At 47.0% G+C, this 72,089-nt stretch overlaps 2 protein-coding genes and 1 pseudogene across 2 annotated transcripts in view; 1 reads left to right on the top strand and 2 right to left on the bottom strand.

Moving 5' to 3' along the window:
* LOC142568537 (uncharacterized) overlaps positions 1 to 2,653 on the bottom strand; it is a 4,843-nt gene extending 2,190 nt beyond the window's left edge. The window contains exon 1 of the mRNA XM_075678447.1: positions 2,083 to 2,653. Coding sequence (XP_075534562.1) covers positions 2,083 to 2,552 — 470 coding nt within the window. The 5' untranslated portion in view covers positions 2,553 to 2,653. The remainder of the gene's footprint in view (positions 1 to 2,082) is intronic.
* A 34,336-nt stretch (positions 2,654 to 36,989) lies between these two features.
* On the bottom strand, positions 36,990 to 38,056 carry LOC142568509 (uncharacterized; annotated as a pseudogene).
* Positions 38,057 to 48,292: 10,236 nt separating this feature from the next.
* Positions 48,293 to 64,811, top strand: LOC142568527 (uncharacterized). Its single transcript, XM_075678436.1, has 4 exons — positions 48,293 to 48,656; positions 50,547 to 50,656; positions 59,217 to 59,326; positions 64,593 to 64,811. The coding sequence occupies exons 1-4, from the start codon at positions 48,517 to 48,519 to the stop codon at positions 64,809 to 64,811; spliced, it is 579 nt and encodes a 192-aa protein (XP_075534551.1). The 5' UTR covers positions 48,293 to 48,516.
* Positions 64,812 to 72,089: the final 7,278 nt, after the last annotated feature.

Here is a 72,089-nt window from a genome sequence, read left to right as displayed (position 1 = left end):
CATGAACTATGTATCAGATTTGACACTTCGTGGCACATTGGGAAGTCTGGAAAAATTAAAACTTCGATTGAAGGTAACGCCAAAACCAGCCTCCAATGCTCGTAGCACTTCCGCAATAAAAAGACGCGAAATATGCGCTTTCGTGGACCCCGCGACATAACTTTTAAACTACAGAAGTGACGACAGAAGCTGCTGTTGGGTTGTCTAATTTTCCAATCTGACGACCAGGTCGTTGACCCTAGGATGTTACGTATGAGTAAGGGCTATTTTGATCATTGTGTGACTAATATCAAGTGCATTTTCCGGTCTCGTGGATTGCTTTCATCCAACAGCACTTCAACAGCGTATGTACGAGTTATTCGGAGCAATCCTTCTCTGCGTGGTCGGTTTCAACCCACACAAGAACACGTAGTCTATTTCAGACCGACCGATGACCGAACCTTGACTGGCAGTGTTATCTTCCGTTTTCAATACCACCTGTGCAACTGCCCCTATTCATTACTGTACAATATTCCGCAACGCTCCATATTACAGTACAGGAACAGCACAAAGCACATGGAGGCTGCAGCGCCAGTTGAACGCGCACTATAGAACAGCTTTTTGCACAGAAACACTTTCGAAAGCAATATGCAAGGAATAGAACGGTTCTGCCTGCTCCATGATCTGACTTATTTCTCAAGCTAAAGAATGCTGTAAAAAGCGAACCAGGTGCCTTCTGCCATTGGTAACAACAAATGCCACCTGCGCGACACGGAGTCACCCATTCATACATTTGCAGAACTACTGCTTTCCCGCATAGCATGCGTATCACCATGGCTAGCATTGACGCCTAGAAATCTGCATATTCATTTCTTTGCATGGTCTAAGGTATTAAAGTAGAAAACTAAGAGCCAGGCACCTTAGTTCGTGTATTTCAGATTTGTTTTATACGCTGTACTTTTAGTAAAAACAGCAAATTAGTTTCATTCGTGATCCTTGAGGTGCTCCAGAAGTTTCACGTAATTCTCGATAGCTTAGCAATTATTGCTTGCCATCAGTTCGCAGAGCAATCACTAGAAATCCGGCTATATTTTTTTATGTATCCTGGCTCACGTTGCAGCAACTACGTCTAGAAATAAACTTTAACACATAAGAGGCCAGAAAATGAGCGAATTTATAGTAGTAAGAGAAGATTAAAAATCTGGGAAATAATCCGTTGAGCGGAACCCAAGATCACGCAATACAAGAAAACAGAGAAACAGTCTACGCATGCGCGTACTGTGGCATGGAATAGCTCTGGTTATCAATGAGATGAGGTGCGTTAGTTGGTTGCTGGAGCTTGCGCTCATGTTTGCAGCGCGACTGCAATTGCCTTTGCAGCTTCGACTTGCATTCGAGAGGATGACCACTTTCCCTTTTCTTCCCCTCACCTGATGGTGCTGAAGGAATTTGTCATGTACGTGTTTAAATTTCACGCTGCAAAAATTAACGCAAGCTACTAATGGTTACCGCGACTGCGTAACAACGTTGCAGCGCCTACAGAGGCCGCTCCGACACCAATTCGTCCTCGCTACTTCCTCTGCGTATTCACAGCAAGAGGCCAACGGCAGAATCGGTCATCGCGTAGTGTCATCTCACGCTGTGGACAGAACATCGGCAGAATGCGAAGTCACCTGTTTGACCAGAAGGCACCGCAGCTGCAGCGGCACAGAACGTGGTAAAAATTCGCATTCTTCTCTGCGTAGTCTGCGCTCAAGCATGCTAAGCAGTGCCAGGTACAGGCTGCACATGCGCTGAGGAGCTAACCTATCACGCTAACGTGTGACCAGTGGTCTAAAAGTTGTCATTAGAGCCAACGTTTCCACTAACGCACTTGCCTTCGTCAGGGCAAGTATCTTACGAGTTGCTGCAATCAACACAAGTCCCCTTGTCGCAACGTTGTCTTAAGCGTAAGTCATCCCTTGTTCGACCACTGTTCATCGTTTCAAGCCTCAAACTTCCCCTGAACATTGTCCTGTTATCACTGCTAATGCATGACGCAAAACTAAAGCACTAATAAAATACCAACTATTCTAAGAGTCGGTGCTCACGAAGCACACGTACCTGTAGTCGCAGAATAGGCTACCGAGGGTCAACACTCTCAGACTGGTGTTGTTCTGAAGCGCCGAGACGACGCGCTCTCGGTACTCGCCGAGCCCACTTCCTTCGCAGACGACTTCGTCGAGGTGAGCGCTCACGATGCAACAGTGCCGCACCAAGAGCAGGTGGAAGAGAAGCCGAGAGTCGTGACTGCGCACTTCTTGCTTGAGGCCGCAGCTGCCCCTGCGGACGATCCGCACAAGGGACAGTTTTCCGGGTGCGGCGAGTTCACGCAGCTGCAAGCCGACGTGCCAGAGGAATCGATTCCAGGCGGATAGCCGTTCTAGAATGTGACAGCAAGACATTGGAATGCCGTCACTGTCGACGCCACCGCCTTCCGCCGTGCAAGGAATGTCGAGGCCTAATCCCGGGAAACGTAGGTTGATGTCAGCAGGACCCAACCCTTTCAGACTGGTGGGGACCCTGTGGCCCATGGCGGGATGTAGCGGTGGCTGTCGAAGGGCTTTCAACGGCGTGCAAGCAATGAGCCAGTCTGCATCTATTGCCAGTGCTTACATACCCTTTCACCGGTCGGACGCGCAGGCATATGTGCCAATCGCCGACTGCCGTGCAATCGCTGCAGTTCTATCGGGCACATGGGCTGCTATCTTGTACACGTTCGAAAAGCCGACGTTCGATTTCGCCTCACGCGATTGGACTAGATTGGCCTAGGCCGCGATATCGGCGCAGCCTGGACGACCGCGCGAGGCGAAATCGAACGTCGGCTTTTCGAACGTGTACAAGATAGCGGCCCATATAATATTGGTCCTGAGCCTCTTACCGGCGCAGGCGAAAAATTTCAAAGCTGCAGATTATTGCAGCCACAAATTGAATCTACTGGACTAGACGTTCGCCATTTCGTTTTCTTCCTGTCCATGCGGCTGTGCACTAGTGACGTCATTGGGTTCTTACTAACGAAAAGCTTGTCTATAAACAAAAATGTAGAACGGCGGACGCCCTACGTGACAGTAACAAGAAGACGGCTCGTTCCCAAATCGGGCATTCGGCGTCTTAAATCGTCGCGCAAATTAAAAAGAAGTAAAAAAGATGTGAAAAAAAAATTGGAGGACGCTTAAGCTTCGCCTTCAAGAGTGGAACGCGACAACGTTCCTGTCGACCCGCCAAGGGGTGTAAGACAATGGGCTACAGGGCAGCCATCACTTACGAGGCGCCCCGCATCGGACGCGGTGAGCGTCGAGCCATATGGTCGAGCAACGCAGCGTTCGGCGCAGCAACGAAACGTGCGCCTGAGCAAGCGGAACGAACCAAAGAACTCGGTATCTCGGAGGGGGAAATGATGCACGCCAGCCAAACGTCGTGATCGGCACGGGCCGAAAGATAGACAGATAGTGATCTAAAGAAAGGAAGGCCGCATGATTCTGCAGAGGGAGCAAGGCGAAGCGTTGTCAGGGGAGAGAGAGTCCATGCCGCGACCCGCCTCGCACCGGTCCTCGTACAGCTCCAATGCGCGCGTGGCGCGCCATCTGTCGGGCAGCGCCGTACATGGAGAGGGGGGGTCTTCTATGTTTGCCGCAAGATGGCTCTGCGTGTGCGGAAAGCCCAGAAGAAATGCAGCGGAAACGCACTTCGCTACTCGTGTAATTGCGACTTCTGTAAGTTACATGTTCATAATTACCGATATACACCGCAGTATAACTTTCCACGGCTCGTTTCGAAGGCAACACCGCATTCACTAGAGGCGCGTTTGTACCGCTTGGAAGCATCGAACTCGTGGCTGAGTGGTAGCGTCTCCGTCTCACACTCCGGAGACCCTGGTTCGATTCCCACCCAGCCCATCTTGGAAGTTGCTTTTTATTTATGAAGTGCCTGCCGTGATTTATCGCTCACGGCCAACGCCGCGGACGCCGACGCCGACACCCGACACCGACGCCGACGACACCGGCTTTTCTGCGACACGAGCTCCTTAACGCTATCGCGTTAATAACAGTTCGATGTCGACGTGCTTACTGTTGGAATCTCTTTGCATACAGTGGACGGCGCAAGCGATATACCCGACCACGGAGTAAAATAAACTGGAGCGCCGGCTCGCTTGTCTTCATAGATGCTTGTCACGCGGCCAAGTAACGGTCCAGGGATAACAGACGCTCAGTATTGCTTCGTGCTCTCTGCCCCCGCTCCCCTGCATTCTCCTAAATCGCTTTCCAAGGCACTCATCTCACTTTCTTCCTTCCCTAACAGTTGATGATGCTTATGCTGATTTATTGGCATCGAGTTTGAAACGCGGTGGTGCAAAGTAGTCACCTAGCCTGCTTTAGTTACTCAGGTATGCTATACATGCACGCTTTTCCTTGTAGCAATTTTTAATACACCTCTTTAATCTTTTCACACTTCTTCAGAAGTTCTCTATCTACCTTGCACCGCTACCTATGCCATAACGGATACAGTCGGATGAATCTCTTCCCTGCTTTTTTTCCACTAGAATATACACGTCTCTTGCTTATCTCGACTGCTGACTGGTTGATGCTTCCGTCCACATTAAATTCAAACGCCTCTACAAGGTGTACGCTCCCTACGGGTCTCACTGGGTGAATCCCTTCGCATTCCATTGGGATGTGCTGAGTGGCATCTGGATTTTTGCTGCAGCATTCACATGCCTCATCTTGTTGCGAATATTTACTACGCTATGTTTTTGTCCTTAGGCAACCAGCTCGATTCTCAAATAGCAAAGCACTGACTTTGCGTTATCGTACAAAATTTTTCACTCCTAATTTCTTTCTTCCCAATCTTGTAATCCTCCATGGTATTTTCCGTTTCCCTTCATTGCATCCAATTAATTGTCTCTGTTTCTCTCACTTTCTTTCTGATGACTCCTGGTTGTCTATTTACACTTTCAGTTACCCTGTACTTGGTTTCCAATCTGCGTCCACGCTTCGTCATCATCATCATTTGTTTTCCCTTAAAGACGAAGATGGGGGAGGGTGGCAGCAGGAGAACATAAATGACAACATTGAACAAGAAAAAAAAAGACCGAATTAAAAGGCCAACTATAACAAGAACCACATATAGAAAAGATATCGTTAAGGCGCGACGGAGGAGAAATTTTTCTCCTGGCGTTCATTGACTCGCGATTCAATAAAGTTGTCGCTTCCTGAGGGAAAGACAAAAAGCACAGCAAAACATTAGGTAATAAAAAGGGTTCTACGGCTATCTCTGAATTCTGAGGGATTTTCTCATTGACAATAGACTCAGGAAATTTGTTCCAGTCTTCAATAGTGCATGGTAGAAAAGATTGATTAAAGAATTCGGTAGATCCGTGGAGTCGTTGTAAACTATTGAATATACGGCGGGAAGTACGATTAGGAAGCGGCAGGAGAGCACCATGAATATCCGGAAAATTATAGTATATTTTGTGGAAAAGAGAAAGACGAGTGATCCTACGGCGCACTGCTAAAGATGGAAAACCTAGGGATGATTTGATACTGCTAATACTAATATTCCTGTCATATTTAGAAGTGATAAACCGTGAGGTGAGGCTCTGAATTACTTCTAACACGTTGATTAAATAAGCTAGATGGGGGCTCCAGCTGGAGGATGCTTAAACAAATCTGGTGCGGATTAAAATTTTCGTAGGCTAGCTAACGAACGAAAGGGGGAGAAATAGCGAAGGATCGTCTGATGAAGCCGAGGGACTTGGGGGTACCAGCAGCGAGCTTGAGTATGTGTTCTGACCAGCATACGTTTGAGTTATTGTTACTCAAAGATAGCGATAAGAATCAAATTGCTCAATACTAATTGAATTGAGAGAATAAGGATAGATATCGCTAACCCTTTTCCGAGAAAGCTGCATTAATTTACATTTAGAAACATTTAAAGACATTTGCCATAAAGCGCACCGATTCTCAGTTTTATGGAAGTCATCCTGAAGTTTAGGCTGATCACTGCTGAAGCAATGCTTCGATAAGGGACGCAATCATCTGCAAAAAGTCGTATAGTAGAGGAGAGATTATTTGGAAGACCATGTATAAATATCGAAAACAAGGAGGACTTAAAACCGACCCTTAGGGAACGCCTGATATTACGTAGCAAGTTTTAGGCTCCTGATTTTCAATAACAGTGAACTGAGAACGATTAGTCAGAAAGCACTCAATCCATGATAATTAATATTAGAGGGTCAAGGTGAAGTCGAGAAAGTTTTGTCAATAAACGAATGTAGGCTACGCGGTTGAAGGCTTTAGCGAAATCAAGATTGATCACGTCTGTCTGAAAAGAAGAATCAATGTTGAGGTGAATATGAGTAGTATATTCAAACAGTGGTGTGTCACAAGACAGGCATTTCAGAAAACCATGTTGTTTGGAAAAGAAAAATGTGTTGTTATCAAGATGGGATGTGAAATTTGAATATATAATGTGCTCTAGGAGTTCGCAAGCGGTGCAGGTGATAGTTTGACGGGTCAGAACGATTACCAGATTTGAAAATAGGAACAACTTTACTTGTTTTCCAACCCTTAGGAACAGAATTGTCAGAAATTTATTGTGTAAGAATGATTTTGGAAAATTTTGCTGGAAACAAAATTAGTACTCGAATACTTTTGATGGAATATTATCGGGACCCGGGGCACTGGAAACCATGGGCTCATCAATAAGTTTCATAATTCCTTCGGCGGTAATTAGTACATGATCCATTTGGACAAAACTATAATGAGGTAGGCAGTTTGCGGGAAGTGGGGTTTCCAGAGTAAGAACAGAACTAAGGTAGGAGTTCATAACATCAGACTGGAATTCAAGAGGAACCGGGGGTTCATGGGGATTAGTTAGATTAATGTTGGTGAGTGCACTGTTTTTCAGCTAAGGTAAGTTCCAGAATTTTAATGAGTTATTGCGGAGTACGTTCACCAGGTCCAGGTGATAGAATTTCTTGAACGCCTTAATCCAATCCTGTACTGGTATAAGCATTCAAAGTATTTCTGCCATTTATCACTAGAATTCATTCGTTTAGCATCTCGGAATCGACGCTTCTTTCTTTCGTAATCTTCTGACGTCGTTCAGGAACCAGGGCCTGCTGACATCACCGTTTATGCGAGCTAGTGGTACATGAGTGTCTATAAGCGCAAGAATTGTCTGCTTGTATGGTGACCACTTTGGTGTACAGACCTAGAATATGCTGATCGGGAGGATAAATTATAGGAGATATAAAGTTCCGCATAGATTGCTGTAAAATTGACTCTTTTGTAGTCGCGTATGAACTTTGTCTGAAGTTGGCGGCTAGAAGAAACGTCAAAAAGGATCAGGTTGTGATCCTTAAGCCCTTTTATGCACTGCGGTGATTGAATCGTATCAAGATTCGAAACTACAAGTCGAGAGTGTTAGAGCCACGAGTTGTAACTGTGATTATTTGGCAGGGTAAACAAAAGAGTCAGATCTGAGAAATATTTCGTTTGGCGACTAGTTGCATTAAGAGTAGACCAGTCAATGTCGGGAAAGTTGAAATCCCCACATAATAATAAATTTGTTTTAGGAAAGCGTGACTGCAAGTCTAATAGAACTGTATAAAGCTGATTAATTAATGAAATGTTGCAGTCAGGCGCCCGGTAGCACGAAACAAGTAAAACAGATGGTGAAGCAACGAATATGGTAATGCAGATAATTTCATGTTGGGTGTTTACTGCAACAGGAATCGAAGCCAAGTTCGCTTTCACAAGGACAGGAACACCGCCGCCACGCCTACCAGCCCTATCAAGTCTATGAACTGTGTAGGATTTATCGTCAGGAACTAGTTTAACATCTGCCACTTCGATAGATAGCCACGATTCAGTAAAAACGGCGATATCAAGAGAGTGATCCTCGATTAGCGCATGCGCTGTCTGTTTTCTTTTTTTTTTAACATAACTTCGACCGTTATCTACCCCCATAGACACATTATGGCAGGACGGCAATACTGTTTTGGCGGTAGTACGACGAGCACATGGCAAGGAGGGCAGTGAAAACTGTCCTGAAGGTCGTTGTAATTGTTATGGCTTGTCTTCAATGACGGAGCCAGGGTCAGCGTCATAAATATATTGTTCATTATCAATGCGCAGTTTGTTGAAGTGAATTTCGAATGGGGTGTTCAACTGCTGAACGAGAGAGAGAGAGAGATGCAAATGAGAGGAAGGCAGGGAGGTTAACCAGACTTAAAACGTCCGGTTTGCTACCCTGCACTAGGGGAAGGGAAAGGGGAAGTAAAGACGGAAAGAAGAGCGTTACAGAAATAAAAGCGTGAGAAAAAATATGAAAAGGGACGAAATGGGGTCATTATAGTCTTTCTAATAGGCCACTGTCACGTAGAAAAGTCAACAGAGCCTTGACCGACTTTCGCTGCGACGACAGTTCATATCGGCATTCCAAGACCGACAGTTCTGAAAGTGGCCTGTCGTCAAGGCGTGCCAACGCGGTCGCTAGTGACAGCCGGTGCGCGCTGTATCGAGGACAGTGGCAAAGCACGTGTTCGATAGTCTCCTCGCAGCCGCAGTGTCTGCAAGCCGCGCTGTCGTCCATACCGACTCGGAAGGCGAAGGATCTTGTGTAGGCGACACCAAGCCACAGTCGGCAAAGTACTGCTGTTTCGAGTCGAGAGAGTCCAGGTGGGGGTCGAAGTCGAAGGGATGGGTCCAGTCGGTGTAGACGTGTATGCTTTAAGCGGGGTGTGTTCCATAAAGTTTTGTTGGCTTCATTTGCAAGCACACGAATTTTCGTTGCAGCGTCTGCTCTTGAGAATGGAATGGAGTCTTGCAAGCCCTCCTCGTGTGCAGATCGTGCTGCTGCGTCGGCATGTTCATTGCCCATTATGCCACAGTGGCTTGGAATCCCCTGCAACGTGATGTCGTGTCCTTGCTCGACGAGGAGGTGAAGCAGCAGTCGGATTTCTATAACTAGTTGTTCGTGGACTGCTGAACGTATGAGTAAAGTTTCCTCTGAGCTGTTTCCACTTGCCCAGAAAAAGTTTCGCGGATCGAGAGCGATGATCCCTTCAGCTTGGAAGTGACGGAAAGAACCTTAAATTTGTCTTTAAAGTGTGTAAGCTTAACCATAATGGCGCGGTTTTTGCCCCAGCCTATGTACGCACTCGATTTCAGAGCCAACGACAGCAATATCAAGCTTTTGAGCACAGAAGGAAATTAATTGGGTCTCGGACTGCTCCCACGATTCGCCATGCTTCTCTGCGATACCAAAAAATTACTAATCTGACCTGCGAAGGCGGTTTTCAGCGTCATAAAACTTTACTGCCAGAGCCCTGATGTCGGAAGATAGTTTTGCAACGGCCGTGCTGGCGATTCATACTGAGCATTCACCAGCAGTTGGAAAATCTGCTGCAGTTTTTTCAAGAACGTCAACACGCGATGGTACGCTGCTAATGAGGTTTTCGATTTTAGTTTGAGTTGGTCGGATGATTGTGAGTTCATTTAGCATAAAATTCTGCGAGTGCTCCAAACGAGCACGAGAGCGGGCAATGGTTTTTAAAGTAGGATAATTAGAGGAAGGATTGAATTGAATGTCACCCGAAATAATTTCTAAAGGATGCATGGCATGAGCTGTGAAACAGTACAGACTAAGCACTTTATACAGCCTTCGCTGACAATAGCAAAGCAAGTCAGTGCGGAACGCTACCACTAAAAGAAAGGGGTCGTCGCAACGACAAGAAGAAGTTTTCGCCAGATAACTAACCTGCAGAACGAAGGGCGCTGATTTCAAGGAAATCATAGCGGCGGCATGCCCGGACTCATGATGCAGCGCGGGCTGTTTAAATAGTCTTGGCGGACCGTCCAGGCGAATAGTAACTCGTGGTTGCCAGGTGCATGTTTTTCAGGTACACATTTACCCAGCAATTCTGGACATTTCCTCCAGTTTTTTTTTTCGCCACCACGTGGCGTATCGACCTTAAAGAATTCGAAATTCGCGCCATGACGTATGCCGTGATGCACGCCTAAAGAAAACACAATAAAAAGAAGCCCACCTTGAGACTGTTGCTTCACCTCGGTAGTTGGAAACGAGTGCGCTTATGTATCAGCCTTATCTCGATGACGACCAGCTACTTCCTCGAATGGCAATGAATCTGTAGCGACCATCCCTCACTTCGCCGTGCCTCGTAATGGGATCACTGCCCCTTGCCCCGGAAGTCCAGTTTGCCTCGCCGTGGTGGTCATTGCCCCCTTGCTCTTTCTTGAAACCGAGATGGCTGCCCAACTTGGGCGCCCCCACACTCACTCGCCAAACCTACTTTTACTTTGGATAAAGCCACTCGACTCTCAGGTCCCAACCTGTCACAACATGTATTCCTTGCCTCCACTAAATCGAGCTCCCTACAAGTGGTGAGCAAGGACAGTTACGTTTTTTTCTAACACTAGCCATGGACGACGCTGCTCCTACTCCTGCTGACACAGATGACGCCACGATTACGCCTCCTGTCATCGCCGCAACGCCACGGCTTCCCAGATTTCGCCCCAAGAATCCCCGAGTTTGGTTTATGCAAGTAGAGGCCGGAAAGGGCCTGAGGGTGCGCAGGTATATAAATATGAAGTATGTGTTCTGAAACAAAATAGTTGCGAGTGCAGCAAATGTCGTGTATTCTTGTCTTCGCCGTGTCCGTGTCAGTGTGCTGGTTCACCAGCAAGGTATGATGAAGTTAGAGGCCCGTTTTGAACTTCCGCTCATCCCTTCAAAGAAAGCAGAGTACCTGCACGTCGTCGCTGCACTACCCTCCGACATCGCCGATGTCATAGACGGCTTGCTAGTAGGTACACCTTCTGCCACAGCATGCGACGACCTGAAACGCACGGTCCTGCTGCGTCATCGCAACACTGTAGGCTCCAACGTTAGGTTCCCAGAGCTCCTCTCCGAAGAACTCGGCGACCGACGACCATGACAATTCCTACACCGGTTGCGTCAGTTACTGGGTGACCACTCTGTAAACGAGAGCCAGCTTCCCATTTTGCGCGAGCTGTTCTTGCTGCGCCTGCCACAGTGCGCACGCTTGGTGCTGGCGGGTTCCGACTAGACGAGTCTCGATCGGTTAGCTGCACTCGCTCACCGCATATGCGACTGCTCGTCTGCGGCACAGCCATCTATCACCGCGGCGAGAGTCTCAGAGCGGGGAGACCGACTCTCGCGCGTGGAGGAAACAGTCGACCGCCTTGCCAGTGCACTGGAGAAGCTGACGACGGGGGGCAACATTGGCGACCAACTTCACCGCAAGCATTCGCATTCACAGTCTCGCAGCGTACCTGGAGACTCGCCGCGGCACTTGTGCTGGTACCATCGTCGCTTTCGCGAACAAGCAAGTCGCTGCGCCCAGCACTGTTCGTGGACGGGAAACGCACCGGCTAATAGCTAGCGACAACATGCGACATCGCCTCTCGTGCAAGCTGCCCATTCTTCGTAGTCGACCACATCACCGGCACCCGCCTCCTTGTCGACACGAGAGCCGAGCTGCTATCGTTCCCACCAGGGCCGCAGATCGCCAACGCAGCAAGTCTACACCCACGCTCCACGCAACGAACTGCACTGCGATCGCGTCGTATGTGCTCTGGTCAATAACTCTAGGCATCGGACCCCAGGCGGCACGTCAGGTTGGGCCAACGTTGGAAACATATTGGCACTTCTTGGCCCAATGACGGCCTAGGATTAACAGCGTGGTTCCAATATTGGCAGTGCCATTCTGATTCCTGGCCCAATGATGGCCTAAGGTTAACAGCGTGGCGCCAATATTGGCTGTGCCATTCTGATAGAGATCCAACGTTGGCCCACATTACACAGTCAGTAAACAATATTGGCTGTGCCATTCTGATAGAGATCCAATGTTGGCCCAGTTTACACAGTCAGTAAACAATATTGGAACTGCCGTTCAACAAGGCGGGAATTATTGGACCGACTTTCGTATGGATTTGCCAATATGGGTTACTAGTTGGCTTTCTTTGGAGGACATTGGCCCGTAATAAGCCAATTTTCGCCTTGTCGGCTTTTAGTGCTCTACGAATTGCTGAGATTGAACAACGTGTTTTGAAAACTAACGCACTGATCACAGGCACACTGCGTAGGAACCAGAAATATGTTCTCCCATGTCAACTCCATGAATGGTACACCGCCATTTTTGCACTTCTTCTTTACCGAAATGCGTCCCCTAAAGAGAAAAGCCAGTGTACCACGTAGCAAGCAGGGGAAGTCGCATAAATTTAGCCGCTGCTTTATTGATCGTGAATAAGAACATGAGCTTTCCATAAGAAGCAACGGTATTGCGAATTTGCCTGCGCATTGTATATTTTGCATGTACGCTCCGCGGCTTTGGTGGGTCAGGATTCTGAGGAGAATCGAGAATTACAGTGCCTTAGAGCTGATGGAACCATTTTATATTGCATCGAGTTGGAGCGCATATGTATTAGTGAAACTTTTGTTTGTTTGTTTAGCATGCATGGCATGTTGCGGCGACATAATCATCATGCTCCTATTCTAATATATTTGTTTGTTCGAGCATGTGTAGCAAGCTCCTTGTATGAATGCCCCTGACGGAAAGAAAAAATTAATTGCACTTTTTGGCATTTGCGTGTCAACAACCTCTTGCCTTTGCCTTTAGTAGGCACGGCGCATTCCGGATATTTTTTTTTTCGGCCTAGCTTTCCGTCTTCAGCCCTCCCTTGGCTCTCGCCCACGCTCCCAGGTGAGCCTGGTCAATGCTATCAGTCAAGCGTTCAGACAGCCATAAGCTGCTGTGTCGAATTGGGTGCTCTCGGAAGCATGGGGGAAAGCGGCGGGATCACTATTGTCCTCCTTGTCGCCCTCCGTCGCTGTCACCCCAAAACGCGGTCGGGCTAGGTCCAGCGGGGGAAAGTGGCGTTTACGCCGTATTCTTCGTTCACCCTTTCCTTTCACTCTTTCCTTCTATGCGTCGCTAGCATGCAGACTGGGTGCAACACCGCCTGAGTGCTTGCCGTCTTGTCCGTTCTTGCCAGCGCACTCCTCTCGTGAAAAATGCTCGCTCGCGGTCGTCATTCCTACTGAGAAGCCTACATCTTGAAATACGCAGCAATGTGGCCACGAATTTTTGTGAGTGTTAGAATTATTATAGGCGAAACAACAATTAGAGAAAAAGTCGGCGCTCGTGGCCACCGTCTTCGATGTGGGATGAACTCGGATACAAAGAAGCATGGATCTTACAATGGTGAGTGAATTTGTTTTGCGCATGTTATAAGTTTTATAAGGAGCAACATAGCAATATCTCCCAAGTTATATCACCCAAGCAATATCACGCGGTATATATATTACTGAAACAGGCCTGGCTAATGTAGAGTGCCTGTAATTACATAGCTCTTTTCGTTTGCAGCCTTTGAATAGTGCCAGGAGTAGAACCACGTGTAAATCTCTGTGAATTTCATCCAAATTCCAGGACTATGATTTTATCAAGCCACGCGCGCGGCCTGATCCTGCTAGTGATACCGAGGAACCACGCTTATTCTCACTGTTATAGGTCAAGCATCATTTCCAGCCGACAGTATTTCTTTCTTTTCGTATAATAAATGCCTCTCTTACTAGTGTTTCCTGACGGAATTTCTCGGTTTCCACATTAAAAATTTCGAACGAAGGCCGCATTGTGTCTACACAGTCTGAAACTAGGCTTTTTGTGCTGTAGCAGGTTTTGCTGCAATTTTTTTAATTATAAAGTGCTAGGCTGACTAGGTGTGGGCTGTAAACAAAGCGGACGGATCCTGCGCATTTTATGTCTGTTTTAAATATTACGTTACACCTTGTACAAGGTATGCCATATATGTCGAAATATTAAGAAGTGTTACCTGACAAATCTCTTGCAAGAAAGTTTCTTGATTCACCCCTTCGAACTCTCTGCTCAGACTTATAATATTGTTGCAGTATGGCGATTTTTCAAATGAAAACGCTGCCACATACATTTGTCATACCAACATCTCTGATAATGTTTCTTTTTATTTTACAGTGCAAGCATTTCCTCCAAGTAATGGTGAAGTCGCTATGGGATATGGTAGCAATATCAACGAAACCACCGCGTTATCGTGGTCCTCGGCGGCCTGATCAGCCCGCTGTCATCCAAGCACTGACAAACCTGCCTACCGATGTCAGCTCCCTGCCCTGAAACTCCTGGCCAGCCCACCGTCCTCGGCACCTTGCCCAATTCCTATCCTGAGGGCAGTGCCTGTAAATAAACTGTTTGAAGATATCCGAGCGTCACTCATCTAGGTCCACGGAAAATGCCTGTTTGTGAAAATTTATTCGCAAATAAACTGTCATAAACGTCAATTTCAGTATTCTTTTATTATTTGCAAGCATATATGACTTCTGCTTCTTGACATCTTTTTGTCGAGCTTTCCTAGCTACTATTGAGGAAGACGGTAAGGGGCCAATTGCTACAAAAAATGCCGCTAGCAAAAGGTTTGCGGTAAAAATGTGTGCGTGCTCTAAAGCCAGCATATCTAGAATATTCGTCATGCAAAGGGCATTGGCTCAAAGCTGGCATTAATAATGACAATGATATGGCTCAACACTGGTCCTACGCTGGCAGCACGATGGCTGCTGCATTGGCATAACATTGGTCCAATCTTGGCTTTAACGCTGGTCCTACGATGGCTGCTGCATTGGCATAACATTGGTCCAATCTTGGCTTTAACGCTGGTCCTACGCTGGCAGCACAGTGGCTGCTGCATTGGCATAACATTGGTCCAATCTTGGCTTTAACGCTGGGCCAGCATTGGATTGGGTTGCACTTTGCCAATATGCCAACATTGGTCCAACATTGGTATCAATTTCTGCCAGCATTGGGCCATGGTTGGACCAATGCTGGTGTGCTGCCTGGGACTCCATCGCTTGCCCAGATGGGTGTTTGTGATCGCCGACGTCAGCTTTGCCGTATTGGGAGCAGACTTCCTCAGCCATTTCAACCTAAATTTGAGTGTTCTCGATCGGCGCCTAAAGGATAACGTCACATCCCTCGATGTACTTGGCCGGCAGTCCAACCTTACCGCATCTGGCATCCTTACGTTTCGGCCGGTCTCAACGCAGGACAAGATACTTGCTGAATACCTACGACTCACGAAGCCCCGAAACGATGCGCTGCCCGTGAAACACAAGGTGACGCATCATATCACCATCACCGTCCCTCCTGTCGCTGCTTGGCCAACGAGGCTTACTGTACGGAGGTTGGAAGTCGCCCGCCATGAGTTCGAACACACGCTTCAGCTCGGCATTATTCGTCCTTCCTTCAGCAATTGGTCTTCGCCTCTCCATCTGGTTCCAAAGCAGGACAGTGGCGACTGGCGGCCTTGTGGGGATTACCGAGCTTTGAATGCCATCACTACTCCGGATCAATATCCCCTTCCCCACATACATGATTTCGGCGCTTGTCACGGAGGAACCAAAATATACAGCAAGATCACTTTGATGAGCGCGTACCACGGAAGATAGCGAAGTACGTGTCAAACCAAGCGACACTGCGAAGATGGCAATCACTACTCCATTTGACCCATTTGAGTTTGTTTGTATGCCTTACGTACGGTTTGAAGAATGCGGCGCAAACTTTTCAAAGCTTCATGGACAAAGTTACGCGGGGACTCCCGTTCATTTTAGTCTACCTTGGCGATATTCTCGTTGCAAGTCGCACAGACGAAGAGCACAAAGCCTTCTATTTGCCTTCTATTTGACCAATTGGATTAACACGGCCTGGTCCTAAAGTTCAAGAAATGCATTTTCGGCGTTGAAGCCCTGGATTTTCTCGGCCATCGCATTTTTTCCCAAGGCATCAAGCTACTGGAATCACGGGTGTGGGCAATCGAGGACTTCCCCTCTCCAACCTCCCTCTGAAAGTTGCGCGAGTTTCTGGTGCTCTAAATTTTCACAGGCGCTTCATACCATCCTGTGTACAAGTTTTTCAGCTGCTTACTGACCTGCTGCTTCGCGCCCCCCCCCCCCCGAAAAGAAAGCCTACCTTCCACTGGTCCTCTAAACACTCTTTCCAGGAAGCCAAAACGCGGTCGGCGACGGCAGTGTTGCTGATTCATCCGTTGCCCGACGGGCCAACTCCCCTTATGCTAGAGGCGTCGACCACGGCAGTGGGTGCAGTACTGCAGCAGCACGATGGCACAGACTGGAGGCCGCTGGGCTTCTTCTTAAAGCGCCTCAAACCTACAGAAGCTTTCTACAGCACCTTCAGGAGGAAAATGTTGGCAATCTATTGCGCTGTCAAGCATTTTCCTTCTCTTTCTTTTTTGAAGGCTGTACTTTTACATTCTCACCGGCCACAAGCAGTTAACCTTCGTTTTCAAGAACAACAGTTCCTCGTACTCAGAACGTGAGCTTCGGCAACTTTCCTTTATCTCCGAATTTTCTACGAGCACCCGCCATATGTCTGGGACCGAAAATCAGGCCACTGACGCACTGTCGCGGATCGGCGCTGTGCCTGCAGGCCTTGTGGATTTCCAAGAACTAGACTACGCCCAGCAAAGCAAACCCGAGCTGCGCCAATTGCGGGAAAAAGGCTAGCCGCTCCTGCGGAGATTCCGCTTCCCTACACAACAACTTTGGCCACATGTGGCACATCGCAGGCAGCTTCTCGCTCGTTCGTGCCCCATCAGTTTCAGCGGCCAGTATTCGATTCACTGCAAGGGCTGAGCGATCCCGGCATCATAGCGACATAGATGCTTATCACAGACCGCTTCGTCTCGCCAGGGATCAAGAAAGATGTGTGTAAGGTGGGCAAGAAGCTCTCAAGCCTGTCCAGCCGTGAAAGTGACCCGACACACGAGTTCAGTGGTGCAGCCGTTTCGACCTCCATAGAGCCGTTTCGATCATGTGCATTTAAACGTGGTGCGTCTCTACCGCCCTGCCAATGCTTCAGGCACCTCCTCACGTGTGTCGACAGGTACTCAAGGTTGCCCGAGGCGACGCATCTACTAGACATCACGGCCGGAAGCATTTGTTGCTACGTGGGCGCCGCGGTACGGTGACCCTTTGTGCAAAATACTGACCGATGCCGGCAATTGCAAAGCTCGCTTTTTGTGCCGTGGCAAGACTGCTCGGCATGCGCCTTCATAGCACCACGGCTTACCACCCACAGAGCAACGGCACCCGTCTAGCGTGTGCACTGACATCTGAAGGCGTCATTGACTGCCATGCTCGACAGACAGCACTAGGTGGAAAGGCTGCCCCTGGTACTACTGGGCCGGCGAACAGCAATCAATGATGACGCAGGAGTCAGCGCAGCCGGTATGCCCTATGGTCAGCAATCCGGGTTTCAAGCCCGTTTTCTGGCCCCAAGCAAGACACTCCACCAGCGGTCATGCAGCACTTAGTGGCTACAGTTCTGGCTCGACCAGCTTTGACGTACACCCCCCGGTATCGCCCGCAGGCAGCCCGTGTTTCCCGACAATGGACACGATCACACACGTCTTCCTGCGACGCGACTCTATGAAGCCACCATTGACTCCTTCCTATCAAGGCCCCTTTCATTTGGTTGCGCGTTCAGAGAAAACCTTAAAGATTGACGTTTGTGGCATAGACAGTGTCTTGCCACCGCGTGAAACCAGCCTATCTTGAACATTATCTCTTCATTCCTTCCGCCATTCACACCTAAGCCTCCAGCATTCTAGGGTGGAGGGGGAGCCGTTGTAGCGACCGTCCGTCACTTCGCCGTGCCTCACCATGGGGGTCATTGCCCCCTGCTCTTTCTTGGAGCCGAAGCGACAGCCCGACTGGACAAATCTCGACACTCGTCACCACAGCCACTCGACAAATCTGCTTTTACTTTTGAATAAATCTTGTCGACTCTCCGTTCTCAAGCTGTCAAAACGGGTATTCCTTGCCTTCGGTAAACTGAGCTCCCAACAACCTCGTCACATAGCTCCCGGCTTTATGTAGTCTGTGTCACCGCCCAAGCACACCGTACAGATGCTTAACCAGCGCAGCTGTAACGTGGGAACCCAGTGTTCATCACTGGATTAATCACTACGGTTGATTGAACAACGACTTGGTAGGTGCCGGATACTCGATACGCAATTGCTGCTTGCGCTCGATTGCGCGATCCTCTTCTTGTGCCCGGGCTCCAGCATCGGCACGGCCTAGACGAGCTCGTTCCCGGTTCCGCTCGCGGCGTTGCCGATCAAAAGGTGCCTGCCCCTCAGAAGTACGTATGACAAGTGGCCTACCCATTTCGCAGCCGGAGAGAAACTGCTGCACCCGCGCTCCGCAGCGAAAGCGATCAACGACGTAACCATAGAGAAAGAAATTCAACAAGAGGGGACACTCGGCAAAAGCTGGCAACAGGAAACACGTCACGCCTAGTGTCAACTCCATCCGTTAGTTGACGCGAGCATCAGAAAAAAAAGATTGTGAAATGAACTTACAGACGACGTTTTTTTTTTATTCTTTACCACTAAACCTAAAGATTTCTGCGTGTAAATGAACTTGTACTTTGCGACTTATTTTTCTTGCGTTGCCCCGCACCAAGCTTGCGGCACGCCAGACGCGTGTGCATACGTCATGCGTCAGACATGCCACAGGAGCGAGCGAGGCCGTCTGCGCATGGGAAGTTCGCGAGCTCGGCGACCCGTCTGTTTTGGACGTAGCCCGTTTTTTGTGCTCCCGGTGTTCTCTTGTGTGCCGTCTGCATTTCGACACGGCACCGCTGCACTACTGGACTACAGCAAGGTGAGGAATTGTGTTTGACAGTCTGCGACGCACTTCAAGCACATTTAGGCTTACTTCACAAAACTGAACCTATATCCTATATAGTCATCGAAAAACACCTCCGCCGTCCAAGCCTAGTTAATTTGAGTTAGTTACTCGTACTGGGAGATGTTTGCGACGCTTTCTATGAGCCCAAGCATAATGATAACTGATTTCGGTAGTTTTTGGGCACGCTCGCCGCACCTGGCTTTGTTTCGAAAACAACCTCGGCCGTGTGACGCAGTTTCGCGTGTACTGAATCTTACCGGGACAAGTTCTGGCGTTTTCCCTGACCCCAAACATTATTGTAGCGTTTTCTTTATGAAATTGCACGTGACACAGATGCGGTGGAGGCTTGTAAAGATCGTTCGTAATAATTTTTACTAAATAATAAAACGATTCCGCGTCAAGGCCGCGCGTGGTTCAGCAGTAGAAGCGAAAAAAAAAGTGCCGCGCCGATCAGCGGAGCCGGCGTGGCGTGTACCAACTGGCGTTCAAAACGCGCGCGCCCAAAACCGAAACTCGAAGGTGTTAACACCATTCGCTTGGTGCACTACAGTCAATTCGGCTGCTGGGCACTATGTGAGTGTCCGCTCTTGTTGAAATGTCTTTCTCTATAACGCAACTATTAGCCCCGAGAACGAACTACAGGGGCGCTGCAAGCGCCGCTCGCGTGACGTCAGGGCACGTACTGTTCGTACGTGACGTCAGGGCACGTACGTGACGTCAGGGCACGCTACTGTTCGGGTACAGTGACTATATAGTTCGGGCGGTGTCCGGGAGCTTTCTGTGGTGTTTTCGTTTGTTCACCCTCGTTCTCTCTGTTTGTATACTTATGACGGTCGTCTCAAACATATTTTTACGACGTCTTAATTCGCAAAAATTTATTCAAAGAGCTCATTTCTTAGGCGACAATGCGGCTCTCAAAGGCAACGCTACAGTGCCAGCCGAAGGAGCGTAGATCAGCCCAATGCGGGTTTTTCATGCGCGGATCGACAACCGCCAGAACTTAGCATATAAGAAGCCAGTTATGATACCATACCTGCCGCGGTGCTACAAGTATGTCACAAACGCTGGCTATATGTGACATCTACAAAAGTCACCTTGATTTTAATCCGCTAAAACAGGTTTGCTCACGACGAGTGGTTCATGGTATAGTATCGAATGTTTGCATTTCTTCACAGAAATGCTCGGCAGTAACACGAGGACTTAACACTGCAGTTTAATTCTACAAGCACCACTTGCTTCATTATCTGCTTCTCAAAATTAGACGGTTCTTCACGTATTTATTTTAAGTGGCGATAATTTGAAGTAAAGCTAATGAAGGCTTACAGCAATTTGCAGAATACGAAAAGGAATGTATCAATATATATTCCCTTTTCTGTGCTACACGTTGAACTCACTTGAGAAATTTACTGGTGCTTGTTGCTTGAGGAATATACATGATGAATCTGTTTGGCGAACTGGCACAGGCTGCTCGGCCCAAATTTTTTCGTGAAAGAAGCCTTTTGGACCGTATGGTTGCAGCCAGGATGAAGTCGAAGTGTCAATCCTTCGTTGTATGGGACATATTGAAGATATCATAATTGGGGTGTTTTCTTTATGAAGGTTTGCGAGGTTCTCTTTTATGTATCGACGAAACGAATAGTCCTCCGTTTGTATAATGAAACAGCGCTGGATCGAGCCATGGTGAGGCAGAAGGTGCTTGAATTTTCCTTCTCTAGGCAATCTAAGCTGCGCTGTAGTACCTCAAGAATACTTTAGGCATTCCAATTGGCGCTGTCAAAAATGCTTTCTGGTTTCAATTCAAATTGGCACTGAACTGATGGGCTTCGCGAAGAATGGGTGCCTCACCATACCGACAGTCAGGTGCTACCGTTGCATGAGGGGTGTGCCATATTGTCGATAAAGGCTACTGAGGGCCATCATGAAACATTTCATCGCTTGCAATTGATTGGCTCTCGATCTTAACCATGAAACTTTTCTCTCAGGTGATTGCTAATATGGTATTTGTGAATGAACTACGTAAATACTCTACACGACGCGCCGTCGAGTTAGAAGCAATGAGCAATTCGTTTTTTAGTGGCCTGTTTCAGAGAGGCATGAAAGTAGCAGCAAACTTTTTCGTATGAAATGCGCGCCTACCCTTTCTTTTACGCATTACTAAAGTGGCTGCATTTGACTAGAACAACTCGCCAGATAAATAAGAATCATGATGACAGCTTCGCTGGGCAGCTTCTTTCTAACACGGATAACATGTTGACACCAATTACCAAGATTTTTCTTCCGTGTAGAACACAATGTCCCTCATAGCTAAGTACTTAAGGCAATGTTAAGTGTTTAGCGATGCATTATACAGAACTTTGCGTGTTGAATATGCAGACATTCTTTTTACGCAAAATTTATGGACAGACACGGCGCATATACGCATTACAAAACCAGCACCTCTTCAACGCTGCATAGGTTGCAATATCCAAGCCGTAAATTTTCTCGACTAACGCAGTTTCGAAGGAGGAACTGTGGTTCAGGCATGGCAGCAGAAAGAAGCCGACATACCCTTCAATAAGTACGGCTCCAGCCATCCACACCACAAGCATACACGAGGGGAACGAGCGCGCGGCAGCCGAGCGAGCCGCAGCGAGCGGCGTCCTGGCCGTGACGTCACTCGCGAGAGGGCGCCACTCCAAATTCTCGTTGCGTCCTACGCTGCGATGTTTTCCTTTGTTCAACTGTACTGCGCAACCAGAATATAAGTTTTCTTTAACTTTTGCCTTCAAACTGAGTGCTGTGTTATCAATCTTTCAAAACCTCTGCCATCCAGTTGACACAAAAGGATAAATGTGTACGCCTCCCTTGAAGAAAAAAAAGAATGTTTTGCTATTGCTAGTATTTTATTTATTCTCAATTATCATAGCTTATCTGTCTAATGTATGACGTTGTATATCGTTATTAAAACAGCACTTGCGCTCAGAACCAGGGACGCCTCTTTAAAGGCATGGCCGCGCACTTTGATCCGCATCTGAGTTTCGGTTTCCCACGAATATGGAGATTCGTCGCGCTAAGAAGGCCAGGCAAATCGCAATTTTCGTAATCTAAACGCTCATTAAGCATATGCAGACAGGTCACTTCAATTTATTTATTGCGATCCACGGCTAAGTGCGTTACTTAAGAAGTGAATCACGCGACTTAAGTTTATTAGCCCTATAATTACCACACTTTATCGTATACCTCTGTGGTCCGCCGCCACATACACCACGGTTCCGAAGAAACGAAACCATGATTGGCGGGGAAGGGCGATAAGGCGGTGAATAACGGTTAGTGTTTTTGAGTAGGAAAATTTATTTGTGTGAAATACATTGCGGCCGAAGTTGGTGTGATGTTTCTTGAGTTAAATTCCCTATCATTTCCAAGCGAAAAAGACTAACCTAAAGCCGGACACAATGGTATGAGTAAGGTTGAAAGCACCGCATTTATTTATATGGAAAAGAAAGCATTTCGCGGAAGCTGGCAAGAGCACATTTTATTCGGTGTTACACATATTTTTGGTCTTTGAGAATCATATAGTCTTGGTGCACCATGTACGTTTCTTGTTTCTTTGTGTTTCATGGCGGCAGTTGCCTTGCGTTCAGTGTAATGAGTTGCGAGAACTGCAAAAGAGTCATATTATCTGCTTTAGATCATCATTCAGTAATCTGCCGCGTGAATCGACAGTGTGGTGCCCGTTCCCGTACGGGCAGCGACATGACCCTCAAATATAGTATTCCTATGTCATTTCTTAAAAGCTCATGATTTGTGTAAATGAGCGTTTAAGTCGATGATGATGAGGCTGTTGCGACTTTAGAGTAAGGGTCAAACGTGTTTTGCTCAAACCGAGAAAACAAGGGAAAAATACAGCGGCATTTCTCATTTTTTGTCAAGTGGTTCAGATCGAACCGATAAAGAGACAGTAAAAGCAAATTAATAAAGCTAAGGCGACAATATGCACGCAGCCACAAGCCAACATGCCCTCCGAAGAGCACATGTTGGCCTAACTTGGCCTGACCAAGTTAGGGTCATGCATACCACAGCGGCTCAAGTAAGCTTTACTTTTTTTTTGTTATCTGTGTCAGTTCTGAGAAATAGTAAATAGGAAGGGAAATACACTGAAGGTGTAGGGTAAAGGCTGTAGCGTACACTGGTTAGCGTGCTCAGCTCCCAAATGCACATCGCTGCAGTCACATGGGCTCGAATGCCGGTGGCGGCGATGGTGAAGAAAGCTTTCTTTGCCCGCTGGTGATGGTGAAGCTCAGAATGAGGCGGTCACTTGAACACCATGGTCGGCGTCAGCGTAGCAGAATAAACGGAAGTACAACGCCAAGTTTTCAGCACTTTACTGCGTTCGCAGTAAAACGCTATGGCGGCCAGTTTGCCTGATTTGGGCACGGACAACCGACGCGTTTCTCACTGCTATCCCAGACCGTGACATGCAACAAAACCTCACGCTTACGGATGCATTTCATTATCGCAATTACAAAAATATACACCCATAAATGTGCACGCACGTAACAACTTTCTGGCGGGCATCTCCTTCTTCCTGAGAGTATAAGACACTGAGATAAAACGGGAGTGTCAAAGGTTCGGCTGTAGCTGGGCAGAAATATAATCCATTGATAAGATTGGACTGCACTGCAGATGAAGTTGGCAACGTGCGAGTAAAAAAAAAAAGAAACTTGTTTCAAATCTTCCAATATAGGTTGTATTTTTGTTTTATAGAGAGGAGGGCTGCCTTACGGCATAAAAAACTAACTAGATAAATACCGATGCGACCGTCTATCTTGCACGAAGCCCTGCAAGATTCACTGCACAATGTAGTTTGCAGTTAGTTTGCGTTATAGATTCCATGTCGGCTACTCTTTCTACAGTTTCTGCTCTGGTAAAAAAATCTACGAACAACCGCCACATCGCCAACGTTACACAGAAGAGACTGGTATTGAGTCTGTGACAAGGCGCACTGCTATTTTGTGGGGCTTGGTGCATGGTGGAATTAAGGCAACACATGTCAGCAAAACGATGGTTCTTACAAGCCATGAGGCATAGCACTATATTCGGCGTGTAAAATTAGTCCTTTGCCGGGCCACCAATGCTTTGTTTTCAAGTTATATTTTAATGAATATTTTTGCATGATTTCTCTGGTGAAGCTCAGAATGAGGCGGTCACTTGAACACCATGGGTGATAATGTACAGCGTATTAGCTGTACATTATCTAGTTTCACTGAAAAAGTCATTTCTTCTCGGACGAGAGGCTTCTGAAAGAACGACGCACAGGTAAAATACCTGGCAATCTCGACGTTATACTAGTCATTTACACCCGGTGAAATATGGTACAAAAAAGAAATATCAGACCCGTTAATGGGGTTCTGTACAACGCATCTGTCCATGCGCTTGAAAGTTCGATTTCCATGTATTTGTTGCAGTATATTAAAGTGAAGTTGTTGGCGATGGAAAGGTGCTAAGCGGCAAAATCACAGTTAAGTCATGTACTGTATTAGTTCGATGTAGCGGTCAAGTACGTATAGTATAGGGACCCAGGCTCACAACACGGACATAGGTGCTGGGTGCAGCAAGGGCGACTAACAAGCACAATCAGTTCTGGTGACGTTCGGGCAATCCAGGTATGCCTGTCGCATAAATTTTTTGGTGATGCTGTTAACCGGATAAGTGGGCACGAGCAATTTCACTTGTATGGTATTTCAAGGCAACAGCACCACGAGCATCTAAACTCTTATCAGAGGTCGCATCTAGAGCCGAAAGCATATTCAGAGGAAACACGCATGCGTATAATGCTCCTGTCGACAAAAAGAGAAATGGATGACTAACAAGCGGCGTCGTAGAAAGGAGAGTTACACACGAATGTCACTAAAGAATTGCCCGCGTTCCTATGACGAAATTCAGTTTTTCGGTGACCCTGCGGTCCGCCTACTTTTACTCACGGGTAAAATCAATCAATCAAGGCGGTAACGTAACTGTTAAACACTATCTCATTTTGGTAAAAAAATCTAATTTTCATTTGCACTGGTGCTCTTAAAGCACAAGAAGTAACAAAGCTGTCCAGAGAGTTTGTTTTTGTGAACTTCCTCTGGCACATCTTGTTGCTGAGACACGAAGTCTCGCAATATTCCAAGGCATCCTACAGCCGCAGCTAGAATTACACGATTCGAATCTGCCTCTGCCATTGCCTCTTCCTCGTCGCACTCTTCTTCTCCGGACCGAACACTCGAAAGCATTTCCAGATATGATAGTTCAGCACAGGTAAGAAGCTCGGTGTCACACTGCACATGGCCGCCGTTGGAGGGGAAACCTGGAAGCATCGGCCATGCCAGCGCTGCAGAACACAAAAATTCGTTGAACTGATTTCAAAAATGAGCCCGGGTCAACATCGCTCAGCTGCAATATTCGCGATTCAGAAATTCGTCTAACTTAAAGATTTTTGCATTGAATGCATAGGAAAACTGCAGGGGGGGGGGGGCGTCTAGAAGCTCGTTATTCTGAACTGTTCGTTAAACCGACCTTCGCACAACTGAAAGATTACTGTATTTTGCACCCTCGGGATTCAGCTTAACTCATTCTACGGCCAATTTGGTTGTCCTGGAATCCCGAGAAAAACCAGACCTGTCAAGTTAATGCTGTCCGGAGATTTCGAGAGGTTTCATCTTTCCCATTAGGCCAGCATTTTTGCAAGCCTCTGTTGATATTTTGGCGGATTTTTGATACATGTCAACTAACCACAGCATGCCACCTGACTATGCTGCTCAAAACATCATTTTATTTTCCTGATGCCTTCTGTAAGATTCTGCCTTGTTGTCATTCATAAGCCTCCTGAATTTACTATCGATTCCAGAACATTTTAAAGACTATGCTACCACGGAAGTCCGCAGTGATGCAGCAGCCATGAAATTGAAGCCATCTAAATCAAATTTACCATGAACACTACAGCTGCTTTATTCCATTTCGAATGAACCTAGTTTATTAATGAGCGCGATTCTTAAGCATATAAATTCACAGTCTAAAGAAATTGCTCTTAATTCTTGGCGAACAGTCTCATGACGCCATGGCGTCATCGCGTCTGTTTCTGGATTTCATCACGGCGAGACTCAACTGGCCGACTGGGCTGCTCGGATTTGTGCCTTTAGGCGTAACCTCATCCGGTTGCCAAAACGCCAATGGTATATATAGTTCAAAACCGACCTAAACGACTGCGCTTTTTCAGCCTGTTCATTATTTGCGTCCTCCATATCTAGACTGCGAATGTGCTTCCTTTTTACTTCACTGCACTAATTCGTGAACTTATTTTCGATTTCTATTCATTTACAATGTCGCATTCTTGCTATCATTGCCGTACGAATGGTACACCAAGTAGTCGGACAATCTCAAATAAAAAGCTTTCACTTTTTGCCTGAGCACGCCGCCCGCCATTGTGATGCAAATAAACGTAACTTCAACTGATTTCCTCAGAAATGCTTAATGAAATACTTAAGTCATCCCGGACAACATCAACAAGCTCCGCAGTACTCAATCTTTTGATGCCCCTATTCGCAAACTTATATTCTTCAGGCTTATATCTTGTATCTTAAAAATGCCCCCCCCCTGCTGTCTCTTATTTGTTATTATCCTCGAGCACCCAAGATAGACCGTCATTGCGCAACTCCTTAATGCTGTGGCGGCTGGCCACCATGGCGTGTCACGCACGTATGACCACGATGTTTGATTTGGGTTGGCAAATGCTATTCTGACTGTGGTGGCGTGGAGCAGAGGTAGGACACCGGGCCTCTAACCTGCAGGTCGCAAGTTCTAATTCTGAATTTGGTTCAGTATAGATACCAACATTCACAGAGGCACTTAGCAGTAACGGAGTACAGGAGGCAATACGTAAATATCTTGGGAAATATCTGCAAAAAGTACACAGCAATCTTGGTGCTCCACAAACAACGTAGAAAGTTACCTATCAACAAAGTGATCAGGCAAGGAGACACAATCTCTCTAATGCTCTTTACTGCATGCTTAGAAGAAGTACTAAAACTATAAACTGGGAAGGCTTAGAAGTGAGGATCAATGGTGAAAACCTCAGCAACCTTCGGTTTGCAGCTGACATTGTCTGGCTCAGCAACACTCGGGACGAACATCAACAAATGATTGAGGACACCCTAACTCTGCGAATTATGGCCAGTGAGTTCACTAGGCGTATCCACTTGGAACGAATTATCTGGACTGCAGCATTTTCAAGATAATAATTTTCAATGTGTCCGTCGAAACGCACTGGCGATCCAGTTACTCCTGGGCTTCAATGCATATCACAGCGTTTTCTTAAAAGCAGTAACTGGAACGTCAGTCCATTTCGTCGGACACGCTCAACAATATATTTCGAAACTGCTGCAGTCAAGATAACTCGTTCCATGTGGATATGCCTTGCGAAATCACCGGTGTAGGTTTATATACGTGCCTTAAGGTAATTAATTAAACTGTAATTAGCGCAATTATGTTACTTATTTATTGAAGCATTTTGATTTCTCGTAGAATGAATGGCCACCCCATCGAGTAATTAATTTAGATCAAGGGTTCCAATTGTGCTATCGGCCACCAGCAATTTTTAACAATTTTGAACCTTCTAAAAAAATTTACCGACGACTACGATACTCCGTAAAGTGAATTTTGAGCGCAGCTGTTTCGGTGTTTTGATTTCGCGATTTCTTGTGGCAAAGAATTTGATTCTGAAGGACCGAGTCATCGCGGCGGTGGCGCTGAGCCTCTGCTCGGGCAGATCGTTTCGCAGCAGTGGCAGACGAAGTACTTCCGGCTGTTGCGCCGCTCATTGTTCAGAAAGAACGCGTGAGCACGCGAACGCATGGCTCGCGCGGAGCGCATTCTCTAGCAGCGGCGGCGCAGACAAAGTAGCGCATGCGCACTGGGTCCGAAGCCTACGGCAGCGTTCTGTTTCTATTGACTTTTGCACTGAAGTAGAGCTACTGTATGTGCTACCTAAGGTAGCATATACAGTAACTCCACACTGAGGCTTCCATAGGCGCCACCATATTTGGACTACCGGCGCCGCCTAGCGTCTGCTTGGCAGCGACGCCATATTGGACTTTCGTTGCTCAGCCTCCGCCGGCTTATCGCTGCTGTTGCTATCAACGAACAGGGCTAAAAACGTTGGTTGCTTTCCACATCTGTGTTTCTCCGTGTCTTCGGCCTTCACAGAGTCGTCTTGCCACTTTCGTGCTATTCCCATTAGTGTCGAGAGGCATCGGCTACGCATCGAGACGAAAACTTTCCTGCTGGCAGCGGCGGTACGACTGCGCGCGACTGCCGGATGGCGCCGGCAAGCGTCAGCTCAGCGCTGCAGCTGCTTTCACCGACGATTCTCTGTAGCTTAATTCTCCTCAGCGTCGCTTTGGACCTTTAGTCCAAGTATCACCAGTGTTGAGAGGTGTCGGTTTAGCTTTATTAAGGCGAATACGTTCCTGTTGTGAGCACCCGTGGCTGCGAATGAGTCCGTGCGATTGCGGAATAGCGTCGACATCAGCCACTGTCGGCTTGCCGCCTGAGTCTGAAGCACCCGTTGATATCGGAGGTAAGTAATTGTTTAGGCCACCTAGTCACGGCTAAGTGTGCGGAATTCATGACGTTGAATGCAGTCAACATCGTGCTGTGCAGTGGTATCATTCGAAATGCGGATAGTGCACCGGGGATCTTTTAAATTTGTGCGAGACAGTAACGACTGGCTTTCGAAGCTTTGTCATTGCACGATACTCATTCGCGATGAGCTGCTGGAATCCATGCTCGCAAAAAGCGATCAGGATCCTGTTTCGCCCACTGTATGTGACGCCTAAGGAAACTGCTTTAATTTGTTGTATGTTACAAATTACTTGATGGTTTAAATACAGGAAAAAGCGAAGGGGTGCTTTCGCTAGCGAAAACGCTAGCTTGTGCCTACGCGATAGGTGCTTGGGTTCTAGGTAGCCGATTACGTACATTACGTACCGGATGCATTTCCGTGCGGTAAGGTAATTCACCAAAGCTATAAAAACACACTTATGCGTTTAATGTCGGCCTTCCATTGCTAGCTTATGTGCAGAGAGCGCGCGGAAACGCATTCAGATTGTGGATGCAAGTTGTCCCGAACACCGCTGTCCGGATAGCATACGCGCTTACTCAAGGTAAACTGCCAACGCAGGGAAACGTCGAGTACAGTTACCTGGCGTATATGCCTTCCTTTATAAGGCATGATGTGATGTTACTTTTAAGGGCACGCAGATGATGTTCTTAGATGTTAACGTCAGCCGAATCATCACTCGATTGTTTTTGTGTGCACGTTTGCGTGCGTGCGCCTGCTTCCCTGCATCCAAATTGGCTTCCCTGTGAGCACTCTTTTGTGTATTCTTGTATTAAAGACTGAAACCGACTAAAAGTTGCATACATTTGTTTTGGTTTCTTTCAGACAATAGCACATACAGCCACCTAAATGGAGTCACTGCTTGGTGTGAAGACATGCGGGAATGGCCAAGTGTGAATGCTGCAGGTATCATATTTTACCTTGTTAACTCTAAGGCATGTGATTTTCAACAGATGAAAAACTTCAGGGCCCTCGAGTCTTATAACTACGTGCAAAGTGGGTGGGCGGGGAAAGTTCTCACTCACAAGATATCCAGTGACCTATGTTACGTGAAGGGCACGGTAAGCCCATCTCAGTCCCTGAATGCAACACCAAGGACTGCTTGGGCGTGCGTGAAACAACACGGAGAAGTTGTCACAACCGGATGTACTTGCATGGCAGGGCAAGGAAAAGCCTGTAGCCACGTCGTCGCCGTCTTATGGAAAATAGAAATGGCTGTGTCAAAAGGCTACACTACAACTTCTTGCACAGACAGGGCTACATTGTGGAACAGTGGCACAAAACGCAATGTTGAACCAGCCACGCTTGAAGAAATAACTTTCAAGGTGCAGAAGCAGGTTGTGGATGATCCCCCCCCAAAGCGGCAAAGACCATCATTTGTGCCAATGACCCTAGAAGAAAGCCGCAAATTTCGTGCTAAGTCACCATTTCCATACGTATTTGATACCCCAGGTAATTAGAATTGACTATATCCTAAATAGCTTTAACACTTTCTCAAATTACTATCATTATTTGGCATGTCTCTAGACAGTCTTACAAATAAAAGGCTAGAGCACTACTGAGTGATACTCAAAAAGACAAAAGTGCAAGCATTAGACCTTATATCCATGTTTTGAACTCCTTTTATATCTCTGGCCATCATAGAAACTGAACACTGACATCACGTTAAGTTTTGGTAGAGTTGCTGGTTCAGTTCTAGACCGATGTCTGTGGTGTAAAAACAGTTAAGCTTCTTTCAGGACTGTTATGTAACTGAATGCTTCCACTAGTTTCATTTTAACGTAATACGGCAGGAGAAACATGCACTACACTGCAAGCTAAGAAGTACAAAACACTAGTAGAACAATGTGTAAAAGGTGTGAATTAAGTCTCAAGCGTTGGTTCGTTAAAAATTAGTTTCGGGGAAAGACACTTAAACTAATTCACTGTCCCATGCCTTGAGAGACAGGATGGAGAGGGAGGGAAATGAAGACAGAAAGGGGGCTGTAGTGCAAGGCTGCAGAATAATTTTAGCCACACAGATATTTTTATGTGCATGAACAATGCATAGCACATAGGAGCCTTTTTACAATTCCGGTTCGCGCCCCGCCGCAGTGGCCCAGTGGTTATGGTACTCGGCTGCTGACCCAAAATATGCGGTTCGATCCCACCTGCATTTCTATGGAGGCGAAATGTTGAGGCCTCTGTACTGCGCGATGTCAGTGCACATTAAAGAACCCTAGGTGGCCGAAATTATCCGGAGCCCTCCATTATGGCGCCTCTCACAGCCTGAGTCGCTTTGGGACGTTAAACCCCATAAGCCAACCAATCAATCCTAACTCACCTTTCGTTTGTTTTAAGGCTTAACCTGCAAGGGGATGAAACATGTACATAATTGATTTGTGATGTCTTATATTTTACGCAGGCACTCTTCTCTATGAGACATTCCATCCAAGCATGCAGCGGCAAGTGCCTCCACCACCAGCCAATGATGGGAATGAGCATGGCGACCACGGAAACGAAAGCTGTGCGGTGTGCACTACGTTTTATGAAAAGTATGTGGCATTGTCACCCCGTGGTGCTGAGGTGCTTCAGTCAGCAACTGCCAGCCAAGCAACGCCACTGTGTTTTTTTTTTCGTGGAAGCTACGTTTGGGACCGCCTCAAATGTCAACAAGGTACCAAAAAGAGACACTACGGGATGCGAGAAAGCAGCCGCGAGGATGCTTTCCCCCAGCTTTTCTGGCAATGTTGCCACCAAGTATGGCAAACAGATGGAGCCTGTTGCCCGAAAGCAGTTTTCCAAAAAGACTGGGCTTACTGTAAACCAAATAGGAACAGTGGTGAACACTGAGCTGCCGTGGCTTTCAGCTAGTCCTGATGGAATTATTGAAGGACTGGATGCCATTCTTGAAATCAAATGTCCCAACATGAATGACTGTGTGCCACTTATCAGTAGTGGCAAGTATGATGTACGGCTAAACAAAGATGCCGAACGTGTACTTCAAGAGAGTGGTCCAAATGGCTATTACAGCCAGGCCCAGTTTCAGATGCTCTGCACCAAGACCCAGATATGATTTTTTATGTATGGAGTGTTGAAAATGATGTCATTGTTCAAGTGCCTTTTGATCCCAAGTATGTGTCGCAGGCTTTACCACGGCTCAAAAAATTCTATTTTTCAGAGCTACTTCCTCGCTTATTAGATTTACACACCAGTGGCTAAATGGGTATACTTTATCAATATAAGCATATTTGCTCATTATAGTTGAATGTGCACATTGTCGTAGAAAGTGTAAAACCAGGCATCATCATATTCAGCTTGATCACGCCCACTGCAGGGCAAAGTCCTCTGTCATATCACTCCAATTAATTCGGTCCTGTGCTATTCGCGACCATGTTATCCCCGCAAACTTCTTAATCTCATCTGCCCATCCAATTTTCTGCCGCCCCCTGCTATGCTTGCCTTCTCTTGGAATCCAGTCAGTTACCTTTAAGGACCGTTTATATTGCCTTCTCGTTACATGCTCTGCCCATGTCCATTTCTTCTTTATTTTGACGAGGATGTCATTGACTCGCGTTTGTTCCTTGACCCGCTCAGCCCTCTTTTTGTCCCTTAACGTTGCACCTATAATTTTTCTTTCGGTGGCCCGCTGTGTCGTCCTCAATTTAGGTTGAACCCTTTTGGTAAGCCTCCAGGGTTCGGCCCCATAGGTGAGCACCGGTAAGAAGCAGCTGTTATATAATTTCTTCTTTAGGGATATTGTTAAACTGCCATTCATAAAACCAGGCATGTGGGGACATATATATTCTTTAAGTGTCAGACAATCACTTCAGTTATTTTTTTCTTTCGAGGAAAGTGACAGACACAACCCAAATTATTCACTCTCACACACGTTTGCAGGCCGTGCTTAATTGATGTGTTTCACCAAGTTTCGTCTTTTTGCAGCAAGGAAATGCTCTTCCCTTTTATGGCATCATTTCGATATTAATTGCCATTATCAAGTGTGTCCACTGCAGGACAAAGGCATATCTCACAAATCAATCCTATGCTATGCCAGCTGCAGCCAGTTTACCCGTGCAAACTTCCTAATCCCATCTGCCTGATTATCTGCCTAACGCTGCTACCATTCACTTCTCTTAGACTGCTTTACCTCTAAGGGACCATTGATCGTGTTGCCTTGGAATCACATGCCATGCCCTTTTTTTCTTGGTTGAGCTAGGGTACCATTACCTTGTGTTCGTTCCCTGAACCACTCTGCTCTATTCCTGTCCTTTAATGTTGCCCCCCTATAATTTCCCTTTTCACAGCTCAATGCATTGTCCATTTTGCTAGCATCCACATTTCTGCCTCAGAAGCGAGTACAGGCAAAGTACAGCTATTATAAATGTTCCTCGCAAGGGATACTGGTAATCTGCTGTTCGTGATCAGAGAGTGTCTCCTAAGTTCACTCCATATCATTCTTATTCTGTTTATTTCGCTCACATGATCCGAATATGCGGTCATTACCTGCCATAAGTAGACATACTCTCTTTACCACTTCCAATGTTTTGCAGGAAAGTAAACTGTGGTTCCCTTTAGAGGGTGTTGAAGATTACTTTAGTCTTCTGCATATTAATTTTTGGAGTCACCAGTTTGCTTAGCCTGTCTAGCTTCTCAGTCACGTTCTGCAATCCATACCTGCCAACCTGGCGAGATAAAAAATCGGGAGACTTTATTTGCGGCAACGGAGAGGGTGGGGCATTCACTGCTCCAACGTCCGGTGGGACCGGGGCGAGGGAGGGGTCGTTCAAACTTTCAAGCAGTGTTCGATGAGTCCTTTTGCAGGGACCTTGCAGTAGCAGACTTTGCTCGCTTTAAAAATTTGACGGAGTAGCTCTGCTCGAAACATGGTCCAGACTGATGGCCCTTCTCTAGCAGCAGGTTTTGGAGGTTTGTGTTGCACATTGATGAGGGGAACTCGGTCCTAGTTTTTCGCGCCGTGCTAAAAACCCTCTCACACTCTGCGTTGCTGTGCGGTATCACGAGTAAATCCAGCATCACCTTGGCAACTCGGTTAAACATCTGTTTTCCATTAGTGTTTTTCATTTTTCGAATCATAGACTACTGCACGTCGCACCTTTCTTCATTCAGAATGTCCTCTGGAAAACTGTACGCTTGTAGTGTTGCAAACTCAGCTTCAAGAGCATCTAAAGCATCTTTAGCAGATTCATTGGAATCTCGGGGCAGCAGCTGAGGGAAACTCTGAATAAAGTAACAAAGACTCGAGAGCGAGGCCTCTGAAATAAATTTTAGGTTGGCCACCTCCGCATTCTTCAGAGTTGCATTTTCAAGTCGGAATATGTTCCTCATGAAATCGCACACAGTGATAAAGTAAGAGTGGACACAAGTGAAAAATTGCATCTGATCATGTGAACTAAGTTTCGCTAACAATGCTGCTGTACCGAACTGTACCCAATGACCAGATCACTGTCTGCCTTCTTATTGCGGATATCTTGATATAGAACTTCAAGCGGAGAAGGAGCACCCTTTACAGCAGTTGGCAAGACAAACCTAGTCAAAAGCTCAGTGAGGAGTTGGAGCAGAACCGACTGCAGAATATGTATTTGAGGTGCCTGTGACTGTAGCTGGCAATTGGCTTTCTCAAAAAGCGGGATCCGAAAGCCAAGTTAATGTCAGAGGTAAAAAAATGAAGCAGCCTTTCTTCACGAGTCGGAACAACTTCTTGTCTTGCAGACTCTGTTAACACTCTGGCTTTTTTTGTAGCTGGGACATCCTCCTCGGTTGGTGCTTTACGCCTGCAACTGGGTTCGTCGGACTTTGCACCTCCTGATGGTTCAGGCCTACGAGGAATCTGATAAGACTCTGAAATGGATGGGTACTGCTTCTTTGATTTGATTTCTTTGAAGAGGTTTAACCAGAGGTTGCCACTGGTCAAGAATTCTTGTCAGGCACTTGCCTAGTGACAACCAACGAGTCGGTACATGCTTCAAATTTTTTCGCATTTCTGCATTGTGCATCTCTTGAAATTCAGACAGCTTGTCCTTTTGTTTAGAGCTTTTCTCCAAGTAATAAAAGATATCCACAAGAACCTCACCAAACTTAGCCGGCAAGCACGCGGCTCCTTCTCAGCAGCAAGGTTAATTAGATGGCATGGGCAGCCAATCACAACCAAGTTTTCTTGTGCATCCTTTAAGACTGCGGCGACGCTGTTTTTTTCCCTGGCATAACGTTTGCGTTGTCGGCACAAAACGCAATGCAGTTTGACACGGGCACGTCACAGGTCTCCATTGCCTTCAACACGAGGTTCCCGATTTTTCTTCCCGTCGCCTCCCCGTGGGGTTCCTGAATGCTGAATAACCTATTTTCAATGCGCGAGCATTCCTTGACGTAGTACGTCCCCACAATCTGGTACAGCTGTGCAGTAGCGTCGTTGCTGCCGTCGACCGCAACAGCAAAAGCACGGTGCTTGATGGTCTCCAGCATCGTGCTCTGCACCTCTGATGCCATTTCTCCTACAATTGCACTTGCCTTCGTACGTCCACATCCATAATGCTTCGCCTCGTCGCATTTCGGAAACATTTTCCGTAGAAGAGGCCCAACGTGGTCGCTGACACTAAGGGGCAGGTTGTGTTCGACGAGGAATCCCGTAAACAGGCCCTCCGCACGTATGACACTGTCATCGCAGTTGTTCCGAAGGAAGTTCACTATGTTGCCTTGCTGCTCAGCGGTGCGAACATAGCTTTGATGCTTCGCCGTGGAAACATGAGGTTTCAAGTCGCCTTTGCCACCGTGCGACACGATGGCATCGCATCCACACGTTGTGCAAAATGCAAAATGTTTTCTTGATGCCAAAAAGAACGGAAATTCGGAAGTATATGACCGCAAAAACTTCTGCAGATACCTTTTCTTGGGCTTTGGTACCACCATGGCATCAAGCACACAATAACTTTACACGCTGCATCGCACACAGACGGTCTAGCCAACACTAATCACACACTGTGACACATACGTAGCAACAACAAGATGCACAATGGAGGAAGGCATGCACAGGCATGCATGAAATGCAAAAGCGACATTGGCTCTGGCTTTGTTTGGCTTTCTAAGCACCGTAATTGGCTGCCTAATTGATGATACCGATGGTGCTAGTGCAGCCGTTGTTGGTGATGCTGACGATTACGATGTGGCTGTAGATTCCGCGGTGCCGGTTTCGCAAAAACCATTATTGCGCGAACAGAGACCACTTTTCGGGAGATATAAGGCAGTGATCGTACAATCGGAAAGTTCAGTAAAAAATCGGGAGTCTCCCGGGCGAATTGGGAGGGTTGGCAGGTAGGGCAATCTGCCCCGTTGTTAGCATGCTTTTCAAGCAGAAGGTTGCTTTGGAAGTGCTGTCCTTAACAAATGAAATGCAAAGAAAACAGACATAATCTTAAGGAGGCCAAAATAATAGCTACTGGAAAATTGATAGAAGCTACTTATTTTAGCAGTTCCACCCGCCGGTCCACATGCCGTGAAGCTGACAACCCAATACTAATTATTCAGTCTGCCTGAGTTGAAATCTTGTTTTGCTATTCGCGTTTCATTTGTTGAACACCGTACAGTAAGGTACCGTGACAGTTCACTCGGTACCAGTACATTCACATAATCTGCTTCCCAAATATGGCAAAATAAGTGTTTATAGTTGAGCCTATCGATGTACTGATGTAAGCAACTGTAAAATGATTACTTCAGGTTTTAGAAGAAATTAGCCGCGTTAAAGGTTTCGAACCATGTGCAAATGAGATAAAATTATCGCACCAGTGCCCAGTATGGTGGCGTGTATGATGCCCATTACAGTCATGCATAAAGTTCACCTTATACGAAACAAAAATGTGTACCAATTACTTCACCCAAGGACAAATCAGTGAATTCCTTTTCAGTCATTTATGCCTTTTTGCCTTGCTAATGAAGTTATATCCTAAAGTTATGTGCAGATATTCTGACAATTGAGCATCTTATTTGATGCCAACTGTGTTTTTGTGCATTTCCTCCTCTGTAACAAATGTACCATAATTAGTGTGCCTTTGTTGCTTAATTGTATAGACGCGCTTCATGCTCAACTTTCAAATGTTGGTGAAGGTCCCTGGCACATTGAGACTGGGACTGCTGTTCACAGGGGTGCCCTGAAACTGAAGTTGGAAAATTAGATTCTGGTGTAACAGAGTGATGAAAATATATGAATACTCGAGGTGCTTCTTGATAAAAAGGAACTGGAGCAAACCTTCAAAATAAAGCACTTTATTGCAAAGTACCACAACTGCACTATTTTTACTGTGAAGCTGACAGCATTGTTCCTTCAACTCTCTGAATTTAACAGGGTGTGAAGCAAACTACTCCTTTAAATGTCTCACACTGTGCCAATTCAAATTTCTTTACAAGTGAAGGGCAAAAAAAGAAACATTGCAACCAACGATAACAGACACTATACCTCAATTGATCCAGCAGGAAGTTATGTATGGAAAGTTATGCTTTTTAATGGTATTCTTGATAATTCTTTGATTTCCTTGTCTATTTGATATTTTCTGGTTACTAGACACCCTGTTGAATGAGAGAAGGTTTAAGGTTGCACAACCCTGCACAAACAAAAACCATATCGCTAATTGTTTGTTTTGATTTGATTGGGAGTGCCTGTTTGAAGATTCTGTAGGTCTTGATCCGGTTGATTGCACGTTCCACATGAATGCGGACAGATGCAATGCGCTTTGTGGTGGTGACCTCCTTTTCAGTCAACTGCTTTTTTCCTGCAAAACAAAATGTGACATTGTATTTGCTGAAAACTATGCCAGTTGCTTAAAAAAATACCTTTCGTGAAGGCTGGCGTGTTTAGCCGCACACCTTGCACAAGTAGCTCGTCGTCAAGGGAGAAACCTCTGTCCGCCATTACTTCATCACCTCTCATGAAGTAATCTCCAATGCCACTCTCCCTTGTGATGAGCTTGTCCGAAGCACGTCCACCATATGCCTTAGAAACAAACATGATGTGCCCGTTAGGGGCAATAGCCACGAGGAACTTTGTAGTGTTGTGTGCTTTGTAGCTACTAAATGTCTGTGCCCTGGCCATTAGCTTCTTTGGGCGCTGCAACATAACTTCAGTGCAATCAAGAATGCACGTTGTGGAACCATATCCACTCTCCGTGAAGGACGCTGGTATGCTGTCCTTGATGTCTTCTCTTGGCAACCAGTTGACAACCCACTTCATTACCTTGCACAGCACTTGAAACATGTAGCGAACGTTGTTCCCCACCAGCAGAAACTGACATCTGGAAAATTCTGCCTAAATGTCCGTACAGAAGACCAAGACGAAGCCTCATAAGGTACATCATTAGCTAGTCAGCACGTGACAATATGCTTGCCTTTTTGGCCAATGTCGACACTGCTTTCACAAGGTTGTTGAAAGCTGTTTGCGAGATGCCCGTATAAAACAAAATGGTCATCAGCAGAAAGCCTCTCCACAAATGAAGTTTTGTGTAGCCCAATCTTGGGAAGTTGCACATAACAGTGGTCCTCATAGTTCACATTCTCCCACTGTGTTGACTTGTGTTCTTGAACCTAAAAAAATAAAAGGTAGGATGTCAGAGTCAAGGCACCAAGCTTTGTGTTTTGAGTCGTTCAACCATACTCAAACAAAACAGCTGAATGCAAGCGATTAGCATCTTATTGAACAGTAAATCGGAGCATGGTTGAAACGGATGCACTTGTGTGCTAAGCCAGGTGGTCTTTAATGTTTGTGTGGTCTCTCGCACTACGACCTGAAGTAAATCAGTTCTGAAATGGCTATACCCACATGGCGTATTTTGGTATGTTATTCCACATCCATTCCACAACTTAGGAAACTTTAGTTCAATGTTAAGGGCAAATAAAAATGCTACATTGAAATCTTTACTTTTTACAGCAATTTTTTTTGCAAGCAGCAGGCATGGTTCTTAGGAACCAGTGTGTGTGACAAAGGAATTGTGCAAAGTTTTTGTTCTTGGTACGATGTAGGCTGCACTGAAATCTGACAAAAGTTTCGCGAGCTCTTGCGCACCGCATTACTGTTGAAAAGTGTTAAACGTAACAGTCGGTCACTTTTACATTTAGCAGATGGGACCAATAACAAAAATGGTTGTGAAGACAGTACATTTTCTAAATGATGTCAGTTAAGCGTGGAAAGCAATGTTTCACTCACACTGCTTGTACACTGTACTTGAGGTCTTGCTGTGATATTGGAGTCAGCAGCAGCCATGGTCTGTGTTGTCTGAAGTCACATTTGATACAAGAATGCTTAACCACCATTATAAGACAAACGAATATGAATGAAATGGTGCAATTTTCCCCCTCACCTTGTCATGGTGTGTTGGTGGCAATCCTGCTTCTGCATTAATGCTAGTACTAGGTGTTTGTACTATCTGAAATAAGTAAAACAGTGAGTTTTTCGTCTGTAGGAACAGAGAACTTGTTATTACTGTCACAGCACAGAAACATGGCCCATGTGAAATATAGCCCCCAAGTCTGGGAGTGCAAGCGGATTCATGCAGCCATTACTGAACTCACTTTGGCCGTCTCGAAGCACGCCTTTGTCTGCGGTATACAGGCAACAGAACTGCCCTCTGTCTGTGTAACCTGAAAGTAATCAGCATGGTATGAGGACCTTGCAGTAAAAAAAAAATTGCTTTTCATAGTACAGTGTAAGGACAAAACTTCTGCGGATTCTAGACTGTCAAGTCGGCATTAAGTATGCTGCGTTTTAAGCTGTGCCTCCTCAGGTCCTTCCTCAGGAGACGAAATATTGTATGATTGCGTACTACCACAGTGTAATGAAGTCATGCAGATTCACATGTTTAACTGCAGTTACTGTTATACACTGACAGTTCTGACCGTGGCTGCTACTTTCTTTTTTTCTTTCAACCTGTCTTCATATAACTGTAAAGTGCAATGGTAATAAATATGTATTTTTGCCACACTTGTTCGATCATCATCTTACCCAGCCAAACTACACTCCCTGCAGGGCACAGACCTTTCCTATTTCTCTCCACTTAACACTGTACTGTGCCAGCTATGGCAAACTCGTACCCATAAGCTTCTCAATGTCATCTGCCCACCTGACTTTCTGCTGCCCCCTGCCATGCATGCGTTGCTTATCTTGAAATCCAGGGCGATACTCTTAATGACCAACAGTTTCTTACCTTCGCATTACATGCCCTACCCACACCCATTTCTTAGTCTTGATTTTCGATTAACTAGGATGTCAGTAACTCGCATTAGTTCTTGATCACTCTGCTCTCATCCTGTCTCTTAAGGCTGCCTGTATCATTTTCCTTTCCATAGCTCAGAGCATTGTCCCCAGTTTGGGTGCAACACGGCTCCGTTAGCCTCAATGTTTCTGCCCCATAGGTGAGTACCGGTAAGGTACACCTGTTGCATAATTTCCTCTAGATGCCATTCATGATCGGATAGCACCTGCGATATGCACTCCAGCCCACTCGTAGTCTTCAATTTTGCTGTCATGATTTGAACCTACAGACACATCCTGCCCTAATTAAATCATTCTAATTAAGCCCTAATTAAGCCACCGTAAACTGTCATTTCCTGCTGGGGCTGTGGAACATCAATTTTCTGTATATTTATACCCATCATTCTGCTTTGCCTGTGTCGTCGATCGTGCTTTGCAATCCATCTTCTGCATTACTTAGCAAGGCAATGTAATCGGCAATATCACAGATTACTAAATCATTCTCCATTAATTTTATCCCTAGCCCAAGCATTTAAATATGTCTGGTAAAACTCTATCAAAAATTATTGGAAATATTTTGTACACCTCTCGGCCCGATACCCTGCTTTTTTTCGTGAAATTTTGTGACTTTCTTTGTGGACGACTACGGTGACTACCGGTGCAGCTGTTGTGGATACTCATGCTTTCATAATAAATTAGCACACTTCATAATGGTAAAAAAACAAAGAAGTACATAGCACTTAACGATAAGGACTGGTTTCTGCTTTGAGGTAGAAAAGCAATGTAGCTTTGAACCACAGAATAAGAACCAATTGCATGGCTTCATTGGTCATCCTTTTTTTTTTTTGAAGCCTCATATTATTGTAGTTGAGCAAACTATTAGCTGCAGTGCAGATACAGTAACAACATCCTCAACGATTTTATCTGTGGTAATTAAAAAAATCACTGGAGCCAAAGTTAATGTCATTAATGTAGTCCCCAGAAATAAATTAAACAGAGCATGAGCTCAGGTGATTGTATACAATGTGGCAAGTCATAAATTAGCTAGGGCATTCACTTCAGATCCCATTATAAAATCTGAGTACGTGCAAGCGCTGTACAGAGCAAAGTTTGGCCTGCCTTGTTTCGGAAAATTCTCGGTGCGGGCAGCAGCGCAGATCTTATGAGCGGTTTAAAGTCCCAAAACCGCGCATGCGTTGCGAGGGACGCCATAGCGGAGGGATGAGGTTTATTTCTACCATACGACTTAGCACAGCATTGGCCTCCATCGATACGCGGCCGCTACGGACGAGATTCGATTCCGCGTCCTTGGGCACAGCAGTCAAACGACAAGGCCAGTTAGTCACCTCGGCGACTCCATTGGCATAGAAGCCATTTGAATTTTACAGCATTGTTAATAAGCTGTGGGCACATACCTCAGAAAAAGCAGCAGAGCAAAGCAGTTGCAAGCCAGCATTGCAACTGTAATTGCTGTGTTGTACCTGCGAAAAATGCATTTCGATATGTGTAGTACTTGAAGATGAACATAAACAGATATCAAACGCGCTTCGGCGTGTTTCGAAAAATCAGTCTGAGAGTCGCGCATACATTCGTCAGAGGAGGACTGGGAGACGGGGCCGCCTGTGGCACAAGGTTTTATTCTGCTCTCTGGAAATGAAAGGGGAACGCTTATTACCGATGTTATCGCGAACACAACGTGTGAGCCTACCTTGTTCGGCACTTGGATGTCTTGTTTCGTGATGCGCCGCCGCCCCTTCAAGACCTACGATTAATTCGAAAACGACCACTGTCATCACGCTTGCCCATAACTTGACCTTGTTGGCTCATATTTGCATATTTATAGCCCATCTAAACGTTAGGGGCTGACGATGGAGACCCACACAGCTCATCTTACCTTCCTCGCGTATCCGAGCTGAAGCATTGGCTCTGGATTCTCAGATGTCCGCTTCCCGTCGACAAAATGAACCGAGCAGACGCGCGACGACTCCGTAGGGACGAATCCCTTACGATTTACAGCGCTAATCCAGCGATGCTTCAGTACCGCATCGGCAGGAAACCGATGCAACAGGTACAGTCGCGATCAATTTGAAGGTGATCGCTCGAGCGGCGACTGAAACTAGGAGCAGCGCCACGTTACGTCATCACCGTCACTCAAGAGGGAAAGGTCACATAGCTTCCCTCTCTCTCTTTTGATGTTCCCTGATCAGCTGTCACTCCCATCTGGCAACTTGCAGGTTTTCGTTATTTTTTTATGCTCCAAGAAACAGGCAGTGGTACACAGCGCGTGTCGTGTTTTGCGCAGAGGCGTCATTGTTGGCCAAGATATGCGTGAGGCAGCGACGCACGCACATCATTGCCATGAAACGGAACCAAACACAAAAATGTGAAGAGTCTGTCATGGGGGTGACGGGTGCAGCCTGGAAGAGCATAAAAGGGGAAGAAGGAAGCGCAATCTTTATCTTCGCAGTTCCGAAATCGGCCGCTGTGCTGCTTGGAAGGCCCGCCGGTCGATGCTCGCGCGATCACCTTCAAATTGATTGTGACTGTACATGTTGCAGCCGCAGTCCTCTTGCAGAACATTGTGCGTGCTGCACTGCACTTTTCTTGCTGCATTGCGCTTCTTCTGGTTCTTCGAACAACCTTACACAGCGCAGTGCTGCCCGGACGTTTGCATTGACTGTGCGTAAAGCTTAAAATCGCGAGAACTTGGCGCAGTCAATGCGGGAACAGCGCGCGTGACAGTACAGCAAGAGAGGGCAACTATTAGACGCTAGTTAGTCTCGCTACCGGGGGCCTGATATCCGTTTCCGACTCTCTGGTTCGAGGCTCCCGGTGCAAAGGTGGGGCACTCCGCTTTCTTCCACACCGTTTCGCAATGCTTTCCTCCTCCGCTTTCCTCTTCGCCCTCTCTGCGCACTCGGCATCTTTCATCCCCCGCTGCGCTCCGCGTGACGTGAAATTGTTCGCAGCATCGGCAATGTCATGCTAACGGACGACGACACAGATGCAGTTTTCTGAATTCTTGTGTGGTGCCTTATGCGTCAAGGTGCAGAACCAACTTGTTCATGTATCCCTTTTAATGCATCAACATATCTTTTCTCTATCTACAGCTGCTGCGGTAGCCCATGAATGCAAATAGGAAAATTGCTTTGTAAATATTTAGGGGCACGTTAACGAAACCGATCAGTCAAAATCAAGAGCCGTCCGCAACGGCCTCTGTCATGGCCGCTGTGCGAGGTTCAGGCGCCAAGTCTTACGAACAAATACAGAATGCGTTCCGACTGAAAAGCTGCCGCGGAGTGATTCTGACGATTAACCAAGCCCGCCGCGGCGTCTTGGTGGCTGTGGTGTTGCGCTGCTAAGCACAATCGAATCCCGGGATCGAATCCCGGCGGCCGCATTTCGGTGGCGGGATCGAATCCCGGCGGCCGCATTTCGATGGGAGCGAAAAGCAAAACCGTGCGTGTACCGCGCATTGGTGAAACGTTAAAGATACTCAGATGGTCAAGATTAATGCGGAGTCCCCCACTACGACGTGCCTCATAATCAAATCGCGATTTTGGCACGCAAAATGCCACAATTCATTCATTCACGATTATGCTAGCCCGTTGACTTCATAGTGTTAAAAAAAGCCGCGGCTGCCTTTCGGGCAGCCTCGCGAAAGCACGGACTCACTCACCGTTTTCTTTGCCGTGTCGCGACTACACTCTTAAGCAAAATTACACCCTTTTGCCACAAAACGATAATCGTCATCTGCCTTGTCCGTATATCTTTTCTTTAACGCGGCGAGACCCGATACTTTCCAGTAACGAACGGCATGCGCGTTATCAGCATGACATAGCATTCCCGACAGGAAAGTAGCGGGCGCGGCGTTTTCAAGAAAGGAAACGCAAGCAAGGCAGATGACGATTATCGTTGTGTGGCAGAGATACACCCCAAAGGGTGTAACTTTGCCTAAGAGTGTACACGCATCGAAGGGTGATAAGTGATGGCGAAAAAATATGGCGACCACCGCACAGCGAAACGAGCTAAAGCATAAAGCAAATGCGTGTCGCCCGGTATGCCCCAGCTGCGTTTAATCGCGAGAAGTGTAAAAACGTATTGCGTACTCATCTTGGAAACGTGCCAAGTTGTCCAAGTGAGTTGACGTCCTTCGTAATTAAAGCGGAACCGCGCAGGTTAAAAAAAAGCAAAAGAGAAAGTTAAAAAAAACCGTAAAACCAGAATAGACACTGTTTAGTATGGATTGCAGCTTGACGTCACGGGCTCTATATGCAAACCACGTAACCTTATCTCAGTTCCTTCCACCTGTGCAATGGGCAGGCCGCGGGCCGTGAAGACTGCGGAAGCACAGCGCGTCTACGAAGAACACTGTCGTGAATAGAAGGGGGAGTGTGCACGGCGACCGCGGGAGGCACGTAACACGGACGAAGATCGTGCTGCAAACTCCAAGGGCATGCACCTTGGGTTGGATCGACACCAACCGACTCCCCTCCTGTCGTAATTGTCAACATAGACGTGTCTGGGCCAGGCGGAAGGTGGTTCGTAGAGTTTCTTTTGGAAAAATTCGGCATTCGATGTTGCACAAACAATAGTGTTCCCACGACGCGTCATTGGTCGTGTATAGACCTCACATGGGCCAAGAACCTTTCCAGTGTCGCCACAGAGCCACTGGCCGTACGCCATAGCGATCATAAAGCGAAGGTTAGGAATAAAAAAAGAAGCATTCAGTAAGCAATTTAATAAAACAAATCACGAAAAACGAAATTAATTGTGGTATGTGTGTCTTATTTTGAATTAACATATTTATTATCACCATATAGACAGTTCTGCTGGTCATCCACCTTCACATTGTGTAATGGCTCTGAATTCTTTTATCATTTGTGGAGAAGTTCAGTGATCAGCTTTGTGGAGAAGTTCAGTGCGCAGGGATAACTTTTAATTTTTATGTTTGTTTAGTTGACGTCATCACTATGTCACTACGGGAAGTTTGAAGATTTTAAGCTCAATCCACCACGTGGTGGCCCACGAGCACAGAAAAGCTGGGTATGTATCTGGCGGAAACCGCCCAATAGATATGAGAAGAGGCGCTAACCAGAGTCAGACTAAACATCATGGCACAAAGCCTAGCACAGAACTGCCGAACACTGCCCGGCTATAACGGAACCGGCAAACTTACCTGCTTTAAGAAATACGCATTTTTCTGCACCATGCTAAGCTAAGAGACAGCACATGGTGAATTGCGGGATAAATCTTCAATTATTCAGTAGTGGAATTGTGCTGCGAAGGGACAAGGCAGCAGTAACTTCTGGGTTCTTCTATCTCCTCCTCAATATTATGAACCACCGAACCTGCAGCTATGGGCAGGGAAAGCAAGACTGATCACAGGCAAGCGCTGGCGGTAAAGTCAGCGCTTGCCTGTGATTTTTTTTTTTCTGCGAATTCGGACTTATCCATGTTTCTGGCTGTTCTCACGGCACGTTGTTCTTCCAAACTATGCGTACTGCTGCCGGCAATATGGTTCATATGATACCATTAAAATTTCTGTTGTTAAACAAAATTAAATTATGGCGTTTTACGTGCCAAAACCACTTTCCGATTATGAGGCACGCCGTAGTGGAGGACTCCGGAAATTTCGACCACCTGGGGTTCTTTAACGTGCACCTAAATCTAAGCACACAGGTGTTTTCGCATTTCGCCCCCATCGAAATGCGGCCGCCGTGGCCGGGATTCGATCCCGCGACCTCCTGATCAGCAGCCCAACACCATAGCCACTGAGCAAACACACCGCGGGTAATTTCTGTTGTGAATCGACATTCTTTTCAACCCTTTGTGAACTAACCTGTGCGGTTGCGCTTTAATTATGAGGGAATAATAATAATATTTGGGGTTTTACGTGCCAAAACCACTTTCTGATTATGAGGCACGCCGTAGTGGAGGACTCCGGAAATTTTGACCACCTGGGGTTCTTTAACGTGCACCTAAATCTAAGCACACGGGTGTTTTCGCATTTCGCCCCCATCGAAATGCGGCCGCCGTGGCCGGGATTCGATCCCGCGACCTCGTGCTCAGCAGCCCAACACCATAGCCACTGAGCAACCACGGCGGGTTTAATTATGAGGGACGTCAACTCACTTGGACAACTTGTCACGTTTTCAAGGCGAGTACCTTTCATTGGTGGCGTTTGCCCCTATACACTGCCTGAACTATACTCCGAGTTTGAAGGTAATTCATCGGTTGCTCTAGCGCCTTAATTACCTTCTCCGTGGCCGAGGCTCTTTCCTCTTAGCCGCGTACTTCTGTAGAAGGTACGAGGACGCTACGGCAGTACAGAATATGTTAGCCCACTCTTGCTTGAGAACACCCCCGAACTTCCGCTTATCAGGATTCCCCTCTTTATGGAGACACAATTTTGCCGCCGCAGGCACTGTGCACAGCTGTTCATCAGTTCATTGTGCACGACCGACAAGCGAGACCACGAAGAATATCTGGCGTGTGACTGCATGAAAAAGATGTGATAGCGAATAGATATAGGGACAGATGTCACTTGTATATTTACAAATAAACATACTTCCGACGCATATCGTAGGAATTCTTTTGTGTCTCCCTGTCACCACCTCAAACGAGAAGTTAGCGGCCCTCGGGATCCACAACACCTTCGCTGAGCTGTCGGACGCGGTTATGGCTTCGCAAAAGGCCAGACTAGAGAACACGGCGGCGGGCAGAGCCATCCTCCACCGGACCGGAACGGCAACGGAGCTCCGTGCCCTCGATGGGCAACGATCACTCCCGCCAGAGGTCAGAGGCAGGATCAAGGCGAACCCGATACCGAAGCACATGAGTCATGAACTCCATGAAGGACGACGCAAGGCTCGCGTCGACAGACAGCGCCGACAATTCAAGGGTGACCCGTACGTAACGTACGTGGACGTGGCGGCGTACCCTGTAGGGGGCCTCTTCGCAGTAGCCGCCGTGAACGGGAGAGACAACTCCTTGACCCTCGCGGCCTCCGTAAGGGCAGAGACCCCAGCTGCGGCTGAGACCATAGCCGCGGCGCTGGTAATAAAGCAAGAAGACAGGGTAGGCAGGGAAGTCCATGTCGTTACCGACTCGCAACAGGCCTGCCGTAACTTTACGAACGGACGAACACCGCTGCTGGCGGCTCAGATTCTAGGCCCGAGGCTGCAAGAATACCATCAAATCACGTGGACGCCGGGTCACGCGGGTCTGGAGGGGAACGAAAGGGCGAACGCCCTAGCTCGAGCGCTAATCAACCGAGCGGGGCAAGACCAATCGTCTCATCAATCCCCACCCTTTACCTTCATGCCCCTGCCATCCAATTACTGCGACCGACTCGAGATCCAGCGACTCAACCGCAGGATTTATCCTCCGCCTCACAAAAAGCTCAGCACTGAAGATGCCGTAGCTCTCCGACTTATACAGACTAACACATTTCCAAACCTACACAGATACAGTAACATGTTCCCACATACATATCGCGGCATCTGCCCCTGGTGCGGCGACACACGCCCTACACTCTTTCACATCTCGTGAGGGTGCGAGGGCAAACCTCAACACTTAAAGACTCCTAGCACGTCATTTGAGCGGTGGGAGGTACAGCTGACCGGCGATACCCTGGCGGGACAAGAAGCTCTCGTCCAGCTAGTACGTCGCGCAGCCATGGCCAGTGGAGTCCTGGAATGAGGACACCACCCACTCGACCTCAAGAGCAACCACCTCGATGGTCCGAATAAATGTTTTTCTCTCTCTCTCTCTCTTTTGTGTTATGCATAAACAGTGGTAAAGCTTCCTCGCCAGCGCTGATTCCCCATTGTTAGACAGTTACCTTGCAACGTCGAGGGCGTTCTCGCACTGGCGAGCAACTGGCATCATATTTAAGATCTGACTAGACTGCATCAGCTTGCTCAACTCCTGGCCAAGTTCACGTGTCACTATTCGCAAAGTGACGTCACGTAACTGAGCATATCACTTTTCTTCGCGCCAATTTCTGGGAACATATTGTCACGTGGTAGTGACGGTTAAGAAGGCAGCAAAACTGTGATTAAAGAAACGAGCGTTTTATTGGGCGAACTTGTGCCCTCAAAAACAGGCTACACCCAAAGAACAACGGTAGCGGCGAACACGATCGGCGGTCGTCGAAATCTGATCAACGGGTCAAGCGCGTCGGCTTTTACACATCAATCGTCGAATGTTCCAAACTAATCGCTGGGACCCGCGCGCCTTCCACAAAGTTCTGCATTATTCGCGTCGCGCAAACATGCAATCAGATTACACAAGGTTCGGTCACAGACAGTGGATGGAACCATCGATAACATTCCAGAAACTTCCGACACATGCAAGCGCCTCCTGCGCTGTGCGATAACATTTGTTAGGCGGTGAAACGTGTCGCCCGATGAACACAAGTACACGTGTCAATATCATCATTCGCGGCGGCAGCGCCACCGCAGAACGCACTGACACATCGAGCGCATCGAGGAAAGAGCAGTACGCTGCTTAAAGCATCGAACGCTCCTCTCCATAACAGCTTGTGCTGCAGCGTGTTCACTGTTCAGCGCTCCGCTTCGTGCTCATGGAAACGGCCATGCTCGAGAGGGGGGCGTCGCCGAGGCGTCTTCTGTGGGCGTCGATTAGCAGGGCTGCAGAGCGCGCGCGTTCGCCGCCTTTCGATGATTCTGACCCCTTTAAGGAAGAGGCAGAAAGCCTCCCGCGTTACCTTACGGAACTTCCAGGCTCCCGTGATCACGAGAAGGGCACTATTACGCCGCTAGCACAATCTCCAAGAAACTTCGTGCGGCCGTATCTGACGTCTGTGCCCAACGTCATCGCCGAAATGGTGACAGCGGCTCACTATAAGCTGTTGCTGGAGACCCTGATGTTTCGCACATGTCAAAATGGAATCGACCTCGGCAATGGGAACGCCGAGACCATCATCGGCAGCGATGGCCTTCTGTCCGGTAGCGTGCACGCAAGGTATGCTCGTAGCTCCAATGCCTGCTTAGCTTTTCCTTTCGCTGTGCTATTCTTGCTAAAGCGTTGGGCGTGTTCGGACTGCTTGGGATGACGGAAGAAAGTTTTCAATCAACGCTTAAAGGATGTAAGGGCGAACGATGCACTACCATTGATTTCTGTTCGAGGTATAAACTAAAAATTATGGGATTTTACGTGCCAACATCACTTCCTGATTATGAGGCACGCCGTAGTGGGGGACTTCGGAAATTTCGACCACCTGGGGGTTCTTTAACGTGCACCTAAATCTAAGCACACGGGTGTTTTCGCATTTCCCCCCCATCGAAATGCGGCCGCCGTGGCCGGGATTCGATCCCGCGACCTCGTGCTCAGCAGCCCAACACCATAGCCACTGAGCAACCACGGCGGGTGAGGTATAAACTACAAACTCTAATTGGTGTGCTGCTCAATGGCTCGCTTTGCATCTTTTACAGCGAACCTGTTAGCCTCTCGATAGTCGGCGTTTTTCGTGTCAGCGTCCATTAACAAAAAATCTTATGGATGGCCAAGCTTCTTTAAGAGTGGAACGCGACAGCATTGAAAGATCCCCGACTGCTTCTCGCGCTTCCCGGGAACTGCAGCGTATGTAACCGTAATGTTTACTGCGAAACGCTGGCGGGGAATGTTGTGCACGACGGCGAATTTTCTGGTAGAAACGCGGCCTCTTGCGTGAGCCGTTCTCGGACGTCGTGCACTGCCGCGCCAAAAAATTAAACCATTTACAGGTTTCTAATAGTTTCGCGATTTTAATGTCGGTCTGAAGATTGAACGTAAACGCATGCGCTGTCGGTGTTTTGTTTCATGAAATTTGTGGGCTGTCATTCGCAAAATTTAGAGAAACTTCGTCAGGAATGTAAGGCAAGTTATGAGCAACTATAGTGCTATAATGGTGTGGCGATATAACCCGCCTATTCCGCATGTCATATAGCAAGGCATCGCATAATAATACACCTAAATATCTACGGAAATTTTCGCTCACGGGCGAGTCCACCGGCACTGGGTTTTCTGCAACATGAGGGCCCTATGACGCTGTCGTGTTAAAACGTGGGCCTATCCCGGCGGCAGTGCAGGAGCAGTGGTTCGTACCCCCATGAGGCAGGCTTCAAGCACCCGGCAAAGAGAAGCGAGAAGTGCATGCATTATATGGAATCACGCATGCCACATACATAACGCAATTCATTTCAATATAGAACAAGCCCAGACCAAGCATCCAAACCCCGTAATTGATAAGGCGCTCCTGATAATACCAAGGTCGAAGCGCTCCCCGCATGCGTTTCCCTGTAAATATTGCTGTAGCGCAAGCTGCCGCGGCGACCGCAGCTTGCGACGCGCTGAGTGACGCCTGTAGCCTTTCGTCCATAAGAGAACCAGCCTAGCAACTGATTTCATTGTTGTAACACCGCTATGGGTACGCAACGTACAGTTAGGAATCCCGAGCCGCAGCGTGAACACTAGGGGTGTTAAAGGCAAAAAACGGCAATACGACCAGCTGCGGCCCGATGCCGAAATTACAATTACTTCCCTTACTACCCTTACTCTAAGGCAGTAAAGCATTGTGCACCCCCCTCAGCAGTTCTAGTGGTTCTCAGCAGCTTCGCTGGACATCCGCTTTCGCAGGGTTTGGATGGTGATTCCATTCGCGTCCGTCCTCTTAGTCTCGCCATTCCTTTTTATCCTATTGGTGCCACTGAGGGCTTCGAAGACAAAGTTATTGGTCTAGGGAGGTAACAATAACCGCATTACAGCTATGAACAATCAAATGAAGGGAACAATATACATCAGCTCTCAATACACCAGACCGTCTGTGCCCATGAAAGGTTCATTGGGGTGAAAGTTCTTTCCTCCCTCTTGCAGTTCCCGCTGCCTTCACGTGCAACTTCAGGGGATGGAGGTGCTGCAACGCTACTTTGTCTCCGTGGACGTTCACATTTATGAAGAGACAAGTGGCTCGTCCGACGACGTCTGTGAGTTCGAGGGCGCGTCTCATTCCTGTTAAACTTTTGTAATATTTTTTATTCTATGGCCCTAGAACAATTGTGGCAGGAAGAAATTCCCTGTGGCCAACGTAATAGTCACGTAGTAGTGACGCCGCAAAAGGCAGAAAACTGATTGACGAAACTAGCGTTTTATTGGGTGAACTTGTACCCTCAAAAGCAGGCTACGCTCACAAAGCGATAGCTGCGAACAGTCGGCGGTCGTCGAAAATCTGATATGCCGGTGAAGCGCGTCGGCTTTTATACATGAGCCATCGACCGTTCCAGGGAAATCGCTGGTGCCCACGTGTCCTCCAGAAAGTTCTTCACCATTCCGCGTCGCGCATACATGCCATCAGATTACACAAGGTTCGGTGGCAAGACAGCGGATAGAACCATCGATAACATTCCAGAAACTTCTCGTACATGCAGGCGTGTCCCGCGCTGCGCGATAACGTTTGGTAGACGGTCTCGTTCCCTCTGCTTGTCGTCTCAAATATATCTTGACGAAGTCTTCGTTCGGGAAAATTTATTCAAAGAGGTTATTTCTTAGATGAGAATACAGTTCTCAAAGGCAACGCTACAGTGCCAGCCGAAGGAGCGCAGCCCAGTGCGGGTTTTTCATGCGCGGATCGACAACCGCAAAAACATAGCATATAATAATCCAGTTATGATACCATACCAGCAGCGGTGCAACACATATATCACAAACGCTGGCTATCTGACTTCTACAACTGCAGTACTCGAGTATAGTTTAGGCATTGCAACTTGATTTTAATCCGCTACAACAGGTTTGCTCATGACGAGTAGTTCATGGCATAATATCGAATTTTTGCATTTCTTCACAAACGCTCCGCAGTAACAGACTTAACACTACAGTTTACATTATACCAGTCCAACTTGCTTCTTCAACTATTTCTCAAAATTAGGCGGTTCTTCAGGTGTTTAATGGCTGTAATTTGAAATAAAGCTAATTGAGGCTTACAGCTGTTTGCAGAATACGAAAAGGAATGTACCAATATATATACTCATTTTACCATGCTACACATTCAATTTACTTGAGCAATTTACTGGTGTTTGTTGCTTGAGGAATATACATGACGAATCTGTTTGGCGATGTGACAGAGGCCGCTCGGCCCAAATTTTTTTGTGAAATGACTTTTGGACTGTAAGGCTGCAGTCAGAAAGAGGCCGAACAGTCTTTCGTTAGTAGTATGGTACACATTGAAGATATAATTCCCCGGTGGAGGGTCCAAAATCAAGTCAAATATGTAAGGCTTGTTGTGTCTTCCTTACGAAGGTTTGCGAGGTTCTCTTTTATGTACTGACGAGGCGAACACTTATCCGGTTGTAGAGTTAAACAACGCTGGATCGAGACATGGCGTAGCAGTAGGTGCTTGAGTTTTCCTTTTCTAGGCAGCCTACGCTGCGCTGCAGTACTCCAGTATAGTTAAGGAATTGCAACTGGCGCCGTACAAAAACTGCTATATGGTTTAAATTCGAACTTGTACGACGCTGACGGGTTTCGCGCACAATGCGTGCCTCGCCATAAGTACAGTTGGTTGCTAACGTTGTTCGAGATCTGCGCCATATTGTCGATAAAGGCTACTGAGGGCCTCCATGAAACATTTCATCGCTTGCTATTGATTGGCTCTCGGCCTTCACCACGGAACGTTTCTTTCAAGTGATTGCTACTATGGTATTTATGAATTAACTATGTAAATAATCTACATAACAAGCCGTCGGGTTAGCAGCCATGGGCGGTTCGTCTTATGAGGGCTTGTTTCAGAGAGCGGGGAAAGTAGTAGCAAACTTTTTCATACGAAATGCGCGCCTAACTCTTTCTTTCACGCATTAATAAAGTGCCCATACCTGACTAGAACAACTCACGAGAGTAATAAGAATCATGATGAGAGCTTCGCAGGGCAGTATCTTTCTAACACGGACGACACGTTTACACCAAATACCAAGATTTTTCTTCCATGTAAAATGTCTCTCATAGCTAAGTACTAAGGGAATGTTACGTATTTAGCGAAGCATCGTACAGAACTTCGCGTATTGAATTTGCAGACATTCTTACGCAAAGTTTATGGACAGACGCGGCGCATATATGCATTGCAAAACCAGTAGAGCCCTTCAATGCTACATAGTTTGCGATATCCAAGCCGCAACCTTTCTCGACTCACGCGCTTTTGCAGAAGGAACAGTGGTTCAGGCATGGCAGCAGAAAGAAGCCCACATACCCTTGAATACGTACGGCTCGAGCCACCCATATCCCAAGCGTACACGAAGGCAACGCGCGCGGCCGCCGAGTGAGCCGGAGCGAGCGGCGTCCTCGCCGTGACGTCACTCGCGAGAGGGCGCCACTCCAAATTCTCGCCGCTAATGGTTGTGAGCAAGAAGCCCAGCATGGGTGAAGTGTTCAGTTAAAGCTAATCAGGGTAAAAGCACTCGCAGGAAGGGGCTGCTGGATGCGCAAGTGGTTTTTTATTTATTTATTTCTAGTACTGTTAGCCCTTTTCGGGCTGTACAGGGTGGGAGGATTGACACTATTTGTCAACACATCAAGCAATGAAACAATAAATACATCGCGAGAGGTACATTTCCAGCTTCCGTTCAAATGATTGTACAGTCATTGTGTCATCAAAAATCTGTACATCAAGGCCATTCCAGTCTTCAATTAACAAGGGGAGAATATTTAAAAACATCAATTCTGTCATTGTAAGGCATAACAACATAAGGGCGATTCACATGGGGAGAGACTCTGCCAGGAAGTAACAAATAGCGCGACTGATCTAAGTTAAATTTATTAGTAGAGAGCTGGTGCAAAAACTTCAGTCGTGCGATTTTTCTGCGTGTTGCCGATGTCGGTAAATTTGCCCTAGCTAGCAAAGCGGTTACGGACTGTGGGATTCCGATACGCTGAAAATATAAACCGTACTGCAAGTCTCTGAATGCGTTCAAGTTGGTTAATCTCATATTGCTGGTGAGGATCCCATATAACACCAGCATATTCCAAAGAAGGGCGTACAACAGCTGTATAGGCCTTAAGTTTAACTGCAGGCGTTGCATGCGGCTATTTTGTTTTCAATAATCCAAGTTTTCGCTGAGCAGATCCACATATGTTGTTTACATGATTCTTCCAATTGAGGTTATTTGAGATGGTGACACCAAGATACTTTAGTTTTGTCGTGCGGGCTATTTGTTTGTTGCCTACGCATTAATTAAAACAGTGGTATTTTCTTGTTCGAGACAGTCATACACGCGGTCTTTTCAAAATTAATTTCCATATTCCATTTGGAGCACCAATTGCGGATTCCTTCCAAGGATTTATTCAGTAATTTTTGATCATCTATTGATTTCACTGGGCAGTACAATATACAATCGTCCGCAAATAAACGAACCTCAACACTAGTATCTATATGCTCGGCTATATCATTAAAGTAAATCAAGAATATCGGCCCCAACAGACCCTTGCGGTATACACCAGAAGAAACGGGTAAACTTTGGGAGTACGTGTTGGCCATTAATTTCTACAAATTGCAGCCTATTTGTCAAGTACGCCTGAATCCAATTATTAATTTGTTCGTTGACCCCAAAGTCGGCAAGCTTGCTCATCAGCTTGCTGTGACAGACCTTATCGAATGCCTTTGACATATCAATTGAAATTACGTCAACTTGCGCTTTCGAGTTGACTACCTCAGCAAAGCTGTGGATAGTTTCAAGCAGTTGGGTCACAGTTGATAGACTTCTTCGATAGCCATGCTGCTTACTGTAGAAAAGATTATTTTCTATGTACTGAACTAACTCCTTAGCAATTATGTGTTCCAGGACCTTGCATATTGTGCACGTAATAGAAATCGGGCGCTAATTCCCAATGGCAAGCTTGCTTCCTGATTTGAAAATTGCTTTTACCCTTGTCATCAGCCTGTCGGTAGGTATAATACCGCTATGAAGCGATAACTAAAAAAGCTTTTCGAGAAAGCATGCCACCCACTCAGAATAACGTTTAAGAAAAGCGTTTGGAATCTTATCCGGGCCCGGTGACTTTTTGTCGTCTAGTCTTAGCAAGGCAGCAATCATACCTTCTTTGGTGATAACAATATCGTTGCTGGAAAGATTCATGTCCGAGTGTTTTACAATACTATCAACCTTTGAAGTGAATAGAGCAGAAGTACTTGTTAAATGCTTCAGCAAGGAGGGAGGGTTCAGAACACGACATACCATCTACAAGAACGGCTTCGATTGTGTCTCTACTCCTTGACATGTATCGCCAGAATTTCTGCGGCGATTCTTTCATATATTTAGTTAACGTATTGGAAAGGAAAAAGCCTTTAGCTTTTTTTAACTCGCTACGCACTTGCGCATTGAGGTTACTGATAGCTGTCGCGTCTCTTTGAATTCTCTGACGTGCACGGCGCAGTCGCTGTTTTAGATGAATATCTCGGGTAATCCATGGGTTTGGCCTATCTGTCCTTTTTGTTTTTTGGGAAACGTATTTGAGCAAGCAATCATTTACGACTCCTAGGAAATGACGCCAGAGCCCATTCACGTCTTCATGATGTGGCATTTCATCGACACCGATTTCCAAGCGGTCGAGAATTGATGTGTCGTCGGCTCGAAAAAAAAATCATACTTTACTAGCCGATTTCTTAAGAGTGTGCTGCTGCCTTTAAGAGACGAAATTGCTGCTTAGTGGTCGGATATTCCTACTTCCACATCAATGTCATAATCAAACGTTCCCTCGGATAGAAACAATAAGTCCAACATCGTCGAACTTGCTGCACGTACTCGCGTTGGAGACGAGACCACCTGAATAAGACCGAGCTTAGTCATTTTTTCTAACATACTGTCTGCATGAATCCTATCAGTGGAACTTGGGATTCTTACCTCTCAATCTACACCAGGCAAATGGAAGTCACCAGTGATTATTATTCTCGCTTTCTTAACGCTGCTAGGTAATTATGAGGGCTTTCAAAGAATTCCAGAGCTGCCAGGAGGCCTATAGATGACGCCCACTAACAATAGTCGACACCAAGCGTTTTCATGCCCTTCAAATGATGGTAAGGGCTCGTATTTTAGTGGTTTCTTTAACAATAGCGCAACGCCCCCGCCTCTAGTTAATCTGTCATTTCGCAAGACATTATAGGAAGAAGGAAAAACTTCATCACTCGCAATATCATCTCTCAACCATGTTTCTGTAATAGCTATTAGGTCAGGGTCATGCGTTAAAGCCAATCCCTCGCGCAACTCCGTCTTATTCACAATTCTTTGGGCTTTCAAATTCACGAGCCGTATTTCATGCTGCTTCTCTTGTCAATCACGGTTCAGCGAAGGGTTTCTTTTGCTACCGCGCATCTTTACCCGCATGCCAGACTGTTCATCCCACAAGTAGGCCTCATCATCCACAAAAAGCCTATCATGCACGAGCTTAACTTTGGCTCCTCGACGGTATAGCTTGGGCTAAGAAATGCGGCTAAGAAACTTTGAACGTGGCGCTCCAAAGGAGGGCGTACCAAGCAAGGCCGAGCGCGAAGGAGGATGGATAATGCAAGGTCGTTTTAATTTACAGGCAACTGTGGGGAAGGGCATAAGCCATAACTTCCGTCAATATAAAATATTTGTAGAGGCCGTATGGATTCTGGAATCGGTCATTGGTGAAGTCGTGCCTATAATTAAAGCATTCTGCTAGAAGTGCATAAGGCATTTTCTACTTTCACGTACGCTTCTTTTTTTTGAGTCACATGTATTAGAAAACAGTGCGTTTCTTTAAGTAACAGTATCGGTGCCTAATTTGGTTAAGCCACGTCTTGCTGATAAGCACGGGCCCGACGTTTCGATTTCCGGCTCCGGTAGGAGCGTCACATGCGGCATGCAGACATTCATGCGCTTCAGTGTTGCATTAGATTCTGACAAGTGAATATCTTGGAAGTGAGGTTATTTTCAATTCGCTGGCTATCAACCGTAGCGAGCGCATTCCCGCTTCACAAGTCAGATTGAAGCGGGAGGCATGAGTACCACCATGGACGCTTGAACGTACAGCTATTCCAAACTGTTTCTATTGCATTTCCACAATCAGTCCTGCACGGTTGCTCAAATTTTTCGGAGACATTTCACCTGTCTGTCTGCGGCGTCACAAATACCGCAAAGGTGTGATATGGCGTGTACACACTGATTAGACGAAACAAAAGAAAAATACTTACGTTTCTACACTTTTTTCTGCCATTACTACTCCGCTATGTAAAAAATTTTCAGGCTAAGCCCACTTCTGTCTGAAACGCGATGTCGCAAAACTACGAAAGCCCAACACGTCAAAGTGGCGTGTGCTCGTTAAAGATGCATTTGTATGCTGCATAAAACTGGTTTTGAGAGCCCAGCTCTTAGGCTCCCGTTCCTGCGTTGGTGTCGGCGGCGCAAACGTGCACAGCCAAAGATGAAATAGCGAATGCGGAGCGAGAGATGAAAGACGCAAGCCGCGAACAACGGAGACCAATGTGAGCGGCCCCTCGTACTCGCGGGAAACTGGTACCATGCGGACCTGCCCGACCGCTCGATGCGCACCTCTCAACCCGACCGCTCGTTTCGTATGATCGTCTGCTTGAGTCAGATCTCGCTCGCGCTTGTTTGGTTTGCTTGATTTGCGATTGTTTTGTAGTCTGGTTGTAAGCGCGGCACAAACTGTGTAGTACTTTCTGGAAGCCATGCGACACCAGCGATTACACTTGAACCTTCGGTGAGTCTCGTATAAAAGCAGACGAGCTTGACCCGCCGATCAGATTTTCTACGACTGCGGACTTTTTTGCCTCACTATGTCGCGGAATGAAAACACGTATAGAGCTGCGCTGAAATGTCGCATTAGGGAGTATCGTAATCGTCGGTGAAATTTTATTTCGGAATAGCCTGGAGACTGACCCGTTCCGGAAAGAATAAACTGTCTGCCAACAGATCATTCGAACACTGGCGACTCGGAGCTGCGGGCCAACACCAATTTATTTGCGCCTAATTAACATTTTCGTTTGTATGTATAACATTGTCGCGCTCTTGCTGCACATTTACGGTATCGCTCTGCCAACTTCGCTGAGGATTCGTTTCCGCTGCATTCTTAACCTTCCATTGCACTCCGCCTCGATTTTCGACCCGACACCCCAAGCTATAAGCAAGGGGAATCGGGCAAATCAAAGACGCCAGCACCACCCTCCTCATTCGATTATCTATACTTACACTGCACTAGCTCGACCCCACCGAAACATTTACTACTGCTGCGTGCTCCTCGCCTCTTGTCGGGCAATTAGATGAGGAAGGCCGGTCAGGTAGGCAATGCTATTCGTTTCGAAAGTCAACAAAACTGACCACCTATAAACGAGGAGAGCGTTTGATTGGTCGGTTCAAACAACGCTGCGGGTCACCGCCCGGTGCTTACATCGGCGGTTACGTAAATATGAAGTCAGGAGATTGGAATAGTTGTACGTTATAGGGCCCATGTTTGACAACGTTATTTCTTAGCGTTCATGCGTTCTACACTTAAGCTTACATAGCTTACGTAAGTCACATAAATGCAATGCGTTACAGAGGACGGTGGGGTCGAAATGCAGAAACGCCCGTGTGCCGTGCCCTGCCTGCATGTTATAGAACAGCGGGGGGTCAAATTAATCCGGAGTCCCACACTACTGTGTGCCTCGTAGTAATGTGGTGGTTCTGGCACGTAACACCCCCCGCCATTCATATTTTTAATATTACACATCCTGGTAGGCTTTTGCTGCTGCGATTAGTTATATTTTTGGGTGTGGCTGGATACTGAGCGGCCACGAACGGTAATCTTTGACAAAATGAATAAAACGAGTCAGTTGTAAATAACGCTCTCATGGAAGGTGTAGAATATATTCTGTTTGTTTGTCTAATGTATTCATGTCTCTTAAGAATAGCTTTATTTTCGACTCCTTTATTACTGAAAGAGAGCCCGAGTAATGCATGACTGCTGTGACTGTTAGGATGGATAGCTTGCAAAATAGTGCGCACCCTCTTCTGTACAGCAGTCAGAAATGGAAAGTCTGGTTGGAAAACAAGGCATATTCCCGTTATCGCTCTCGATGATACTAATCCTCCTTGGTGATTTCTGACCGCCTCTCGGCCAGTTGAGTAGAGCTGCATCTTTTGCGTTTCACGAGATCGCGATAACGCGGCTTAGAACTCGCGCTCTTCAGCACTGTGCAGTTACGCGTTGGCACCAGTCTACGAAGACTCATTGTTTCTTGAACAATGAGGAAAAGCCCGCAATAGCATTTCCATTTGGAAAATGCCTTTCTCAAACATGCACAGAATATTTTTGCAAATGGTATATTTTTCTAGATAAGGTCAGTCGGCAAATAGACTATACTGTTTCAGCTTTCATTTCTAATTTTTGATGCTTCCTCCCGGACTTGCCGATTCTTCAGGTTTCGAAGTTTCTCGCTTATTTTTTAGCTTTACTCCTGGCGTTACTATTCGTCCCCTATATCTGCAAGTGTGGAGCGCTCTGTCTTGCTTAAAATAGGTGCCTTCACTTTTCACGCAGCGTCGTATGTAGCACTGCAGCCCAACCTGCTGGATGGTTTCGGTTGGGCCAAGTCCACACTGCACCTCGACTTGTCTGCGCATCTCAAGGAAAGGTTGCGGAGTTCGTCGGTGAGTGCTGTGGCGCGTATTATGTACACCATAAACTAAGTGGACAGAAAGGTGCGTTTGTCATTTGCATGCACACATTTTGCAGCAAGCTTAGGAGGGCTATAATGCTATACGGCTGTCTTAGGTCCCGGAATTAGCGTGCGGAAGCCGAATCGTGCTGTAGCTGACTGTGATAAAGATCCCGTGAAGATGCAGGGGCGCTAACAATATTAGCATTTATGATCGTAATGTACCTTTTATTTCAATCAATCTCCTACAAGACCACTTGCCGTGAGCTGAACGATGAACGTTTCATTGCGCGTCTGGCCATGCGTACTCTGAAGTCCTTTGGCTCCGAACCACGTCAGGACGGCTTGTCGCCGGGGTGCGGTTTTTCAGCGCTCGCGCCGCTGCGTGTCTCGTCTCATTGTGGTTCTCATTGCGTTCCGACGCGTCGTCCGCGCGCGCCGGGAACCACTTGAGTCTTGCTTTTCTGTCTTGCAGTTTGGCCGCTCGCAGTAGGCGCTCTGCCTCCCTGCAGATTTGGCCTTTGGCGTAGTTTCGCACCACCTGTCTCGAGTCACTCAGCACCGTGTGGCAGTCTGCGTCGGCAATGGCCAGGGCGATGGCTACCTTGTCAGCTGGTTCCACTTCGGCGCTTCTCACGCTCGCTGCCGTCCTGAGAGCCTTGGCCCTCGCCGCTCTCCTTCCTTTGTTGAACTCGGGATTCATGTTGGGTATGGGATCGATTCCGGACTGGCGTCGGACTTCTTCGGGGACGGAGAGCTTCATCTCCGCCTCGTTCGAGCGTCCTATTGCCAGGTCGTCCAGTATCTTCCTCCCGGCTTTGGTCGTGGACAGCCGCTCCAGTTGAGAGGTCCGTTGCGCTTCGGCTATTTCTTCGAGAGTGTTGTGTATCCCGAGTTGTAAAAAGCGGGTCGTGCTCGTGGACTCCAGCAGGCCCAGCGCCGTCTTGTGCGCTCTTCTGATGATCACGTAAAAGCCAAGAATTTAGTAGAATCTAAACTTCGGCGAGTTGGTGGTAATTCACGTCTCGAAACGCTCCTGTTTCGTGTGCTTCTTTGCCTATGACCTCGTCTGCTTAGCGCTTTAACTTTTAAAAGCCAAGAATTTAGTTTTTTTTCCTTTCCCTAGTGCGTGGTAGCCAAGCGTGCTTTATTTGGTTAAACTTTACTTTCTGGCCTCTCGTATCACTTCCCTCTCACCTCAACCAGTCTGGATTTCTTCGCGCACATGATTACGGGTTGTGTAAACAAAGTTGTGCTCCTCTGACACACCTTCGCGCCGCTGCTGATTGGGGGCCCTACCGGGCGATGATTCAGATTGGGGTGGTATGGATGCAGATAGGCAGATGTTTCGTGTGATCCTCTAAATTGCGCGACTCTAGTAACGTCGATGGAGATAAAGCCATGTTTGACGGCAGCGTTGAGCACGCTTCAGGATAGTTGCTTTATGTTAGCCGCCTCTACATTGAAATTTTCGCTGAATAATCGTCTTTGCGTTGCTTCACAAGCAGAACTGCTGTAGTTGGTCGGTGCCTTTCTCCGCCAGATTTCTTAGGCGCAGCAGGTGATTGGCTAGCTGCGCTGCGCACCGAATTCTGGATGGCGTCAAGGAGAGACTCGCGGCGACTGAGCAACACGGCGTCGTTGCCTTTCACCGCCGACGAGTTGCATTGAAATGGCCTCCACTTCGCTTGAAGCGCATTTAAATGTAGCTCTTCCCCGCTGGCATCGCAAAGCTTGGGAACGTACGATAATTCCCCGCCGTTGCGTGCGCTTTTTGGCTGGTACTATCAAGTCAGGGTGGTACTACCACTCGTGGGTACAATTTACTTTGTCATGGAATAAAGACGTTGTATGAAATTTGCGCAACACTTGCTATTCCCGGCATATCTGGTTGATTTATTCGTGTTAATGTTGCTGCACATGCGCGCAAGTGGATCCGAGCAGCCCAGGGTGCGAGTTTGTTCGCGATTAGCTAATCCCGCGAGGTAGCTAGCAGCGTTCTACCGTCGTTATCAGATTAACTCGCATCACAGTAGTGAGCTCATTGTCATTGTTAGTCGGTGTGAGTATACATTTAGGTCACAAAACATGTACTTGACAGAGCGCCGTTCCCTTAGATTCTTATCAGCGGTATAGTAAAAACGGGCAGCACTTATCGGCCAAGACCGCTGTACCTGATGTCAGTCGTAACAGTGCGATTATCTCCCTCGTTTTCTTCTACCAATAACTGCAGTGGAGTGTCGGCTTCGACATGCGAATGAAGATGGCGAGCACAATCAGAGCTAGCGCAATAAAACTCGCATAACCAAGGACTAGGGACACCAACTACTATCGCCTAGCAGCCGTAAGTGCTGACAACTATGGTTTGCAAGTCCTGCATTTGGGTAAATTATCACAGTGGCCATCCTTTAGGAACGTGCCGAAAAAAACTTCCGTGGCCTGAGCTCTCGATCCCAGATGCTCCATACTGTATTCCGTAGAAGAAAACAAGTCCAAATTTAAATATAGAAAGTCGACGGTAACCGTCAGAATTCCGAGGCAATTTTATAGTCGCACGATTTGCGGTTGAATTATTGTCGCTTCAACATTGTAGGGCATTCGATTCATTCATAGGGCATTTAACATTCGATGGTACTTACAAAATTACCATCGTAATATAGACGTCACGCAATCAACGGCAAAATTAAAGATCCGAGCCTGCAGGAGAGTCGCTGCGATATATCGTATGGTGGCCGAGCGTTTTCATCGAAGGGAGATGGAACTCGTGGATAAGATAAAACGCTAGTCCACAAATTAAATTCCAGCAGTCGTTTTTTTCGTTTTCTTCGCATTGACCACGCACTGAGATGCAGAGAAGCGCCGACTCCGGCATTGGCCAACGCACTTGCTCTGCACCCTTGACAATGCAGTGAATCCGCTCTCCCTCAGCGTGTGCGGCATGCCGCCGTGCTATCTGCCTCAGCTGCTCTCCCTCTTCACAACAGACCTGCGCAGTTTTTTTTTCTTCCTGTGGCGCAAATGAAACAAGGACGTAGAAGAGAACATACACACACAGGCGTGTTATTTGCGCTACAGGAAAAAACTGCAAAATATTACACCAACAAGGCTAAATATCTACACTGACAGACCTTCGGAAGTGTTTCTCCCAGTCTGCTAGCCCTGATTTAACGCGTCGTGTGCCGAAACAATCGTATACCAGCCAGCTTAAGTAGCTGTTACGCGGCTGCGTAGTATCAAGAACCAAGCTACGTGTCAATGTCCGATTACAAAAACAAACGCGCTGTGCATTGTTCCGTTGTTGGATAAGTTTTGCAAACATAAAACGATTGCTTTAATTTTCTCTGTACGAAATACTGCAGTAATCGGTTAATGAAAAAATTCATTGAATTGCGTGTGTTGCCCAGTTTCCAAAGTATTTAAGTTGTCAAATTACTAACAAACGTAACTGATTATAAGTAAATCTAATTATTCACGTACAAGCCTGATTACTACATTATTATGTTACTGTTATGAAAAAGTAGCCGTCACCTTTGGGTGGCTACATCTTTCACAACTATTTACCTAAATAAAAAAGGTGGGTAGGGTAGACTTAAGAAATTATCAAATTTGTACCAATTTGGGTAGCGCTCTGTGTTCTCGCAGGAACAGAACGTTTGCAGCTACGGCGTTTCCGTAGATGAACTTTACGGTGGCAAATTGGGTTGTTTGTCCTTTCGTTCACCACCCCTCTTTCAGAATCTCGTTTCTCTCCGGCAAAAATTTAGTGGGCATTGGGAACAACATGCTACGAAATGTTCAGTTTTTGGGCGCGTGAGGAGCGCCGTTATAAATTGCTAAGCTGTCGTGTGGGGCCTGAAAACCATCCTTCGAGTAGTTAATTACATTTTAGAATCGTAATGGTAAGAAAATTCTAGCAAATTTCTTTATAAATCTTTGCGCACGTGTACAGGAGACCTTCTCGAAGCTTCGAATTGACCGTAAAAAAAAGTAGCTCAGTTGCAGTTAATTTGAGGGCGTTATTTGTAAATGAGCTGCGCTTTCAAGAGCACCTGTTCAACAGCTGTAGCTCTGCTCGTATGTAGACCCGGCGAAGTGGGTGAACGAGGCCGGTGAGATATTCTTACAGCAACTGGAAAAACTTCAACTGGAAAAGTTATCGTACAAGTGCCCCCTGTCTACCTTTCTACTGCGCATTAATTTTAGTCGCAAATGAAGTCAGTCGCGCAAGGTTACCATACTGTTTTAAATATGCTAGAGTAAATGGTATTACATGTTTCACTTTCTTTGAAACCCCTACCTGTTTTCGTTGTAGATTCGTGCTACCTTCCGGAAGAAAAGTTTTCCTTTCATACGCTACATCGCAGCATTGCCTGGTGTCTTTTATAGAACTTCCTTTGCCGGATCCTGTGGTTTACAAAGTTGGCAATTTTATTTTCTCCGAATAATGTCCATGCGTCCGATATCCGCACGACAGCAATTCTTCCTTTGCAGGAGGATATGAAGGCATTGCTTCAGTTTAATAAAGAACTGCTCTAAGCGCTACGCATTCGATGATGCGCCATTGCATAAAGGCATATTTATATAAACCAGTGGCAGTTATTCCTAAATATTCTCTTCTGAAGGATCCATTGTGCTGTGTACGTAACGTTGAAAATCTGTTACCTTCATATTGTCTATAATCCAGTAGCAATACTCTTTTATCGTTTGGTCGTTCGGGCAGAGGTGATGCATTTCTGCGCACTTCAATTAAACTGAAACCTATGTTCGTCCTTCTAGGTTTCTTACCTAATCCGTTCTGTGTGGGTTACTTAAGTATGCCTAAGCCGTATATTAAAGGGGGGGGGGGGGAAGTGGGAAGATTGCTCGTGCACACGGATTTAGGGCCGCATTAAAGAGCCCCAGGTGTTCAAAATTTATCCGGAGTCCCATCACTGTGGTGTGCCGTGTACAGAGAACGTGATTCTGACTCGCAAATCTCCGCCATTTATTTTTTATGTAAACGTCAAATATTACGTGAGGATTAGGTAATCAATACAAACTTTCACACTTGTCTTTGGCAGCCCTAGAGTATCTTCAGTTTAATCCCTTTCCGTAGTGGGCGCACACTGATATGTGCTTCTCATAACCTTCTCGGGTATTTTCCAGTTTCTCTCTTCGTCGTTTCTTTTTGCGCTATGCTTACGTTGAGCTTTTTTATCCATTGCTCTCGAGGAAAATTATGTTAGTCATTAATCGTTACTTATTATTCGCTTCTCTAGTTTTGTCTTCGTGCGGCTCCCACTCGCGCCGACATCCGCTACCAGGCACCGGTGCGCGTACTCCAGCTGTCGGAGGACTGCTGGCCTGTCGGCGCGAAGCCCGTGTTGATTCTCCTCAAAGACGGCTTCGCTCACGAACTGCTTCCAGACAGCCCCCAGGTGAGACCCAGGTGGAGAAGGACCCAGCCTCTCACCTTTGCTTCGGCGGGAATGCACTGAGAGCGACCTCAGTGCAGAATGCAGAAAAGGCTCGTGTACTTATATATTTAGATGCTCGTTAAAAAAAACCGGGTGGCCAAAATTAACCCGTGGTTTTGGCTCGCAGAACGCCAGAATTTAACTAATAATAGGCACGTTCGCGTACTGCCGTGACTAAGACACCTTCCCAGTGTCAAAATTATTGATCAAGCGAATATTTACTTCCGCAATTTCGGCTTTTTGAGGCAGTGCAATGACGAATATAAGTGTAAGTCGCGGAATAGGACTAAGTTATGTTGCTCGATCTTCCGCTGCAGACGTTGAACCACCCAGCACTGTTTCCTTGTGGAATGCAGGACGTCGCATCTCTGGGCGATCGCACACCGGTCACTCTCGCTTCGTTGAGAGCCTACAGGTTGGTGAAATTATCATACTTTAGGAAATGACGCATCTATTTTTTTTAAATGAAGTTTCTTTCTTAGCTGATACTTTAGTTCGCTGCAAAACATAAGGGCACTACTGTCCAATATCGTGACGTGTGTTGAAATTGGCCAATTGATTCTTTAGTGAATCAAAAGTGAGTAGCCTAATGGTCCTTGAGAATATTTTAACACGTAAACACCACAGTAATTGACGGCCACCATTTATTGCATTACCGCGGCATTTCACATTTCTAAGGAAGCGGCAACAATATGGCGAATATAGGTTAACTTGAAACGAGTGAGATTTTCTGTGCCATGAAGCATCTGTTCCTGCGCCTATACGGCACAACGATAGCAAGTGTTCTGTCACGTTTCATTAATTCACTAGTCTTGCCATCCATTCGCTTGTCTAAAACAGTGGTCACGTGCTGCATTGCGGAGGCAATTGAACCGTGGAAGAACAAGGGATGTGCCAGTCTGGACGTAGCGTTTCGAAAGGGGATTTGCTTTCGTCAGAAGCAAGTATTGGCCCTGATGAGGACAACGCCTTGGCAGGAAAGGTGGCTCGAGGCTGAAACTTCCAATGTTCGCCCGCCATTAATCAATGCCCGGTAGAAAAATCTCCTTGCAGCTTCCCCTCGCCGACGACGTCGTTTCACGACAGCTGTCCGTGGCAGGAAGGGTTGTACGCATGGGGCAAGCGTGGACAGGATTTGTTCCAACGTGAGATCCTGGTCGAACCGGTGCGGTGCAATTACCAGGAAAAAGCGGAGTTTTCTCGTTTTCATAACGTAATTAGGAACGGCTTCACGTCTGACGTCAACTGCGACGACGATTTCGTTGTGGACAGGGGCCAGGCGACCTTCTTCCGAGACCTGGACCGTGAAGCCCTGCTGCGCCTAATGCATCTGGACCAGCGCCGTCCTCCGACCGCGTTGCCTCCGGGGGGCCGCTGGCCGCCGCATCGGCCTCGTCCCTGCGACGAGGGGCATCCGGCGGTGCGGTTCGGCGTCTTGTACCTGCGAGGAAGATCTCTTTGAGGGGCGCAATTCTTCGCCATCCGCTGAGCCGAGGTTTTTTTAGCATTGTTTTACGCAACTTTTATTAATTTGAAAGTTTCTTTACCAGCATTTTATTAGTGTAATTATTACCTCTACTTTAGTTATACGTTATATTTTACAATATTTTAAAAACGTTATATTTTTTGTCTGACCTTGCGCCGTTATGTTCGCGATAAACGCATCGTAGTGGCGTTTGTACTGTCGGTACCAAATGAAACGCTGGCGCATGGCCGAAGGTAGTTTTCTCCGCCTTCTGTAGTGATCTTCGCCGTTTGTTTGCGAGGATGCGCGCTCAAGAGGGTTGTAATTGCTTATGATTTCTTTGATTCTTCTCTCGTTTTGTCGCTAAAGCGGCGCGTCATCAAATGCTCCCAGCTGTCTATACTGGTGCAGTAGCACATTGTTTGCAGCCGGTGCCGTTGAGGTGAGAGCGCTTGGCATCAAAGGAAACAGACACCACGATATCTCTTAAAAGCGCACCTTCGATTCCTGCAAACAGAATATGCACGGCTGCCTCTGGTAGTCACTGGTAGAAGGCGCCACTCTACCGTCCGCCATGCGCTCCAGTTTCCGCATTTAGTTCCAAGTCGATATGAGTGTCTGTTGCTTTTTACCATCTTAGTTGACCTTGTTTTAGGGCATTCACTAATCGGTCTTAATTTAGTGCTTGTTGTGTTCCCTTCTTTACGAGTTTATCTGAAATAAAATCTTATATTATTGTTTTACTGTTTATCGAAGAGTGCCATGCGCAAACGTTCATAGCTGGCTGATGTGGCCGGCACCACGGTATTGTGTAAGCGCTACCCTGCCCGTTTCCGACGTAATTAAGGAATGCTTTTAGACACTGAAATTCCGCAACTGGAAGATACTACAAAAATCAAGACGCGGCCCTGCACCCGTGATTCCCCCGTAGCAGCTCTCTGCCTATAGACAAATCGAGAGCGCACGCGTCAAAACCGATCGCCAATTTTTTCTGTGCAGTCAAAACGAAGCTCGGAGCAATCCTAAGCGAAGCTGGACAGGAATGTCCGCAAAAGTTTCTAACGTTAGACAGCAAAGACTTATTTACGTTCTGAATTGTTGCTATAGTTTGCTTTAGTGCACTAATCATCTGAAGGTGGACCAGAACTGTCTTTTTCTAAACTTTACCTTTAAACCTAAGCAATTTTCTTCCCCGTTATAATGTACGAATCGTTTATCCCAAAAGTGTAGACCTCTTTGGAATTTCAATCTCTAGGTGATTCTCGTCACAACATCATTGCGCGCACCTGTGAAAGTAGCGACAGCAGGCACATGCGGGCCGTAGACCAGCCTCCTCTTCGAGGAACGACTCTATGTATAGTGTTTCATTGAGCTCGACGTACCCCTTGCTGCTTATCCACATCCAACGCTGGAACAAGTGCGCGCTCGCACTTCTGAGCCAGCGCCGCGTAGCTCCCATGAATCGGCTGCGCTTGATCGGCTGCGCTTGATCGGCTCGTGCGAGCACGAGATGGATACAATAAGCGGTGGCGAGGTATAGACGAGCTTTTAAGCATCGGCTGCTATTTTGCACAGAATAGGTCTACAAGGCTGTTGAATACGCTTGAAGACACCAGTCTTTTCGCGGGCTCGACTGGGCGCAAATGGCACAGAATGCTCCAGTATCCAGTAGCCCGAGCTCATGTACCCCATGTGTTGCGCTGCAGAATTGTCGGCTGCAGGTCTATCAATACCCCACGAAATAATTGCACCAATGTGCGGGCTAAAAAATTGAATTCGCAAAATGGTCGCTCAACTATTTCCCTTAGCGGAACGTTTCATGTGGGGTGCGCTCGTGCCGTGTGTTCATGCTGGGGGCAGGAGTCGCTAAACTTACAGTGAGGCGTTGTAAAGCGTTGAGGCTCTTGGGTCCCTCTTCCGTTCAGAACGCGCAGCGAAGACGAACAAAGACAGCAGAAAGAGGGCATTCGTTGAGAGCGACGTTGCATAAGTGGGGCCGTCAAAAGTCGCGAATGGGATTCTTTGGATCGTCTTCAGACTCGGTGCGGCCGAAGAGTTTGACGGCGTATGACTCGCCAGGCTGTAGTCGCGGCCCCGGGTGCCAGAAGACCTAGCTACGCCACTGGTTCCTGGCATTCCCATAGCATGTGTTGTAGCGTGGCTCTGATGCCACACACTTTGCATCTATCTGTTGTGCATATGCCTGGATAAATAGCGTGCATTAGTATCGGGCTCTTGTAGGATTTGATTTGTAGTTGTCGCCACTTGACAGCTTGCGATCTAGTGAGTTGTGGATGGGGTGGTGGATAAGTGCATCTTGTAATGGTTGGTGATGTCGTTGAACCTGGTCAGTCTGTCTTCCCATACTTCGGAGGGCCCTGTCGAGGGTTCTACGTTCATCGCAGCTCGGAAGGTCAGTCATCGAGCTACGTTGTGTGCTGCCGCGTTAGGGTTACCCTCTCCCGTTGAGATGGTGGTGTGGGCTGGTATCCATATGATTTGGACGCCTTGTTGGTTTGCCTTTTATCAGTATGTTCAGCGCCTTAGCTGAGATCCGGCCGTTCGCGAAGTAGCGCACTGCCGTTTGGGAATCGCTGATTGGTTTGCATTGGTTTGTGCTATGGCTAACGCTATAGCCGCTTCCTCCACAGTTTCGATGCATGTCGTGTTTATAGTCAAGCTTGTGCAGCATTCTGTTGTGGTTAAGTACTGCTGCGACAACGCTGCGTTTGTTTGTAACGTGCAGCGTCTACAAAGACCGCGTCCTTCTTCCTTCCATAGGTCTTTGCCATGTTCTTTGCCCTTCTTTTTCTCCTGCCCTCGTGGTGTACAGGATACATATTCTTGGATAAGGAGGGTACCGTGAGTTTGGCCCTTATTTCCTTGGGTATGTCCCGCTTGTCTCCGTGTTGTGTGTGGTAGCGGATCCCTGGTTTATCTAGGATGTCTGCCCGCTGTCGTCTTGGAGAGGCGTTCGTATTTCGCTGTACCTACCCGAGGCTTATGCAGCATTTGAATAGTAAACATCTTTATTTTCCCGTATATTTACCGTCGATTCAACTCCAATTGGAGCGGTCTCATTATCACGGCACGAAAACTAATTTAGGAGGATCGGTTAAACATTCCTGTTGTGGCCGGAAATTCGCAAAGCGGTCCTTACAAGAGCTTCGCGGTAGCAACGGCATCCCCCAAAACTTCTCTCAAGCACTGAAAGAGCCGCTAATATTTCGCGTATCTCCGCGAGAGCCAGAAAACATCCTGTTGCACGCACTGAGGCAGTAGGGTTCTTTCGGCGACAGGCGCTCGAGTGATTTGTAGCCGCAACTGGGCGGAAGGAGATCTTTCAGGAAACTCCGACGTGCTTTAGATGCTCCCTTCTGCGAAGACTCCTCGTTAGTGCCGCAACTTTATCTTGTTGCGGCCAATTGGGACTCTTGGCAAGATCGGCAATTGACGCTGATCTTGCTGATGAGATGTGCTTTAGCTATATCTAACGTCACTAAAGCTGAATATCGTCTCCTTTTCCGAGCAAGTTGGATGCGGCTCTCTGAATCAGCATTGGCACACCATATTGAGCAATCAACTCTGAAGCCTATTTCATTTGGACTTAATGTTATCAGTCATCCATACAGTAATTCTGCAATGTAATACCCTCTTTATTTCCCTGCGCTATTGACTGATTTCGCGAAGCAGTATGCTCTAAAGAAACGAGACCACGCATTCGGCGTCGCGCCGCAGAAAAACTGGGGCAAATGGATCTTAGTGCATATTGCCTATTGTGACGCAAATGCCTGTGAGGATGTAACCGCCTCGTAATGATCGGACTTGTGGAAACTGGTTCATGTTCCGGCTCTGAAATTTGCAAACGCGGTGGTGTGCCTCTCGGCTTAAGGTCGTGATGCGCTTGAGAGGCGACTGCGAGAAGTCAGCCGAATAGCGGTTGGATGTCACGGAACTGTGGCTAACGAGGTCATCAAGGGCGATATAGGTTGTCTAGCTTTCCTGAACGGGAGGCCTCAAGCAAGCTGACCGTCTACAAGCGCCTGCGGAAATACAAACATTATCTATCGCACTGCGATGACTGGACATTCCGCCGTTGTCTGTGCAGGTGCCACTTGACCGTCCCCATCGCTCGTCGGCCCACAAAGCTATGAAGGCACTCTTGTCTTTCTTGAAGGTGACGGCCTATGTGAACGCCTTTGACTCGCTCAGGCCCTCTGCATGCGTGCGCGAGCTTAATAATTCCTTTCTTTTCCATCCTTTGAGATGGGGGAGGCTAGGAAAAAAAGATATAGAAACAGCCTGACTTACTCCTGCCCCCCCCCCCAAACATGAAATACAATGTGACATGTTTTCAGCAGCGTACAGGGCAAGCATGGAACAGCATAAACAAACAACAAACTCTGCAGTCTTCGCAGTAACAAACAACGCACATTAGCCTCGGTTAATTTTTCGACGAGTTCAAAAAAAAAGTAGATTAAGCAACAGAAAAATACATGAATTACAACCGGTGGAACATGAAACCGGTTGTAATATGAATTACGACGACGTCAACATAAACATCTGGGCCGCACATTTCAGCTTCTCTGGTTTACCATATGTACGGGATGCATGAGCGGTGTTATTGTTTGTTTGTGTTTATTCTATTTTGCCCGGCCGTCATCGTAACGGCCACCCGTTCCAAAGGGAAAGGCACCTCTTCATCGTCGTCGCAAGATGCAAGAGGTCAAGAAAGTTGACAACCAAGTACAAGGTAATTGCAACTGTAAATAGACGACTAGGAGTCATCATAATACTGATGCAGTGCCAATTACAAACGCTGTAAAGTTTGGTACTGCATCGTCAGTAATAAGTGTGCGGACATCGTCCCAGGGCAAATGTGTTGACGAAACCGCGTCAAGTCGGCCGAATCGACTTTCCATCGAGGAACGTGTGTAGAGAGCATTCAGCCTCTTTTGTAAGGTTGAAAATGACAGTGTAATGGTCACTGTCCCTCTCCAGATACGGCACAATTGCACCGGACGCTATGATTAGGTTTATGAAGGAAAATGCTTTGTGTGGAGGGTCGTAGTATGCTGGCTTTTTTTTTTTCTTAAGCAAGCGTGCACTTGAGAGCAAGAAGTTTTCGATTAGACGCCATCTCGCATCGCAACGAGTCGCACCACAGTGTACGATGCGCGTTTAGGTCTCCGACGACTATGTAAGCTCATCAATAAAGCTGGGGAATGTTGCCCTTGAGAGCTGGTAACTCGGGGGGGATGTATAAAGACGAGATGGTCACTAGTTTATCATACAGCACTGTTTAGATAGCAACTGCCTCAAGGGGCACTCGCAGTTGTAGTTCCCGACAGGTAGCACATACATCGACTACTTACATCACCGGATGACGCGACATCTCGGTCTGTCCTAAAAATGGCGCATTGCTGAAGAAATCTGTGTAGATTTAAGGTGTCTCTTGAACATGCCACACCTTCAGATTAAACTTATGTACGAGTTTTTTAACGTCGTGAACGTTCCTGAGAAGAACCCTGACGTTACATTGTACAAGAAGTGTCCAGCTCAAATAAGTTTGCTCTGCGTGTCTAAGACAAGGAGGTTAAGGTAGCTTAGCTTACAGGGCCCTTTCTGTGCCCCGTAATGCGGAGTTTGTCTTTCTTGCCGCGGTCCTGAGTCTCACGGCGGTCCTTCGGTGCTGGCTGCGCCGTCCGACTAGGTCTAGCGTCCATTGACTCTGGTGAGACGTCTGACCTTGTGAGCGATGTGTTCGTCGTGAAGACCTCGCCTCATGAGCCGAAAGCCTTGGAGCCTACCAACACGGAGGTCGATGGGCCCTT

The sequence above is a fragment of the Dermacentor variabilis genome, unplaced genomic scaffold, assembly GCF_050947875.1.
Source record: "Dermacentor variabilis isolate Ectoservices unplaced genomic scaffold, ASM5094787v1 scaffold_20, whole genome shotgun sequence".
In the NCBI taxonomy this organism is placed as follows: Eukaryota; Metazoa; Arthropoda; class Arachnida; order Ixodida; family Ixodidae; genus Dermacentor; species Dermacentor variabilis.
The sequence above is the reverse complement of the archived record's forward strand: the minus strand, read 5'-3'. Positions and strand labels throughout refer to the sequence as shown.

Excerpts from the sequence above, each read along its gene's own strand:
- LOC142568527 (XM_075678436.1), top strand. The coding sequence starts at position 48,517 with ATGGTGACAGCGGCTCACTATAAGCTGTTGCTGGAGACCCTGATGTTT. Across the intron at positions 50,657-59,216 it reads TGGCTCGTCCGACGACGTCT|CGTCGTATGTAGCACTGCAG; the intron begins GTGAGTTCGAGG and ends CTTTTCACGCAG. Across the intron at positions 59,327-64,592 it reads AAAGGTTGCGGAGTTCGTCG|TTTTGTCTTCGTGCGGCTCC; the intron begins GTGAGTGCTGTG and ends TCGCTTCTCTAG.